The 72089-nt window shown below is 35.0% G+C and overlaps 2 protein-coding genes across 5 annotated transcripts; both read right to left on the bottom strand.

The window, feature by feature from the left end:
* Positions 1 to 49794: 49794 nt before the first annotated feature.
* Positions 49795 to 50352, bottom strand: LOC124943535 (alpha carbonic anhydrase 8-like). The gene has a single exon (XM_047484032.1). It carries the CDS (start codon positions 50350 to 50352, stop codon positions 49795 to 49797), a length of 558 nt encoding a protein of 185 aa, XP_047339988.1.
* Positions 50353 to 52885: 2533 nt separating this feature from the next.
* On the bottom strand, positions 52886 to 62779 carry LOC124941982 (serine/threonine-protein phosphatase PP1 isozyme 2). 4 transcript variants are annotated; one of them, XM_047482380.1, is made up of 4 exons: positions 62320 to 62779; positions 53721 to 54280; positions 53331 to 53519; positions 52886 to 53237 (listed from the first exon to the last, which is right to left on the bottom strand). In XM_047482380.1, exons 1-3 carry the CDS (start codon positions 62516 to 62518, stop codon positions 53346 to 53348), a joined length of 933 nt encoding a protein of 310 aa, XP_047338336.1. In that variant the 5' UTR covers positions 62519 to 62779; the 3' UTR covers positions 52886 to 53237; positions 53331 to 53345. The 4 variants fall into 4 exon arrangements, with proteins under 4 accessions (XP_047338336.1, XP_047338337.1, XP_047338339.1 ...); XM_047482381.1 differs by having other exon boundaries at positions 52886 to 53234; XM_047482383.1 differs by having other exon boundaries at positions 52886 to 53262; positions 53336 to 53519.
* Positions 62780 to 72089: the final 9310 nt, after the last annotated feature.

Genomic DNA, 72089 nt, shown 5'->3' with positions numbered 1-72089 from the left:
TCTCTCAATATGTATAAAAATCCTATTATGTCAATAGGTACCAACGATCATTCATACATGATCCGACCAAAACCATATCTCTTGATAGGTACAAGATATCGTTTTTAGGCGATTCAATCTAAACCCTCTCTCCGTAGGTACACAAAACATATTATGTCAATATGTATCAGCTATGATCGTACATGATCCACCAAGAACCATATCTTTCGATATGTACTAAAGCATTATATATTGATAAATACCAACAATCATTCGTACATGATCCCCAAAAACCTATCTTTAAATAGGTAAAAAGACCCTATTTAGTAAATAGGTACCAACGATCATTTGTACATGATCCTACCAAAACTCTATTTCTCGATATGTACAAGACATCATTTATGGACGATTCACCAAAATCTTTATATGTTGATAAGTACCAACGATCATTCAAACATGATCCACCAAAAATCATATCTCTCGATAAGTACAAAAACCTTATATGTTGATAGGTACCAGCAATCATTCAAACATGATTCACTCAAAACCCTATCTTTCGATAGGTATGAAAACCTTATATGTTGATAAATATCAGCGATCATTCGTACATGATCCACCCAATACCCTATCTTTCGATAGGTACAAACCCCTAATTAGTCAATAGGTATCAACTATCATTCATACATGATCCACCCCAAATCCTATCTTTCGATAGGTACAAAACCTTATTTAGTCAATAGGTATCGGTGATCATTCGTACATGATCCGATCAAAACATTATCTCTCGATATGTATATAACGACATTTATAGACGATTCACCAAAAACTTAATCTATCAATAAGTACCTAAGATCATTCGTACATGATCTACCCAAAACCCTATCTTTCAATAGGTACAAAACCTTATTTAGTCAATACGTACTAGCGATCATTCATACCTGATCCACCCAAATCCCTATCTTTTAATATGTACAAAACTCTATTTAGTCAATATGTACCAACGATCATCCGTACATGATTCGACCAAAACTTATCTCTCGATAGGTACATGACGTCATTTATAGACGATTCTCCAAAAACTTTATATGTCAAGTAATTATTTGTACATGATCAAGCCAAAACCCTATTTACCAATAAGTAAACAATAGTGTTTCTACGCTTCCCAAAACAAAATTAAACCTGCTTTTATATATTAAAACTAGAATGGATATATCTAGAATCATCATTAATGTAAAATATTGAAGTGAAACAAAATGCATTAAAGATAAAAAAAAATGTATAAAAATAAACAGTTGAAAATAACTCACATCATTTCCTTGTAGGTTGACAATTAGACTTTTTCTTCTCTTATTATATTTATTTTATAACTTTTAAATTTATCTCCCAAAATTAAAATAATATGATAGAAAATTTAACATTATTCCAAAACTTAATAAATCCAACAGAAAATTTAGTCAATATAAATTTATGAAATCATATTATTATAAAAATAAAATAGTTTTTAAACAACTCTACAATTATAATTTAATATTTTATTAAAAAAAAATTAATGCTAAAAACTTTTAATAATTAGCTTTTTTTTAACTTAAATATGAATTAATATAAAATTCATATATATTTTGTAATTTATTATTATTTTTCAATCACTTAATAATTCAAAATTTGTTATTCAACCATTAGAAATAACTTGTTCAATTTTGTCCACGAATCTTTAAGCTTAAAATTTTTGTCCCATAAATGGTGATGTCTTGTATTTGAGCACGCAATCTCTCATCCCCACTAGGACCACATGTACACATTTCATTTTTTATATCTTAAAATAGTAATTTAGTTTGTAAACCAATTTTTGGAAAACTGATTATATATTGTAGGGTGTTTATTAATACAATTTTTTTTTATATAAAACTAAAAAGTATTAGATTATAAATTTATTACTATTATTATTATTATTATTATTATTATTATTATTATTTATCTTTATGGAATAATAACAATAAACATCTTTTTATATTATTCTTATCATTATTATTATTTTATTTATCAAATCAATTAAATATTAAAATAGCATTTTAATTTACTTTTAAAATATAAAAAATTATTTTAATAATTCTTCTTAACAAAAAGAATTAAAATAACCCAATATCGAACAGAATCTTTACCTTTATAATTAAGAAACTCGTTAATGTCTTTCTCAAATAAACCCTTCATAATTAAAAAAATAAAAATATGATTTACAATTTTTTATTTTTATGTTAGAATATTAATTATTAAAAAAACTAGTATATAAACATTAATATTTATAATATCACAACAAAATATTTGTCCACAAATAATATAAATTACTTCTATCACGTGTACAAACTAATTTCTAAAAACTTTAATTTAAAATTATGGAATTAATATATATTTTTTTTAAATAGATCAAGTAAACTTTTCTTGTGTTTAGGATCTTAGGATGATTCTTTTATTTACATTGTACAATTTTCTTTCACTCCCTCACACAACACACTATAAGTGTTTTCAAATATCGAATTTCATACTTGATTCAATTCGACCGAATATGGGAAAATAGCCATGATTGTGACTTATATGACATCATTTTAGTCTATGTCTTCTTCACCGAAACGACACGACGACGGATCTAGGCTCGTGCTTTGTCGGCCTCGACCACAACTACTGATAGAGACCTATCATATTATATAGCATCTGAAATGACTAAAACTAAAATCACGATCTTTGAACTTTCTTTATTAACCCACTTTCCAAATAAAACTAAAATTATTGTATTTTCCACGAAATTTTAGACTAAGACAATAACATATATTGTGTTTGTAGAGGTTCACAACATATAATAACTTATAATATATACTTGTCTAATAAGTTCGTGATGTTTGATTGTGATACAATTATGTAGAATGATAGTAAATAAGTTAACTATTATAAATTTATCATAAATATAATATTTAAGTAAATTAAATTTGATTGAAGATAAAACAAAAAATACAATACTTTATAAGCTCTTTGTATTTCTTATTGTTATACCTCTCTTCGCCCTCTTAATATTCGAAAAAATAGTCTACTTCATTTTCTTTTATGTCTAATATAGTTTATTTCTTGTCATATTAGATTTATTTTATAGTTTTTAGATTTAACTCATATTATAATAACATAAAAGTCAATAACATTTGACTTTATTTGAAAACTAAATAAAATTATACCAAAAAATTTAGAACATGCAAAATTTATGAAATAATATTACAAAAAAGTTAAATAATTAAACTATATATACATATGGGAGCTGCTTTTCCCACCCCCTCCCATATTCCCACCCCCTCTCTCACTCCTCAATCAACTCTAAAATGACTTATTTATCCTTGCCACCTTTATATATTTACATTTCTTATTTTATTTATTTTATTTATTTTATTTTATTTTATTTTATTTTATTATTAAGTTTTTTTATTAAATATAATTAATTAATTAATTTTTAATATTTTTTAACTTTATTTATTTAATTAAAAATACAAAATATTATAATTATTTAAAATATATTAAATATTAAAATGTGTACAAATTTAATAAAATATAAATATTTAATATTTTATTATATTAATTATATATATATTTTTTAAATACTTATAAAAATCAATTTTTTTTATAAATAAAATTATCTAACAAATAAATAAAAATAAATAAGATAAAGTCTTTAAATATATTATACAGTAATAATTATTGAAGCGGCTGAAGCAACTTATTATTAAAAAGATTATGTTTGACTAATTATTAATATATATATTATTAAGACTTATTATTAAAAATATTATGTTTGAATAATTATTAATATATAATATTATTAAATAAAATATTATGATTATATTAATTATTAATTACTATTTAATAGATAATTTTAATTATAAAAATATTAATAATTATTAATATTATGTTTTACTAATTATTAATATACAATATTATTAATTAAAACTAAAAATAATTATTAATATATAATATTATTAATTAAAATTAAAAATATTATGTTTGACTAATTATTAATATATAATATTATTAATGAAAATATTATGATTAGACTAATTATTAATTATTATTTGATAAATAATTTTTTGTAAGTATTTTAATATATATATATATAATATAATAAAATATTAAATATTTATATTTTATTAAATTATTATATATTTCAATATTTAATATATTTTAAATAATTATAATATAAAAATAATAATATTTTGTATTTTTAATTAAATAAATAAAGTTAAAAAATATTAAAAATTAATTAATTAATTATATTTAATAAAAACACCCAGTAATAACATAAAATAAAATAAATAAAATAAGAAATCTGTAAATATATAAAGGTGGTAGAATAATAACATAAAATAAAATAAATAAAATAAGAAATTTGTAAATATATAAAGGTGGTAGGGATAAATAAGTCATTTTAAAATTAATTAAGGAGTTAGGCGGGGGTGGGAATATGGGAGGGGGTGGGAAAAGCAATTTGCTATACATATCCATACAAACTATTTTATAATTCGTAATTTTCGATAGATCACCGCATTTCTATCAATTAGGTAGGTTTTTCTTTCCTTTTGTCGATCTTCTAAATAAGTCAATTTCATTCTGTTGGCTCATCGAGAAGCATTTTCAGTGAAACAAAAAGATGACCCTTTCGGAGAAAGTAGGAAAAGAAAATGTTGGTATGTCTATCCTACCAACATTATCTTCAAGAATAAAAAAATAAGATAGCTATTTTTTTTCCAAGGAAGCAAGAATGCATCATTTAAAATAATTTATTTTGAATCAAACCCTTTAAATTTGGTTAACACTAAAGGGTTTATTAAAATTTATTAAAGAAGTTCTATTAGACCCAAAAATATAATGATTATTTGATTTAAAAGTCATTTAAAAACTCAAATCTAAATTCATATCAAATGATGGAAATTAAGAAAACTAAATTATTAAATAAAATTCATGTTCTTAAGGTTTTTAAAGGAAACCAAATTTTAAATTTCATATTTTTTTTGTACAACTTGAATATTAATTTTCTTCAAATTCTCCTTTAAAAAGTGAACTGAAATTTTCAAAAGTATTTGAAATATCATATTGCAGATGCTTAGCAAAACAATAATACTTCATCTTTAAAAAATATTAAAATAACCCAATATCAAACCAGCTAGAAGAATTCACTCTGTTCCGTCTCCCTCAAATAGACTTTATACTTATTTAGAAAGGAAAAACAGTTGAACAATTTTCTATTTTTTAGTTATAAATTTATCTATTGAAGAAAATATGTATATATAATAATTATTATAATATCACAGCCAAATATGTATTTAGTCTTTGTGTATAAATACAACAATCTTTTATATTGATATTTTATGCATCCTATCATGTGAACAAACTCATTTATTAAATAGATAGAAACCTTAACTATTTGTAATTTAAAAAAAAAAAAAAACTTATTCAAATCCACTTAAATAAAAAATTTGAAGTACAATTTTATTATGTTCAAGAATCTTGTAACAACTTCTTTTGTTTACATTCTACAATTTTCTTTTCAATCCAAGCCAACCCAACAAGTCTTGTCACAAATCTTGAATCTCATAGCGACTTCAATTCGACCTATACTAGGCGAAAATTGCCCTTCTCTCCCAAAACAACAAGTCTTTTTACAAATATTGAATTTTATAGCGGCTTTAATTCGACCGATACCATGATTGTGACATATATTATGTTAGATTAAGTTAAATAAGGAAAACAGTAAATTAAGAAAGAAAGAAAGAATTAATTAACTTAAGAGAATAAAAATGACATAATATTAATGATGTGATTAAATAAAACAAAATTGTGACTTGAAAAAAAATTAAGTTGGTTAATTTACTTTTGTGCAAGTACAAATCTAAAGATTTATGTTACTTCAGACGTGGTCTGAAGAACAGTAAGACCAGACGTCGTCTAACTCCTTTAGATGTGGTCTAAAGAGTGCGCGAGTAGACATTGTCTAACTCCTTAAGACGTGGTCTATGGAGTGCGCGTAGTTAGACGTCGTCTAACCATCTTAGACGCGGTCTGAAGAAGAAGCGTAGTTAGACGTCGTCTAACCTTCTTAGACGCGGTCTGAATAAGAGCTCGAGTAAACGTCGTCTATCTTCATCAGACGTGGTTTGAAGAAGAAGCGTAGTTAGACGTCGTCTAACCTTCTTAGACGCAGTTTGAAGAAGAAGCGTAGTTTGATGTCGTCTAACCTTCATCAGACGTGGTCTGAAGAAGAAGCATAGTTAGACGTCGTCTAACCTTCTTAGACATGGTCTGAAGAAGAACGCGAGTAGACGTCGTTTATCTTCATCAGGCGTGGTCTGAAGAAGAGCGTTTGATGCTTTGCTTCAGCAACTGTCTGAAGGAATTATTTGTCAACACATCCAAGTTCATCTACAGTGTTCGTTATCAGCAGTCTGACAAGACAGCTGACCTTAACAAATGAACATCTGCTACGTACGCTAACATTCAAATTTCCCATAATGTACTTTACGTTCCAGTAAAACATTATATCAGAGAATATTCGGCGCACTACCAGTCTTGAACGGCCACGATCCCAATTCTTATGATCTGTTGTACTATCGTACTATTGGCGGCCGTCCAACCAAAGAAGGATACGCGTCCAAGTAGAAGATTTGACCGTTGATGTAATTCAAGTATAAATAGAAGCTCATGGACAACGGATGAATCTTTCGGTCATATCTTACTTAAGCTTTATTAGATTCTTACGAATTCGCTATTGCTCTATGATACTCTCTCTCAAGCTAAAGTGATATATACACTCTCCTTGTGATCATTCTGTAAATCATATATTGTTCTTTCTGTGTGAAATCTCAGTATTGTAAGTTGAATAAATGTTGTTCTGTTTAACAGAGAGATAGCTAGAAGTTCAGAAGCAGACAATTGTTATGTCCTATGATTTCTGACTGGGTTTGTGTAGTGTGTTATATACCAATCAAAGTCTTCTAGTAAATATCCTTAATGTTGAGGAAGAAGGGGTGACGTAGGAGTTTTATCTCCGAACATCCATAAAACTCCTTGTGTTATTTACTTTCTGTTGATTGCATTCATCTGTCTGAAGCTTCAAATCCAACAAACTGTTCCGCACTTGAACTTGTTCAAGAGTTTGTAAAGATTTGCGAAGAATAGAAATAAATTTTAACTTCTAACAGAGTTAAAATTGAATTGAAATTCATAAGTTTTTAACGATAGTCAGACCCCCGTCTCTATTGTCAACACCGATCCTAACAAGTGGTATCAAAGCTTTGCTTTCTATTCTCAAGCATCACCAGATTCCTGAATCATGTCTATGGCTGTCACCAACAAGGTTCCTATATTCTGTAAGGAAAACTACAACGGATGGAAAGTGAGAGCACAAGCTCATCTATATTCCATAGATGATGACATGTGATATGTCATCACCGATAGTCCGATGAAGATTGAGAAGCCAAGGTCTAAGTGGACCACCGAAAATAAGAGGAAGAACAACCTCGACAACATGGAAAAATATATTCTTTACAAGACATTGGATGATAACATGTTCAACAAGATCATCTCATGCACCCCTGCCAAAGAAATTTGGGAGAGGTTGACTCAACTATGTAAAGACAATGAGTAAAAAAATGAAAACAAACTTATGGTTCCCACATAGTAGTTCGATAACATCAAGATGCATCCTGAAGAGACTTTGACTGAATTCGATGAAAAATTCCGTAAAATCATCACTACTCTCTCCACTCTAGGCAAGACTCATAGTAATAGAGAGGTTGCGATCAAAGTTATACGTGCTCTGCCCAGAGAGTGGGATATTATGACTATGGCGATGAGGGAGTCTAAAGACCTCAACAAGATGGAGCTCTACAATTTTCTAGCCGATCTGAAGGACTACAAGTTTGAGATAAACTCTAGGAATGAAGAGGAGCCTTCCACATCTGCCATATCTACCAAGAAGCTATTGACTGCTGAGGAGCCACCTGCTGCCACTATTGTGAAGACTGTTGCCGATTAAATATATAGTCATGCCATGACTCTCTTCGTGAAGAAATTCGGCAAATTCATGAAGAAGAGCAGTCATAACTCAAGCTCTTCAAATAATAACAATAATGATAAAAGTAACTATAAGGATAACTTGAAGTGTTTTAACTATGATAAACTAGGACATTTCAAGGAGGAATACAGGAAGCCAAAGCGTGATGACAAGAGAAATGATGACAAGAAGAAGAAGGAGCACAAGACTCTAATTGCTACTGCAAGTAAAGTTGGGTGGGCCGATAACGATTCAGACGACTCCTCATCCAGCGAAATTGATGATGAAGACATTACATGCTTCATGGCAGAAGAAGATTCTGAGGTATTTGACTTCTCTTTAGAAGAGTTCACAAGAGATGACTTAACTAATGCACTCAATGTCATGGTCATTAAGTACGAGAAGTTGTCAGATTCTCTCAATGAGATGAGATTGAAAAATGAAACTATTAACATCTATTAATCTCAAACTTCTGAACCAAATGATTTTGAAAACAAGATGGTTGAACTCACATCTGAGAATGAGAAGCTCAAAGAAAATATTCAAACAATTTCTTCTAAAAACCAATGTTTGACTTATTTGGTCAGTTCCTATACGAGGTTTGGAGATGCAGTCAGACATCATATTAGTTTGTCGAGGCCTTCGGATGCAAACCCGGTTTAGGATTTGACAATGTCAGCCTAGACCAACCATCAAATAAATTAAACCTGGTAAAAGACAAGCTTAAGACTATAAGCTTTATTAGGGGTAGTTTAATTGATAAAGGAACTGATCCAAGTTGTGAAGATTTAACCTAAAAGGATGAGATAATTTATGTTAAGCCAATAGAAAGCTTGCTAAAACCAAGAAAGAGAGCAGCCAGCAAGTCTGGAAAACCAAAACCTGACAGGAAATCAAGGAATTTTAGATAAAAATCATCCTCTAAGGTTAACGGATCAGCTGTTAACGGAAAGACGTCTTCTAAGCCTAAATCATATGCAATGCTCACAACACAACATGAGAAATTCATCAAGATAACTCAAATATAGATTCCCAAAGGACTGATTAACCGATGACCCAATTAAAAATGGGTACCAAAAGATGTAAATATGTTTATTTATATGTACAACATGTCATCTGCTTAGAAGAATCCATCTGGTATCTGGACAGTGGTTGTTCTAGACACATGACCGGAGATAGATGACTTCTAACTGGAATAACGAAGTGCACTAGTCCTAAGACCACTTTTGGTGATAACAACAAGGATAAAACCATGGGTAAGGGTAAGATTATCCATGGTAACCTCACCATCCATGACGTGCTACTTATTGAAAACCTGTGTTATAACCTGATTAGCATAAGCTAATTGTGTGACAATGGATATATTGTTGATTTTCAAATGCATGCATGTCTTGTTAAGGATTAGTAGGGTAACACCCTGCTGACCGGAAGTAGAGTAAGAAATTCTTATAAAATGATTTGAAAAATAAGATAACTAACCCCGTATGCATGATAGCCAAAAATGATAAAAACTAGCTATGGCATAAGAGATTAAAGCATCTTATTTTTAAAACGATTAACAACATTTATTCACATGATTTAGTTTCTGGTTTACCTAAATTGAAGTTTTCAAAGGACAAGGTCTGTTCTTCTTGCTAGTTGGGAAAACAGGTCAGATCAACTTTTAAGAGTAAAGGGAAATCGCAATCCAACCGATGCCTGGAACTATTGCACATGAACCTGTTCGGTCTAATTCCAGTAAATAGATTGGGAGAAATGTGATTAACTCTTGTCATAATTGATGATTTTTCAAGATTTACTTGGATTATATATTAGCTTTTAAGGATCAGACTGCTGAGAATTTAATAAAGATCCTTAGAAGACTTCAAAACGAAATTTTTTTAAGTATCATCAAGATTAAAAGTGATCAGGGAATCGAGTTCACCAACAGACGCCTATCTTCTTACCTCGATGAGAGGAGAGTTGTCTAGTGCTAAAACTCCACATGAAAATGGTCTTACTAAGAGGAGAGTCAGAACACTGAAGGAAGCAACGAGATCTATGTTAGCCGACTCAGGTGTTTCTATAAAGTTATGGGCAGAAGCCATAAACACAGCTTGTTATACACAAAACCGGTCAATGATTAATAAACTCTTTAGCAAAACACCTTATGAACTCATTTATGGAATAATTCCTAAAGTTTCATCCTTTGAAATTTTTGGGTGTAAGTGTTTTATTCACAACAATGGAAAAATTATTTAACTGCTTTTGATGCTAAAGTAGATGCTAGAATCATGCTAAAATATTCCTCAATCAGTAAAGCTTATAGGGTGTTTAATAATCGAACACTAACTGTTGAAGAATCTTATCATGTTGTTTGTGATGATCTGTTGAAAATAATTCTGACGAATTCATTGAAATTGGTAACAAAATAGAAGCGACAAGTCTTGAATCTGATTGTGATGATGAAGCTCTGGTCAATAGGATATACTCATCTGATCAGATGGCTGATCCGGTTAAGAGTCAACCAGACGTCTAAATTTCAAGTCAGTAGACGATTGACAGTTCAGACGTCGCGGGACCATCTGACCAGACGTCTAATCCTTTAGAACCAAACTTCAAATGGAACAGAAATCATCCACCTAAATTGATAATTAGTAATCCCAATGCTCCTTTTAGGAATGGACACCAATTATTGGATGAGATGAAAAACTCCGCCTTTATTTCTCAAATTGAACCAAAGAAGATCAATGAAGAATTGCTTGATCCAGATCAATGCAATGCAAGAGGAGTTGAATCAATTTGAAAGAAATAAAGTGTGGCATATGAGTCCAAGACCGACTAATCAATCGATTATTGGAACCAGATGGGTTTTTCGAAACAAGCTTAGTGAAGATGACTTAGTTGTGAGAAACAAAGCCCGATTGGTAGCTCAAGTCTATAAACAGAAGGAGGGAATTGACTTTGAGGAGTCATTTATCCATGTTGCTAGACTTGAAGCAATTAGAATTTTCCTAGCTTATGCATCCTTTAAGAATTTTAAAGTCTATCAAATGAATGTTAAAAGTGCATTTTTAAATGGATTTTTAAATGAGGATGTGTATGTTGAACAACCGCTTGGCTTTTAAGATCACTCCTTGCCAAATCATGTTTTTAAACTTGACAAATCTTTATATGGTCTTAAACAAGATCTTGGAGCTTGGTATGACACTTTAACTAAGTTTTTATTTGAACATGATTTTATAATTGACACCGTAGACAAAACTTTGTTTAGATTTGTTAAAGATTCTCATATTTTGCTTGTTCAAATATATGTTGATGATATCATATTTGGATCAACTAACCCTAACTTATGTGAGAAATTCTCTAAGTTGATGCAGAAAAATTTTGAGATGAGTATGATGGGAGAATTGAATTTTTTCTTTGGTCTTTATGTTCGTCAACTTGATGATGACATATTCATCAACCAGGCCAAATACACTAAGGAGCTGCTAAAGAAGTTTGGAATAGAAAGTTGCTAAAACGTCTTAAATTGAAATATGTGTATTAAATTATTAAATTAATATTTAATTAATAATAATTTATCTAATTAGTTATGTCTTAAATAACTAATTAACCAGTAAAAAAATTACATAAAGAGTTACTCGTTAACTACCTTAATTTAAATATATTATACTTATACCAAGTTACCAATTCCTTGCCATTCTTTCTTATATTTCCTAACAATCAAATAATTACTTTATCAAATTAAATATTATTTGATTTATTTTAAAAATTAAATCTTAATAATTTATAAGTCTTTTACTTAATAACTCAGTTTACTATGGCCTGAAATTTAACAATAATATTTAATTAATTCAATATATTATTAAATTAACCCCAATTTAAAACAATAACTATTTATACATTTACACTTAAATTAGGCAACTTGTCATTGAGTCTTTATATTTATAAATACTCTGCTCTCTTCAAAATTAAGTGAATATTGATTTAAGTAGACTATTTAACAAAAATATTTAATAACTTTATTAGTATCAATAACTTCATTGAAGTTTTCAAACAAACAGCTATTTTGCTTACCAAAGTTAGTTGGATTGGATTGATAATTAATTTTTAAATCTATTTTAATTGTTATATGTGAATAATTATATTTATTTCAATTCTAGAGTGTAATAATTATTCATTACTTTATTTGATTTTTTACTAAAAGATCTAATTGTAATTAATTCAATCTAACAAATATTATAATTTTTTATATAAATTCATTTTTAACCACTGTAATCACACAAATTCTACTATCTAAATTTATAATTTTTTAATAAATAAATTCAATATAATTAAAATAAAAAACAAAACAAAATAATTAAATAGAATAATTATTGTGATAATTAATTCCAATTAATTAATATTAAAATATGACTAAAATAAAATAATTTGAGATAAATGTTGAAAAATAAATTGATTTCAAACAAGTTTAAAGATGAAAAAAAAATATCATGATCTAGTGTAAAAAATGACTACAATGGATCACACAACCATCTAGTGTGACCTTCATCCAATGGACGAAGACTTGCCTCATCGTCCGCTTCAACGGAAACCAAGTTCTTTCGCGTAGCACCGGATTAGCTAACGCCCAAGGCAACTCCTTTAGCCCAAACGCGAACCGGGACATTGGCTGCTAACAGACCTGGACTGAACGCTTGGGACCGCACGTTTGCGATCTGAGTCGTCTTCTTCCTCGCGATGAAATGATAAACATCCGCATGTATAACTCAAAAACCCTTATCCCAGAAAAGCATGAGGTTCAAGAAATTTAAACATCGGTTTGCGTATGCGGAATATATTTAAAATAAAATATTATTTTAAAAGATTTTACAGCTTTAAAATTAATTATAAAAATATTTATTTTGGGTTCAAGTTTAAATAATCTTTAGATTTTTTTAAATCAAATTAAAATTTAATTTTGAAAATCTATGTTTAAAAGATTATTTATTTGAAATAGAGTCGTCAATTAATTTTTAGGTTTAAAATCAATAAGAGTGTGTTTGATAACCCTAGAATTGGCATTGGCATTGGAATTGTAATAGGAGGGTCCAATTCAAATTTTTATGTTTGTTAGAAACTTTAATATTAAGAATTGGATTTGAATTAGAATTCTAATGAAATTCAATATAGTGTAATTTGAGATTTCTCAATTCCAATTTTTTTAGGTCGGAATTGTAATTCTAAATTAACACGTTTTTTTTACATTTTTGACATGTTTAACACGTTTTTCACACATTAAACACGTTTAACATTGTTAGGATCTAGGTAGCCGCTGGAGGACCGGGGTTGGACCGGTTAGCGGTTCTCTCTCGAAGGGTGGTGGTTAATCCGGTTAGAGATTAACACCGGGGTTTCAATACTGCACAACCTGTCACAAACCCTTGAACTAGGTTCAAGCGCGGAAGAGGTTTGCTTTCAGGTTGAAGCGGCACACTTGTATAATAGGCAGAACCGGTTTCGGATGATGAGGGTTTGAAAGTTGATGGGTCGGTTTCGGTGACCTGGTGATTCGGCTTGGATAGAGTTAAGTCGGTTATAGTGGTACGAATCGTTTAGATAATGGAACCGGCAGAAAGTAAATGACAAAACAGATTTTATGGATGTTCGGAGATAAAACTCCTACGTCACCCCTTCATCTCGAAACCGCGAGAAGGATATTCACTAAGGAATACAATCCGATCGAGACTTATTTCCTGCTCGATAACACTCTTACAATTTATACCGGAATTGTAAACTACACACACTAGCACTTAGGCTTTCTAGAACAGCACAGTCTTATCACTTGTAGAATAAATGCTCTTTAGAATTTCTCACTTGTCTCACTGTATGTTGCTTGTCCCTTGTGTAACGCCTTTACTCTTCTTCAACTGCCCCTTTTATAGGTGAAATATGCCAACGGTCATATTTCACTACCTTGAATCTGATTGGCTGAGCAGGGGTGCAGAGGTTCAGTGATTCAGTGATTCAGACCCTACGGTCATCTTTTCAGACCTGACGGTCAACCTCAGACCTGTCGGTCAATCTCAGACCTAGCAGTCTGTTCTTCCGGTATGTAAGACAAACCTGCTAGGTTTGTCTTTTACTCAATGTAGACACTGTCTGTTAGACAGTTGTCTGTACTTGGAAGATCTCCTTTCTGACTTATCCCGAAGTGGAAAGATCCAGTAGGACTGTCTTTTGCAACCTACAGGCTTTCCTTAGACTTGTATGGATATGGAAGTGTTCAGTCTGTTCCTTTGTTATCATTCTCAACAGATACCCGAATTGTCTTCTTGTACTGGTCGGTCATTCGACTTAACCGAATGGCTTCTGGTACGAGTGATGTAACCGGACTTCTTCCGGTTATTCCTTTGCCTTGTGGCTGGTCGGCTGTCTGATGTTTCCGGTTTTAAGCTTTGGCCGATCCTTTCTTTGTGCGGTCATGTTCCTAGTCGGTTTAGTGACTTGACCGGCTAGCCTTTTTAGTCGGTTCTTTTGTTTGACCGGTCCGGTTCCTTGTTCCTACATGAAAGGTTTATTTAAGTTAGGTTTATGTGAACCGGTCTAATTTTATCTAACAATTTCTCCCTTTTTGATTATTTTATTTAAAATTATCAAAATCATGTAAGTTTGCAAATGTAGGCCGGTTGTTTTGTTTGTCCGGATTTTTGAAACTGACTTAGGAGAATTTTTCGAAAAATTTTGAGAAAAATTTTGGAAAAGTCTTATCTTTTTATCTTATCAATTTCTCCCTTTTTGATTATTTTACTTAAAATTATCAAAACCAAGTAGAGATGCAAAAGATGGCCGGTTTCAAAAATTACTTTTTATATATGATAGATAGCCGAAAATAATATATAGAAATACTAAGACAGGTATAGGTAAAGGAAAAAGAGCCCCTATTCCGAGTCCGAAAAGTCATAGCTGGCCCTCAGAGTCTTGTTCCGCTTTTTCTTCACCGGTTGCGGTCGACTGGCCGATTCGGTGACTCGTTGTCTTGTAGATCGGGGCTGCAGGTGTTCTTCATCCTCCTCTTCGACTTGAGTAGCCTGCTGCGGTATACTCTCAATGACCGTGTCAGCGACCTCATTCAGCAGGTCGGCTATTTGAACTTTCTTTGAAGGTTCCCTCTTTCGCTTTGTCGGAACTGAAACGGAGGAGGCCGCCTTTTTCTTTTCGTTATCGGCTGCAAAGCCTTCTAGCCTCCGTCTTTCCCTTTCTAACCGCTCAACATCCTTCGCAGCTTGAGCGGCTACCGTCTTTGCAAATCCCGGGAACATAGCCCCTGCCCTTCGAATTCGTTCGTCTTCTTCCTCCTCGGTAGGTTGCGGCGGATTCTTCGCATTTCTTGCTTCGTTGTCCAGCGCATCCTGGACTTTTTGAGCCGCTCGGGCATCGGCCTCTACAGCCGCGGTATCCGCATTTATCTTAGCATTGAGCAGTTCGGCAACTTGTGCGGAAAGCGCCTTGAGTTCGGCCTCGAGACCCTCATTTTTCTTCTCAAGTTCGGAGACCCGTCCGAGTGTTGTGCCGACCAGGTCCCCAGCAACCTCCGTCAATCGTTGATCGGTCTCTCTTTCAAGCCGGTCAAAGTTCTCTTTTAACTCGGAGGTCGTATCCTCCAAAATTACGGTTCGCCTAAGGTGTTTGCTGCGCAGAACAGCTTCTTCCTGTTGATCATCATCGATTTCTGAGAACCGGTCCTCTGTTCTTATTAGAAGTTGCCTTGTAGTGTTGGCGAACTTGAGTGCCGAGCAAACGATTCTTTGGAATTTCTCCTCCAATGGGTTAACCGACGAGTCTTCAAATTCTTGAAAGCGGCTCTCAACCCATTCTTTTGTGACGCCCGGTTCGGAGACTTCCGGTTGTTTAAGTGGAGATTGCCCGGCGAGAGGAGGATCCGTCCTTTCATCGGAGTCCTCTGTTGCCGGATTCTCCCTTGGAGGTGTCGGACAGTGAGCTGGACTCGTATCGATCCGGGGAGCTGTATAGAGCGGTATTTCCCTTTGACCGTACATTGCCTCCAGCCGGTCAATTTCCTGGATGAGTTCTCCTTTTGCTTTTTCAAGCCTTTCCAACACCAACGGTGTTAAGGTGTCCTCCGATGCTACCTCTTCGAACTTTGCCGTAATCTTCCGGATGCGTATGGTTAGCTTCCATAGCTGTGCTCGCGGTCTTAAGAGATAGGTTCGGTGTAGGACCTCTTCAATGGTATCGGATTTTATGAGATCCATGACCACGTCCTCCACTTCCTTCAGTCTTTAGAGGCATTCCTGGTCTGTATAGCCCGGTAGGATGTGCCTATATCGTTTGCCGAATCGGTGCTCGTGCCATTCCATGTATATTTCGTCAATCGTCTCGGCTCGCTGTTTAGTGCCCTTTAGGAGTTTGAGCGCTATCCTATCGGCCTCTGCCTCTTCGTCCTCCTCCTCTTCTTCGTCGGTGATTTCTTTACCGCCTTCTTCACCACCTTCTTTACCGCATTCTTCACCGCCTTAGGTGGTCTCAGTATTTGCACCCGTACTGGCATTGTCGGGACTTTGGCCCGACTGCTCTTCATCATCGGTCTTTTCAGATCCGGTTCGTTCAGATGTGGAGGCCGACTCTTCCTCCTCCGTTGGCTTTGGCGGTTCCGAGAAGATTATTTTCTCTTTCCCTTTGCTCTCGGCCTTTTCTTTCGCTGGGGCCGCTTTCTTGCCGGTTGTCTTCTTTCGGCCACCTTTGGAACCGGGGGCCGGTTTCTTTCTTTCTAGGAATTGTTTGGCTCTGATGAGGCTTCTAGATGGGATGATGATGCCGGGTCCGATTTTGAGGTTATGGTGAAGGAAGATCTTACCGAGAGGAACAGCATATCCCCATGACCGGACTGAATCCGGCTTCACCATATCCATCAAATTTTGGAACACCTCCTTTGCCCAGTTAACCTTTGTCCCTTCTATTAGGCCGACCAGCATCCTGATTTTGTCTTTGGTTAGGCTGCTGTAGTTTCCTCCCCTTGCTTGAATCGCCTTTGCGAAGATATCACAAATCGGTATATATTCCGGTTTCAACGTCGATTTGCTACCTGATACTTTTATCGGCTCCTTAGTTGCCGAGAGTATCTGGCAAGCTGTCTCAAATGTTTTGATCTCTATGTCCGCCGTTGCATCTTGGCCGGCAGTTGGAAGGCGCAGGCTTTCCGCCACCGATTCCTCGGTGAGCACTATTTCAGTACCGCATACAGTTGCGGTGATCTTATCGTCAGAGATAGTTGCGGTGTTGAAAAATTCATTAACCGCATCCTTATATAGAACATGGGGACCGCCGAGAAAGTACTCCAGACCGGCTTCGACTACCCGGTCAATAACCTCTTTTGCCGCAGGCGTGCCTTTCTGTCGGATTTCCTCGAAATCCACTTGAGTCAAGTGTTTAAACAAGACCGAGTCGCACCCCATCTTAGAAGGTTTGAAGAATATGATAGCAGATAACCGCTTTAAGAGAGTTTGAAAGCTTTAGAGAGAGAAAGCAATTTCGCGTGAGAATGAAATAAAATGACCGAGAGATCCTTTTATAGGTGTGGTTTGGAAGCCCAACCGTCCCATCAAGATTTGGCGGGAGTTTTCCCTCCAAGCTGAAAGGGCGGCAAACCATGGGCGGGAATGAAAAAGCGCCAATCCGTGGGCGGTAAACCAGGGGCGGGAGTTTTGGGCGGGAAATTTCCCTCCAAAACTTTTGCTTTCGCCATTGATGACGCAATCTTCTTTTGAGACCGATTGATGCACCGGTTTTCTAGAGTTAACCGATTATTTTGAGTAAGCAGAGTTTTGCAATCTTTTGATTTTAAGCGATTTTCTTTGTGACCGGATAAGTGCGCGGTTATAATTTGAAGATGTTAACCGGTTACTTAGATAGATATTCAAGGTATTTAAAAGACCCGGTCATTTAAACTGAAATGAAATTTTATTCAAGAGACAATACAGAAAGAAAACCGAAAGATAGTTCGGTGCGAAAATAGGCATTCAAAATGTAAAAACCATTTTGGAGAACTTCTCTTCCACCGCATCCACATCAAGGATGTTCAAAGGGGATGCCGGTGCACCCGATCCAAACTCTGGCCGGTACTTGAGAATCAGCTTACTTATGTGTGGTGCATAACCGAGACCTTTCTTGGTCAGCACCATGTTCTTCAGATTTTGAAATATGACCGTTGACCAGTTGATGGCCGTTTTGCCAACAATGTGAGTCATTATGTTGTAAGTATTTCTAGAGTACCGCTGATTCGGTGACTGACATAGAATAGACCGAGTCACAATTTCAAGAAGAAGTTGTCCGTGACTAGCGAGTCGGGTTTTTAACCCATAGTGTTCCACCGGATCAATGGTGGCCGAGAGGTATAGTGCGTGTTCAAATTCCGCAAGTCCCTTTATAGTTGGAAAGTCTGAAAACCCTTCCGTGGGCAGGTTGAATAGGGAAGTAAATTCGGCTTCATCAAGCCAGAAGGTGTGGTCTCTTACGGTAGAGACGATGTAATTTCCCCTGATGCAAGCGCTTCGAAAGAAGGTCTTGACATCCTCTAAGAGAATGGGATCGGCTTCTTCGAGAAATGGTCGAAGACCGGTTGCAGTGAGTGAGTGAAACATGACCTCCTTTCCATGATTTCCGTCCCACTCTTCCAAACATGAGTTGAAATCAACGCTCAAGAAGTTTCCCAAAGTTCGGCTCGGCATTATTACAGTTTTGCAGAGAGAGATAGAGTTCAAGAAGTTTCAAGAGTGTTTTGTGTGATGAGTTTAGTACATGATGGACCTTTATATAGGGTCGGTCTTGGAGGGAAGATGTGAGCATTGATTATCAGTTTTGTTTTATTAGAAAAGGGAATCTTTATGTTTCCAAGGTTTATTGGGAAGAGGCTGATTGCGGAGCCCGAGGTAGGTATTAGTTGGGAAGTAACCAAGTTAGTTGGATAGTAATTATTCAGGTGGTTGGGGGTTACTCCATTAATTAAATATTACTTTTCAATTAATGCACCAACACAAAAGAGATTAATCAAAGGAGACCGAGAACAACATATATAAGGCCGAAGAAGGCACATATAGAACCGAATAGAGAACAAAGATGACACCGAAAAGAAACATGATAAAAACCGAAGTGATCATAATGATGTTGGATAAAGATACACCCGGTACGTGCAGCAAAATGACCGGGTGCAGGAAGGAGTGATTTAGCGTGCGTGGGAGTTGACCACACCGGTAGGGTTGTTACGGCGGTTCCTCCTTCTCCAGGCCCTCTCAAACCTCTCATAGAAGGAGTCGGTTATCTCTTTGGTCAGCACTTGGGCTTGGTTCAGACCTTCTCCGGGACAGGTCGGAACACCAAGTTCCACAAGAAGGCAGCTTAGTTGGGGGATGAACCCGACTGATCGGATACCAACCATCCAGATGAGGACGTCAAACAGCACCATGGACCAGTTCACCGGTGTGCCGGTGATTATATCCGCCATCATGTTGAAGGTCGAGGTACAGTAGGTATTTGTGACATCTCTCCCGAAGATGCTCCTACCGATCACATCATTGAGAAGCTGATATTCAGCTCTCAAGTGTGATTTTGTACCGTGATCCTCAATCGGTTTGTCAGACCGTGCGAGGGTGAGGGAGATCTCGGCCTTTATGTTGGCCGGAACATCGAGATCTGTCAACCCTTGCTTTGGCAGGCTGAAGCACCGCGCAAAGTCTCTTTCGGTGAAATCAAAGACGATACCTCCCACTTTAGATTGGATGTGAGTTTCAAAGTGGGGGGTCCCCCTGAACACCCTAGCGTGATAGAAAAACTCTAGTATTGATTCAGGATAAATGGTGTGCTTGTCGTCCAGGAAGTACCGAAGACCGGTATCTTCCAGGGATTTGATCATCTTATACACCTCATAGTGCTCTGTGCTTGAACAAGATTGAAAATCAACCTGAAGGATGTTGGGGAACTGAGACATTTTTGCCTTAGTGAGAGAATGATCTTTTGTCTTGTGAGTGTTTTAGTGAATGTTTGCTTCACTTAAATACTAGTTTGGGGAATATCCTATTGTCCAGGTATTAAATGGGATGATATCTATTAACTACAGGATAAAAGTTATTGCATGAAATAGGCATGTTTTCAGTTTAGGGTGTTGGTCATAGACCTGGACTGTGAAAGATATCATCAAATCTTCACGTCTTTTTAGGTGCGACCAGTTTACTTTGAAAGGGCAATGTTTCTGAACAGATATCTTTAAACACTGATAATTATTCCACTTCTGTTTGAAATTCAAATAATCTAAGATAGCCTGCTTCCAAATCGGTCAGTTATCAGTTGTTCATCCCGATGCGGTTATTTGGTGCATGCACCAAGTAGCCGGTCGGTTTACTCTATCTGATGAACTGGGCGGTTCTTCCATAGGTAACTTGAAAATTTGAAGTCCAACAGTGTAGGAGGAACTACCGGTTTTATCTGTCCGAACCGGTTTCCCTTTAAGCATCCTTAGGAAGGATCTGACTAATATCGGTTAAACCGAGAGTAAGTCTAAATTGAGAGAACTTAGCTTCCTGTAGAGACTTCGTGAAGATATCGGCTACTTGTTGATCAGTCGATACGTATTCCAGCCGGATATGCTTCAGCGTGACATGTTCCCGGATGAAGTGGTGCCGTATGTCGATATGCTTGGTCTTAGAGTGGAGAACCGGATTATAAGTTATTGCTATGGCACTCGTGTTGTCACAAAAGATCGGGGACTCTTCGGCTGTGACACCGAAGTCCTTCAGCTGTTGCTGTATCCAAAGGAGTTGTGAACAACAGCTTCCTGCCGCCAGGTATTCAGCTTCTGCAGTCGACGTGGCCACCGATGTCTGTTTCTTGCTATGCCATGAAACAAGCCGGTCACCTAGGAACTGACATGTTCCGCTGGTGCTTTTCCTGTCGATCTTACAACCTGCATAGTCTGCATCCGAATAGCTCGTTAGATTAAAGGACGAGTCCTTTGGATACCACAGACCGACATCGGGTGTGCCCTTTAGATACTTCAGTATCCTCTTTGCGGCTGTGTAGTGGGATTGTTTTGGATTTTCTTGGAATCTCCCACACACACCGACTGCAAACAGAATGTCCGGTCTACTCGCTGTCAAGTATAGGAGAGAACCGATCATGCCCCGGTATGCGATCTGGTCTACCGATTGGCCCTCATCATCCCTGTCCAATTTAATCGATGAGCTCATTGGAGTAGCCGCTGAGGAGCATGTGTCCATTCCAAACTTCTTTAGAAGCTCCTTGGTGTACTTAAGTTGGCTAATGAATGTTCCTTCATTGAGTTGCTTAACCTGAAGACCTAGGAAGAAACTTAATTCTCCCATCATACTCATTTCAAACTTATCAGTCATCATTTTTGAAAATTTATCACATAGCTTAGGATCGGTGGAACCGAAAATGATATCATCTACATAGATTTGAACAAGTAGGATATGTTCCTTCTTTTCAAATTTAAACAACGTTTTATCCACCGAACCGATGGTGAAATCATGTTGTAACAAAAATGCGGTTAGTGTATCATACCAGGCTCTAGGTGCTTGCTTTAGACCGTATAAAGCTTTATTTAACCAGTATACATGGTTTGGAAATGCAGCGCTTTTGAAACCGGGTGGTTGTTCAACATACACCTCTTCACGTAGGTCACCATTCAAAAATGCACTTTTAACATCCATTTGAAAAACCTTAAAGTTTTTGAAAGCAGCAAAGGCTAGAAAAATCCTAATGGCTTCAATCCTAGCTACAGGGGCAAATGATTCATCAAAATCAATGCCTTCTTCCTGTTTGTAACCTTGAGCCACTAATCTGGCTTTGTTCCTCGTGACCAAACCGTCCTCATTGAGTTTGTTTCTGAATACCCATCTTGTTCCTATGACCGATTGATCTTTCGGTCTAGGGACTAAGTACCAGACTTTACTTCTCTCGAACTGGTTTAGCTCTTCTTGCATTCCCAAGATCCAATCCGGATCCGACAATGCTTCATCTATTCTTTTCGGCTCAATCTGGGATATAAACGCGGAATTAAAGTATCCTTCCAGAAGTTGACCCCTAGTTCGAACAGGTTCTGAAGGGTCACCTATAATTTGCTCAGGAGGATGTTTACTGTTTCTTCTGAGGTTCAGTTCAGGGATGTCTACCAAATTACCGTTTACTTGATCAAGGCTAAACATGTCGGTAGGCTGAACAGGATTGTCAGACCGACCGACTTCCTCGGATTGGACCGAAGTGTCAGCCTCCTGTTGTGGAACAGCTTGATCCGGCTGGGTTTCAATGTTACCCATTTGGTCATGGACAAACCGCCTGAAGACCGGAATCTCATCTTCACTATCATAATGGATATTGTTGTTTACCAATCTGTTGTGTAGATCAAAACATGAAGCAATATTACTTTCAACCGATTCATCGAAAACAACGTGAATTGTTTCCTCCATGGTTGAGGTTCTATTATTATACACTCTATATGCCTTACTCACTGCTGAATAACCTAGCATGATCCCGATATCGGTTTTTGCATCAAAAGCAGTGAGTTGGGTTTTACCATTTATATGTATATAACACTTACAACCGAAAATCTTGAGGTACTTAAGTTTGGGAACCCTGTTAAAATAAACCTCATAAGGTGTTTTGTTATGAAACTTGTTAATCAGAGATCGATTTTGTGTATAACATGTAGTGTTGATAGCCTCAACCCAAAATTTCTGAGCAATGCCCGAATCGACTATCATGGACCGTGCGGCTTTCTTGAGAGTCCGGTTTCTTCTCTCGGCCAGGCCATTTTGTTGAGGAGTCCTAGCACTAGACAACTCGTGTCTAATGCCGGATTCATCAAGATATGCGATTAATGTACTATTGGTAAATTCGGTACCTCGATCACTTCGAATTCTATTAATGCGAGTTGATTTTTCATTTTGCAGGCGTTTAAGGAGTGTAATCAGGTTTGATACAGTTTCACGTTTAGATGGTAGAAATAATACCCATGTAAATCTAGAATAATCATCAATAACTACCATGGTGTAAAGCATACCTCCTAGGCTAACAACCTGAATTGGTCCAAATAAATCCATGTGAAGAAGATCTAAACATCGGCTAGATTGTATATTTCCTTTACTCTTAAAGGTTGACCTAGTTTGTTTACCCATTTGACATGCTGTGCAGACCTTATCCTGATTAAATACTATATCAGGAATACCTTCAAATAGCTTTTTACCGCGAATGTAGTTTAAAGTTTTCATGTTTAGATGGTTTAGTCTCTTATGCCACAACCAGCTTTGATCAGTCTTAGCTATCATGCATATAGGATATTCTACTTTAGTTTTCCAGTCTACCTTGTAGATATTACCTATCCTATTTCCGGTTAGCAGTACAATACCTTGAGAGTTCTTAACTAAGCATGCATGTTTATGAAATTCTACTGTATATCCAGCATCACACATCTGACTAATGCTGAGCAGGTTAAAGTGTAGGTTTTCAACTAAAAGTACGTTATCAATAGTTAAGTTACCATGGACAATCTTACCCTTTCCCACAGTTCTACCTTTTGAGTTGTCACCGAAGGTGATTAGAGCACCGGTTACTATTCTGATATCGGTTAGCAAATTGTTGTTTCCGGTCATGTTCCTGGAGCAACCGCTGTCCAAGAACCATTCAGAGTTTCCTAGCCGTTTCTTTGGATCCTGCAAAATATACATATTTACAACTGTTTGGTACCCACATTTACTTGGGTCCACATGCGATTAGTCCCTTGGGTATCCAAACCTTGACAAACCGGACGGTCTTCTTTGCTAGGGTTTTAACCGTCCTTTTGGCACTCGGTCTTGTGTATCTCGGTTTTTCTACAAAGGTCTTAAATGGTGGTGATCTTCGGTTTGGTGATCTTTGGTTTGACCTACGCGGTTCAGGATAGGCTTTCATATATTTGAGGATTTCGGCTTTTCTTTTTACGGGATCAAGCCACTTTTCAGAGTCGGTTGGACCAACATAGTCGTATTTTAACTTTTCTTCCCTGTAGTATGCGGTCAACTCTTCTTCAGCGGTCCAGGAGCTTTTAAGGAATCTTATAAGAGGGAGGTTACTTCTTGTAAGCCTTACTTTCTCTACGGGTTTTTGATCTTTGGAGCTATCCTCCGTGTATTCTAGGCTGAACTTGCAACGGGGATGTCTGTAATGACTACACATTTTCTTTACTATATCACTAGATCTCTTATATGCAGCCATCTTGTATTGGAGTCGGGCATTTTCTTCCTCGGTTAGTTCTCTAGCCAGTTCACTAGGCTGTTCGGTACTAAGTGGTGGTTCAGGTTCTAACTTGGTTTCTAAGGTGGAGGTTTCATCAGATTTTATGATCTCCGGTTCGGTTATAATGGGTACTTCTAGTTCTGTCGGAATGGGTACTATAGGATCGGTTCTAATGTTGAGGTGCATAGGTAGCATGGCTAGTAGGTTCTTATACTCTTCTACCATGTCATTCAATGCATTATATAACCCATCTTTAGTAAATTTTTCACAAGGAGAGTCGAATACATGTTCCTCGTTTGCCATGAGACATGTGAGTTCATCATCACTGTCACTGTGAGCCCATAAGCTTCCTCCATCATCGGCTATCAGTGCTTTCGGTACCTCACTTCCTTCACCGATTTGTTGATAATTGTTTCGGTTATTTTGGTAATCCGGTTTTCGGTCATCCCTCCTTGGTTTCCTGCATTCCCACTTAAAATGTCTCAAACAGTTACAGTTATAACACCTTATATTGGATTTATCACCATAGTTGTAGTTTGTTGGTTGACTCCTTTTCATAAACCTTCCAAACTTCTGTGCAAGCATCGCCATGGCATCCTCGGTGAACTGTTCGGCGGTTCTGATCGGTACAGGTGCAGGGGCCGGTGCAGGTGCAGGTGCAAGTGCAACCGGTTCTGTAGATGTGATTAGTGCTCTGGTTGATGTTGAGGCCGAGACTTCTTCTTCAGTCCTAGATCTCATTTCGAACTCATATGCCTTAAGATCTTCGAATACATCGTGTAGTTTCATCTTACGTAGGCTCTTTGATTCCCTCATTACCATTGTTTTTATGTCCCAAGCACTTGGAAGAGATCTCAAAGCTTTCATAATGACCTCTTTGTTGTCATACCTCTTTCCAAGAGTTGCTAGCTCATCTAACACACCAGTGAACCGGTCACTGTACTCCTTCATAGTTTCTCCCGGTTTCATTCTGATGCTTTCAAACTTCTGTGAAGCAACCATTATCTTGTTTTCCTTTGTTCTTTCATTTCCCTCAAAGATCTGGATAACCGTGTTCCATGTCTCCTTCGCGGTTTTGCAGTCTTTGATCTTGCAGTATGTGTTTCTGTCCACACTGTTGGAGATCCGGTTTCTAGCATGATTATCCAGGTTGTTTCTTCTCCTATCTTCAGCCGTCCATTCCTTTATGTCCTTATCAATGAATATCGGTCCTTCTGTCAGAATGGACTCCATTTCATTATCCAAGGTGATTAAGTGCAGGTGCATGCGTGCCTTCCAGTTGGCAAAGTCATCACCTTCTAGCATTGGAGGCCTATCCTGAAACATGCTTGCTTGAGTATTGAAACTAACTGCTCTGATGCCAATTTTTAGGATCTAGGTAGCTGCTGGAGGACCGGGGTTGGACCGGTTAACGGTTCTCTCTCGAAGGGTGGTGGTTAATCCGGTTAGAGATTAACACCGGGGTTTCAATACTGCACAACCTGTCACAAACCCTTGAACTAGGTTCAAGCGCGGAAGAGGTTTGCTTTCAGGTTGAAGCGGCACACTTGTATAATAGGCAGAACCGGTTTCGGATGATGAGGGTTTGAAAGTTGATGGGTCGGTTTCGGTGACCTGGTGATTCGACTTGGATAGAGTTAAGTCGGTTATAGTGGTACGAATCGGTTAGATAATGGAACCGGCAGAAAGTAAATGACAAAACAAATTTTATGGATGTTCGGAGATAAAACTCCTACGTCACCCCTTCCTCTCGAAACCGCGAGAAGGATATTCACTAAGGAATACAATCCGATTGAGACTTATTTCCTGCTCGATAACACTCTTACAATTTATACCGGAATTGTAAACTACACACACTAGCACTTAGGCTTTCTAGAACAGCACAGTCTTATCACTTGTAGAATAAATGCTCTTTAGAATTTCTCACTTGTCTCACTGTATGTTGCTTGTCCCTTGTGTCACGCCTTTACTCTTCTTCAACTGCCCCTTTTATAGGTGAAATATGCCAACGGTCATATTTCACTACCTTGAATCTGATTGGCTGAGCAGGGGTGCAGAGGTTCAGTGATTCAGTGATTCAGACCCTGCGGTCAATTTTTCAGACCTGACGGTCAACCTTAGATCTGTCGGTCAATCTCAGACCTGGCAGTCTGTTCTTCCGGTATGTAAGACAAACCTGCTAGGTTTGTCTTTTACTCAATGTAGACACTATCTGTTAGACAGTTGTCTGTACTTGGAAGATCTCCTTTCTGACTTATCCCGAAGTTGAAAGATCCTGTAGGACTGTCTTCTACAACCTGCAGGCTTTCCTCAGACTTGTATGGATATGGAAGTGTTTAGTCTGTTCCTTTGGTATCATTCTCAACAGATACCCGAATTGTCTTCTTGTACTGGTCGGTCATTCGACTTAACCGAATGGCTTCCGGTACGAGTGATGTAACCGGACTTCTTCCGGTTATTCCTTTGCCTTGTGGCTGGTCGGCTGTCTGATGTTTCCGGTTTTAAGATTTGGCCGATCCTTTCTTTGTGCGGTCATGTTCCTGGTCGGTTTAGTGACTTGACCGGCTAGCCTTTTTAGTCGGTTCTTTTGTTTGACCGGTCCGGTTCCTTGTTCCTGCATGAAAGGTTTATTTAAGTTAGGTTTATGTGAACCGGTCTAATATTATCTAACAAACATGTTTTCACACGTTTTTAATTTTTTGGCACGTTTAACGCGTTTTTGCACATTTAACGCGTTTTTGGCACGTTTAACGCATTTTTGGCACGTTTAACGCATTTTTGGCACGTTTAACACGTTTTTGACACATTTAACACATTTTTAACGTCATTGACACATTTAACATGTTTTTGACACGTTTAACACGTTTAACACGTTTTTGACACGTTTAACACGTTTCCACATTTTGGCACATTTTGCACGTTTTGACACGTTTAACAATTTTTCACATATTTGGCATGTTTAACACGTTTTAAACACGTTTAACACGTTTTTCACATTTTTAACATATTTTAACACATTAAACACGTTTATCATATTTTTGGCACTTTCAACATGTTTAACACTTTTTTGACACGTTTACCATATTTTTGACATGTTTAACACATTTTTCACGTTTTGACACGTTTAACAAGTTTTTTACATATTTGGCACGTTTAACACGTTTTGGCACATTTTCATGGTTTTAACACGTTTAAAACGTTATTAACACATTAAACACGTTTAACACGTTGTTGACACGTTTCACATGATTTTTTACGTTTTTGACATGTTTAACACATTTTTAACTGATTTTTAACTCATTTAACACGCTTTAACATGTTTTGACACGTTTAACACGTTTTGGCATGTTTAACAAGTTTTTCACTTATTTGGCATGTTTAACACATTTTAATGTTTTTGACACGTTTAACACGTTTTTAACACATTAAATACGTTTATCATGTTTTTGGCACGTTAATCACGTTTTTGACACGTTTAACACGTTTTCACGTTTTTGGCACGTTCAACACGTTTTGGTATGTTTAAAATATTTTTTGCACGTTTAACACGTTTGATAAATTTTGGCACATTTACCACATTTTGACAGTTTTAATATATTTTGGCCCGTTTAACACACTTGTGACATGTTTAAAATGTGTTAAACTTGTCAAAATGTGTTAAACGTACCAAAAATGTGTTATACATGTTATAAAGTGTTAAACGTGCCAACAATATGTAAAACGTGCCAAAAATGTGTAAAACGTGCCAAAAACGTGTTAAACGTGTGAAAAACATGTTAAACATGTTAAACATGTTAAACATGTTAAAAACGTGTTAAACATGCCAAAAACGTGAAAACATGTTAATCTTATCAAAATGTGTGAAAAAACATGTTAAATGTATTACAAATGTCAAAAATGTGTTAAATGTGCCAAAAATGTGTGAAAAACGTGTTAAACGTGAAAAGCGTGAAAACGTGTTAAACGTGCCAAAACGTGAAAGACGTGTTAAACGTGTCAAAAATGTGTATAACATGTTAAACGTGTTTAAAGTGCAAAAAACGTGGAAAACATGTTAAACGTGTGAAAAATGTGTTATACATATTAAACATGTCAAATACGTGTCAAAAATGTGAAAAACGTGTTAAACTTGTCAAACGTGTGAAAAACATGTTAAACGTATTAAAAATGTCAAAACGTGTTAAACATACCAAAAACGTGAAAAACATGTTAAACGTGTGAAAATGTATTTTAAGTGTGAAAACGTGTTAAACATGTTAAAACGTATTAAACATGTCAAAACGTGTTTAAACGTGCCAAAAATATGTTAAACGTATAAAAAAACGTGTTAAACGTGTTAAACATGTCAAAAACGTGTTAAATGTGTTATACATGTCAAAAACGTGAAAACATATTTAAGAAATAACATTTTAAATCGATATTTTACAACCATAGGAATTAGAATTGAATTATAATTCTATCATTTTCCCAAACATAGGAATTGAAATTGAATTACAATTCTATAATGTTTCCAAACATAGGAATTGAATTGTAATTCAATGTCAATTATCATGGAATTAGAATTAGAATTCCAGTGCTAATGCCAATTTCAATTCCAATTCCCCCTCATCAAACACACCGTAAGGGATACAAGGCAAATAACTTTCTTAAAACCCTCTTTAGGGATATAAATCAAGTAACTTTCTTAAAACCCTCTTTAGAAATCCACACATGTAATATATAATTCATGTATTTTCTATAACTGATGCATGTTGTTCTTAAAGCATGATTTGAATTGCATGTGCATGATTTTAGTGATAAACAATATTGATCACCATGCTTTCAAAGAATGAGACATTTTTATGGAATTATATCATGGTTTCCAAAATAATGATATGTTCTGCCTTGCATGTTCTTGGTTTAAAAAGGCTGATCTGGTTTTCCTTGCAAGGTTATGTTTTCCAAAGCATGTTCTGTTTTTATAAAATCATGGTGAAACTATACAAGGCATTAACGGATTTTTATGGGATGAAGGCTAGCCAAGATGATCTCTAGTAGTCCGATTCCAAAAATTATGGCTGTTATTACATGGGACTGAATTCTAGAGACGAGTTCCCAGAATATCTACCCACACAGACATGTGTCCAAACAGGATTGTGGACTTTAGAGACGGACTCCTATTGTTGCCTTCCAATCATGTGCTCAAAAAGTCATGGATTCTTTCCTTCAGGATCAGCTCTGAAGTGTTTAAGTTCAATTCATGTACTCAAGCTATGACTGTACATTCACCATGATGAAATTCTTTTAGAACTCACATGCATCTTTTTATAATCATGTTTCTGCATAAGTTATTCTTTGAACAGGAAGAAAATCATTTTATTGCATTGTTTTGAAACCCTTTAAATGCTTGTATAGTCATTAGACTCACTATACTTGTCTGGTATATGTACTCCTCTTTAGCTTTATATGGTAGCTGAAGAGAATCCTTGGAGTGAAAGCAACATGCAGGATTGAGTGTGGAAGGAGGGACCTTAGCTGAATATTTTTGTGTATTTTGTGAACTCATGTTGTATGATTGCATTTTGTTTTCAAACAGACTAAGTATTTTGTAATGTTCAAAACTGTTGGACCCTTTTTGTAGTAAAGAACAGAATGGTTAATATCTTTTGGAGTCAAGTGTATGTGTTTGTAAAACATGTCTTTAAATGATGAATCCACCTTTTAGTTTCCGCTTATGTGACAGTTTCTGGTATGATTATATGTTCAAGCATGTTTAGGTTCCACCATCTTTAGTCTAGACCGATAATTTAGATTTAGGGACGTTACATTTGGTATCAGAGAAATGGTCTTGATCCTTTGTACTTCCACACTCATGCGCCTGGAGTTGCACCTCCAAGAGCTCTTCTTCAAAGTCTGTAAGTTATTTGATAACTTGTAGCACGAAATTGTTATTATTATAATTAAAATAGTACTGCCAATACAGTAATGAGATAGGTGCAGCAACACAGCTTAGGCATTCTTATAAAATGTTAAGTTGTTATTATGATGTAGTTTTATTCCTATTAGAGTAATGAGAAGGGGGACTAGGGAAAATGTTGCTACTTCTTCAGAAGAGCCATCCAGGGATGATGTTTTAATAGGTTTGGTAGAGGTGTTGCGGGATCAGAACCGCTTCCAAAGTGAGCAAATGCGCGAAATGTTCCATGCCAATATGAACAATAATAACAACCAAGGTAGAAACAACAACACCTATGGAGTACAAAAGCCGATATACAAACAATTCATGGTCTTCAAACCAGTTGAGTTCAAGGGAAGCACTCATCCCATAGTTTTTGAGGAATGGATCCAGTCCCTAGAAACAATTTTCGAATCTATGCAAATCAGTAATGGGGATAGGGTGCGGTGCGCAACTTTTATGTTTAGAGATGATGCTCGCATATGGTGGCAAGGAGCAAAGTCTGCTATAGACCTTTCTACTATATCCTGGGAAAATTCAAGGACACCTTTTATGGTAAATATTTCACCCTTAACACCAAAAACAAGTTGGCCCGTGAGTTTTTGGAAATCCGACCAGGTGACGCTAGTGTGGCTGACTATGTGAAGAAATTTGAGAGAGGAAGATATTTTTCTCCCATAATCCTTGAGAGTGCTGCCATGGAGCTTAATCATTTTATGGAGGGGCTCAATGCTACTATCAGAAGGTACGTGCGTCTTAGTGGAGCAACAACTATGAGGGAAACAATTGAGAAGGCATTAATGGTAGAAAAGGACAATGCTGACGTTATAAAGGAGTCCCAAGCTAAGAGAAACAGCTATGATGGAAGGGATTCTCAAGGACCAAGCTCTAAAAGGCCTTTCCAGTAGTCTTGAAATCAATATGCACCACAACAGCAGACAAGAAATTCAAACCAGGATCAATATTATCAAGGGACACAACAACAACAAAATCAACAAAGGAGGATATAGTCTGCTAAGCCAGTAGTGTTGGCCAAAGCTCTAGTTATGTCAAACCCAGTTTGTACTCAATGTCGAAAGTTTCACCAAGGAGAATGTTTCTATGGGACCAACTTTTGTTTTAACTACAAGAAACAAGGGCACCTTTTACGTGACTGTCCATAGAAGAAGGCAATTGTTCCGAGTAGAGTTTTTGCAATGAATCAATAAGAAGCAGACCCAGATTCCACCATCATTACGGGTAATCTTCTAATTGCCAACACCTTAGCTAATACTTTAATTGATACTGGTGGAACACATTCCTTTGTTTCTGCAAACTTTGTTCAAAAATCTAGTTTGAGACTTGATGAAACTAGGACTGTGTATAATATTTCTCTACCATCAGGCATAAGTTTAAACACTAATAAGTATGTTAGGGCCTGTAAGCACAAATACAAAAGTACAAGATGCTAATAAATATTGTGGTAGTAGAAATGGTCGGTTTTGATGTCATTTTAGGAATGGACTATCTAATCCATCATGAGGCTCAAATCGACTATAATAAAAAGACAGTAGCTTTAACCAATCAAGATGGGAGAACTTTTCAGTTTAGGGCGACTTCTCAATACAATCCTTCCTTTAAAGTTCAACAATTACTGCAATCTAGGGTTCCAAGAGTTTTGGCTACTTCTTATGCTATGTTAGGAGTTTAGCGACCAAAAGTAGAGGACATAAAAGTTAAAAGGGACTTTCCTAGTGTGTTTCCTGAAGACATCAATGGTCTACCACGAGTAAGAGAGGTAGAGTTTGGCATCATGTTGAAGGTCGTAACTCTTCAAATTTCAAAGGCACCATATAGATTAGCACCCACGGAGTTGAAGGAGCTGAAAGATCAACTAGAAGACTATTTAAGAAAGGGTTTCATTCGGCCCAGTGTGTCCCCATGGGGTGCACCAGTGCTACTTATGAAGAAGAATGATGGATCCCAACGTCTTTGTATTGATTACCGTGAGCTGAACAAGGTAACAATCTAGAACAAATATCCTTTGCCCAAAATCGATGATATGTTCGACCAATTAAAAGGTGCTTTAGTCATCTCCAAGATAGATCTAAGATCATGCTACCCATCAAATACATATCAAGGATGAGGATGTAAAGAAGACAACTTTCAGAACTCGTTATGGGCACTACAAGTTTCTAGTGATGCCTTTTGGGTTGACTAATGCACAAACTATTTTTATGGAGTTGATGAATAGGGTATTTCACCCTTACTTAGATTAGTTTGTGGTGGTCCTTATCGACGATATTCTGATCTACTCTCGAACAAAAGAAGATCATGAACAACATTTGGCTTTGGTTTTGCAAGTGCTAAAAAAGAACCATCTTTTTGCAAAGCTAAGCAAATGTGAAATTTGGCTGAATCAAATAGCATTCATGGGTCATATTATTTCAGCCAAGGGCATTGAGGTTGATCCTGCGAAAGTAAAAGCAATAAGGGACTAGGCTGCACCCACCAGTGTGACTAATGTGAGAAGTTTTATGGGTCTGGCCGGCTATTACAGAAGATTCATCAAGGGATTCTCCAAGATCGCCTTGCCTCTAACTATCTTGAATGAAAAGATCACAAGTTCATTTGAACTTAGGAGTGTGTAGGCAGCTTTGAAGCAATGAAAAACAGTTTGCTAACTGCTCCTATTCTTATAATCCCGACTGAAGTAGGAAATTTTACCATGTTTACTGATGCCTCAAAGCATGGCTTGGGGGCTATGTTGATGCAGAATGGAAATGTTGTAGTTTATGCTTCAAGGCAGTTGAAGACCCACAAAAAGAATTATCACACGCATGACTTGGAATTAGCAGTAGTGGTGTTTGCGTTGAAGATCTGGAGTGTTGGGTCAAATTATTTTGACTAAGGGTCAAATCATTTTGACTAACGGAATTTTGATGATGAACTTTTGTAAAACTTAAATAAGAAGGAAACTAAGTCGTCTAATTGTTTTTGTGCAGGTGCATCAAAATGTGCTAAGTTTGAGTTAGTTAGAATTTAGTTCATTAGACGTATTAGTTATCAAACGTAGTTAGACGTACAGTCTAACAGACGTAGTTAGACGTGTAGTCTAACAGATACGTAGTTAGACGTGCAGTCTAACGGATACGTAGTTAGACGTGCAGTCTAACGGATACGTAGTTATACGTGCAGTCTAACAGATACGTAGTTAGACGTGCAGTCTAACATACGTAGTTAGACGTGCAGTCTAACAGATACGTAGTTAGACATGCAGTCTACCAGATACATAGTTAGACGTACAGTCTAATAGAAACGTAGTTAGACGTGTAGTCTAACAGATACGTAGTTAGACGTGTAGTCTAACAGATACGTAGTTAGACGTGCAGTTTAACAGACGTAGTTAGACGTGTAGTCTAACATATACGTAGTTAGACGTGCAGTCTAACAGATACGTAGTTAGACGTGTAGTCTAACATATACGTAGTAAGACTTGCAGTCTAACAAATACGTAGTTAGACGTGCAGTCTAACGAATACGTAGTTAGACGTGTAGTCTAACATATACGTAGTTAGACGTGCAGTCTAACAAATGAAAGTTAGACGTAGGGAGTCTAACTCCTTCAGATTAGTCTGAAAGGAAACGTAGTTAGACATGTCGTCTAACTCCATTACACTTGGTGGTCTAATGAATCCTGATATTAGACGGAGGCGTCTAACTTCATTAGACTTGGTAGTCTAATGAAGCACGTCTAATGCCTCGCTTCAGCAGTTGCTTGAAGTTAGCATCCGTCTACCCACGATCAACTAGTTGTATGCTACTCCTGCTCCACTAATCCGTGCAGATTAGTACGACATCCAGTTACATCCAATGAATTAATGCCACATAAGCAAATATTCTTCCCACTACTTGTTTCTTACAGGACAATCCTATAAGAATATTCGGCTTAGTACCAGATTGGTACGGCCACGATCTTTATGCACAATGTCTATTGTACCTGTGTACTATGGAGGCTTTCCAATGGGTGTTTGCCACATGTCATTATAGAAGATTCGACCGTTGGTACCTGTTCTCTATTTAAAGATCCTCAAGTAAAACGGACGAAGATATAGAAGATACACGAACGAAAAAGAAAAACTTGAGAACTTACAATCGATCTTACGAATTGCTTTCTTACTTACTGTGTTTGTACATTAAGAGAGAGATAGAATCAAAGTATTGTCTAGCTGAGTGATATTCTTCAATATACTGTAAGTTGAACAGAGTCTGTTATGTTCAATAGTGAGCTTGCTTTGAAACTGTATTTGATTCTAAGAAAAGTATAGTGAATCTTCCGGTGGTTGGAAGAAGGGGTGACGTAGGAGAGTTTTACTTCGAACATCCATAAACAACTCTTTGTGTCATTTACATTCTATCATCTTCTCCTTCATCGGTTCTTAGCTTTAAACCTGAGCAAACGTTTCCGCAATTGAATCGCTTCAAGAGTTTGCAAGGGTTTGTGAAGAATAGAAAGTGATATTAATCCCTAACAGGATTTCTATCAAACCGTTTTCCAGAAGTTGGCATCAATAGTTAGACCCCTGTCTCTATTGGTGCCACCGATCCTTTCAATTGGTATTAGAGGCTTGTTTCTACTCTCAAGCTTTCACTAAGAATGTCGACCATAACCAAAGATGCCAGTGTTACCGATATCCACACATTCTCAAGAGAAAACTATATCGTGTGGAAGAAATGAGTTCGTGCTCACCTTTCTTCTCTTCATGACGATATGTGGAGTGTTATTACAGATGGTCCTATCAAGATTGATAAGGAGAAATCTAATGGACCAGTGAAGACAAGAGGAGAAACAACCTCAACAACATGACATTAGACGTGTTGTACAGATCTCGTGATGACAGTATGTTCAACTACATCATCGAGTGTGATACTGCCAAGGAGATCTGGGACAGACTTACCCAACTGTGTGAGGGCAATGAGCAAACAAAGGAGAACAAGATCATGGTTGTCACTCAACAGTTCGACAGTTTCAAAATGCTTCTTGTAGTAACAATGAATGAGTTTGACACAAGGTTCAACAAAATCATCTCCTCTCTCTCTATTCTCGGCAAAACCTATAGCAACAGGGAGATTGCTATCAAGGTTACGCGTGCTTTGCCAAGGGAATGGGACTTAAAGACGATGGTTATAAGGGAGTCCAAAGACCTCAACAAGATCTCGCTCTTTGATCTATTTGCTGATCTCAAGTCCTATGAGTTTGAGTTGAACTCAAGGATTGAAGAAGATCAACCCTCATCCATTATCATTGCCAAAGCTTTGGTGACTGCTGAAGAGCCACCAGTTACTCCTAATGTGAAGACAGCTTCCCAGTAGCTCAACAGCGATGCTATGTCTCTCTTCGTGAAGAAATTTGGCGACTTCATGAAGAAGAGCAACTCTAACTCAAGCTCTTCAAATTCAAATGATAATAAAAAATCCAAAGCTAATGTTAAGTGTTTTAACTGTGGCATTCTAGTTCATTACCAGTCGGAATGTCGAAAGCCGAAGCGTGATGAGAAGAAGAAGGACGAAGAAAAAGAGCTAAAGGCTCTTATGGTAGGGGACGGGAAGAACAGACGAAACTATAATGACTCTTACTTTTCATCCAGCGACAGTGATGAAGACGAGGTTTCTTGTTTCATGGCAAGAGAATAAGAAGAAAAAACTCATAAAACTGATGTGTTTGACTTCTCCTCTAAATTTTTTTTAAGTGAACAACTGGTAGCTGCACTATATGACATGGTCATAGAGTACAGAAAGCTAGAAGAATCCCTAAATAAAATAAAGTCTTCATCTAAAATGTCTCCACCTACTTTGTCTCAAACTCTAGAATTAAAAACTCTTGAAGATGACAAGATTGAGATCTCATCTGAGAATGAGATTCTCAAGGAACAGATTCAAACTATTTCTTCTGAAAACAAAAGGTTAAACTATGTTGTCAGTGCATGGACAAGGTCTAGAGAAGCTGTCAAATATCAGATTAGTCTGTTGAAACTTGTTGGATCTAAATCCGGTTTAGGATTTGATAGAGATGACCCAACCAGTCCTGCAAAAAGTTAAACTCAGCAACTGAAAAGCTTAATCCAATAATTTTTATGAAAGGGAGTTTAACTGAGATTGAACCTGATCCAATTCATGAAGAGTTAGCCTTGACGAATGAAATATCTTATGTTCTACCGACTGTTAGCTGGCTGAAAAATAAGTTAGATGCAGTCAGCAAGTCTTGCAATCTAAAACCTTACTCAAAGTCAAGGAGTTTTAAAAGAAAATCATCTTCAAAAGATAAGGGATCAGTGACTAGCAGGAAGACGTCTACTAAGTTAAAATCATACGCACTTATTACAACACAAAATGGGAAATCCATCAAAATAACTCAAATATGGATTCCTAAGGGACTGATTGATCGAGGACCCAATTGAATGTGGGTACCAAAGTTTGTAAATATTTTCTTGTGTAGGTGATACAGGAAAGCAACAGGAAGGAAGCATGAAGCATAATCTTCTGAGTATACACTTTAGAAGATAAACAATAGCCCTTGCCATTCCTGAGGACTAAGTGTTTTATGTTTTAAGATTTTTTTTGGTCTTAAGGACCTCAAAACATTCATTTATTCATTTTGTACATGCACAAAATGAGAGGGAAAATTTATTATGAAAATAAAGATACACGTAGACAAAATGCTTTAATCGGTCTATTAAACGAGGTCATCTAAGAGATAAAGCATGTACTTAGACATATTTTTACTTACACACTCTATGCATCTAAGTAATTATGTCTTGGTTAATAACCTGTGCGGTTAGATGCTGACGTCTAATAGACATTTAGACGTTTTTAAGACAAGAGCAATTGAAAGCTCGCGTCTAACCAAACACACGTCTAATACATGTTATTCATGCGTAATTAGACGTCTACGTTTAATAGACGTTAGACGTTTATGAGACATGTGATTAAACGCGTGCGTCTAATAGACCGATGCGTCTAATAGACGCTTAGATCTCAAAGATTGTAGCAGTAAGAAAAATGTCTAACTACGTGTGTATTAGACTGATCAAGGACAACTGTCCCACACGCCGTGTCATCTAATTTTCCCGCTCAAACATAAAAATAGTCATCTACGAATAACATGAAGACATGTGTCTTTTAAGTTAAGAGAAAATGACTTATATACCCCAAAATTAATTATGACTCTTTGAAAGGACGTCTCATATTAATTAATGGGTCATACCCCTAAGAAAAGTGACAGTTAAGCCATGCGACTCCTGGAAATCTATTTAAGGATATCGTGCATGAGATTGAAAAGTTTTTCTCTCTCAAATCTCTCAAGAACCCTAGATTTATTCGATCTTCTCTCTAAAAACCCTTGTTCATTTTGTGTCTGTTCATCTTCCTTTCAAAAATGGGCAACAAGAGAATCACCCTCGGACACTATACTTTGTAGGTGGATTTTCCTTCTGTGTATACATTCGATCAACAGGAGGTGGTCGACATGTTCAGATCTCTAGAATACTCTAGTCTCGGAAAGTATCTCGACGGCTCGTTCATATTCTACGAGAAGGAGTTCGGAAGTTCATTAAAATGGCGACTATGGTTGGCGATTCTATCATAGCAACAATGAATAATACAGTTATTTCTTTCAATGAGGCGTCCTATGCGGAGTTCTTTGAACTTCCATCGGAGGGCCATACGTTCAACCTGAATCTCCCATCAGAAATCACTACGGAAATGAAGACTGTTTTCTCACCTGACAGTTCAGAAATCAGATTGAACGGGAGTAAGAAGGTTCTTAAACCTCATTTCATATTGTTGAATGATGTTGTTGTTAAAGCTCTTCAATGGAAGGAGGGATCGTTTCATCTCTATAGTCAAGACCATTTTGACTATATGACGACCATTTCTAAGGGTATCTAGATCAACTAGGCTTCAACGCTGTTCTTGAACTTGTGTGCGACGATTGATCCCAAGAATAAGGAAAGTGTGAGCTTTGTTGCTCAACTTAGCCGTTTTCTGGAACATTTAAGGGTTCCCATGGGGGATTTCGAGCTGATTAACTCTTGCCGAGTGTTTAACGTCTTCACCGTTGCCAACACTCTCGTTCGAATGAAGAACTCCAAGGAGTCTTTATCTGGCGCGTCGAGCCAACAGACGAGTGGAAGATCCGTCACTCGTTCTAAACAACATGTGGCTTCTATTATTTCAACAGGATCCAAAAGAACAAGAACCGTGAACGAATCAGAAGCTAATTCTACTAGCCAGAAAAGTTCTTCGAAGAAGGACTCTAGAATAGTTGATTCTAGAGTAAAGTAAGGTCCATTTGTACTTGCTGCTATTTCGATGTCTCCCCTGTCTCCTCTCGCGAGCCAGTTGAAAAAACCAGCAAAGTCCTCCGTTTTAAGAGGAGAAAAGTCAAAGGCACCTAGGGGGTCTACGTCTTTCAATGCCTCGTCCAAGGTAACCCCTACTCAATCTCAGGCCGAAGTGCCTAAGTTTAATGTTCCTGTGGTGGAACAAGATTTGTCTATCTTTGTTCCTTTAGTGGAACATGTTGTCGGGCCAACTGTTGAGCCAGTTGGTCCAAATATTGAGAATATTGACAAGATTCCATCTCATGTCCGTCAACCCGATCCAGTAGTTGCTGAAGCTACAGTTTCTGTCGAACTAGAACAAGGTGTTGTTCTTACCCTTGTTGTTGGTGTTGTATGTGATCAAGCTCTTTCTGTGCCAAATGAAGAGCCTCCTGTACCCAAACAAGTTCAAGTAGAGTCCTGTGTGACAGAAAAAATAGTCCAGTCTGAAGCTTTGCCTGGGCTCTTTGTAAAGCCTCTTACTCCTAACGAGATAATGAGAGCTACCAGAAAAGCTGTTGGAATAACCATTGGGAAATCAAGGCCTACTCCAAAACCTGTTGAGGTTATTGGAAAAGGAAAGACAATTGCAACCGATTCAAATGAGGAGGTCTCAGAGGCAATGTGTATCGTTAACCTTATGATGGATCAGGCCAAAGTAAAAGTTGTTGAGAAGATCAAGATCTTCGATACATGGGTTATGAACAGAATGTCCTATAATTATGATCATGTCATCAAGGAAAAGGTATAAGCGGGCAATGGTTGAAGCTGGTCAACACTGAAAAGAGAGTCCTGAAATGGGCTAAAACTTCGGAAGTCTATGAAGCTCTAAAGAGAAAGGAGCTGGTTGAAGCCAATATGAGAGGTCAGGCTCTTTTTCCAATCCTCCAAGCGATAAAAGCCAACTTCAATCCATTGGAAAGGAATGTTGATGCAGAGTAGAAGGCTCTGAAAAGACTTGATGAAATCATGTAGGATTATATCTCTATCGTTCTAAGGTACGTTCATGAAGCAGACTTCTCCGGGGTAAATACTTTCGGAAACTCTTTAGATGAAGATGATCCGATGCAACTCTCCGATGATTGTGATTTTATTCTTCCGGAAGATGAGCAAGTCGTTGCTCATCTCATTGAACTGGGAAGCCTTTCTTTTGAAGAAAAATGTCTAATGGCTCAACCCAGAATTGAACAGACTATGGGAACATGTTCAACCGGATCCAATTATTGAAGAGGAGGTCAATATCGGACCATCTCAACCGATTATAGCCTAAGAAGAAGAAGTGTTGGAATCTCTATTCTCAAATTAGAGGCATCTCTAGAAAAGGAGGTTGAAGCCAGTCAGCCCATTGAAGCACATTCTGAGGGGGAGCCCTCAAAAGACAATGAATCTGATAAGAGTTCTTCCTCTGAGGGGAAACAAGATAATAATGATACATCTTACGAAATTTCTGAAGATTCTCCTCGACCAACTCCGTTGATTACAGCTGTAAACGTTCATGATAATGTTGTTGACCTTCCTCTTCACTCCGACGGTACGTCTGATCAGATTCACAAGATGTGTGAAGATATTATGGGTGATGAAGAAAAGAATAAAAGTGATTTTGAGAAGGATGAACCAGAGAAGTCCCTGCAGGTTCACACTCATATCAGTCTCATTCGGACCGCTCCTACAGATTCTCAAGAAGTTTCATCAAATGAAGGAACATCCGCTAGTTGTGCAAAGCTTCTGAAGTCTATGACAAAAATGATGAGAAATTTTCAGAAGACTGTTGATGATTTGCAATCCAAAATGGTGAAAATTGTAAAGAATCAGAAATAAAACAAGAAGGAATTTGCCTCTCTCGTTAAAACTCATCAAGAAATGGAGCAAACCATGAAGAGGAACACGTATGAGATCAACATCCTCAACAAAACCTACACCAAATTCGAGAAGAATCTATTCAAACGGCAATCCGATATGTATAATTGCGAAAGGGAAATTAACATTGAACTTCATCAAGAAGTTATGGCTGGTGTAAGTTTGCTTCAAAGTCAAATGGTTGAGGTACATTTTCATATGAGTAGAGCTGATGTTGAGCGATTGGAACAAGATAATTCCTTCGCAAGACAAATTCAGTACATTGAAGATGCTGAAGCAACTGCCAATAAAGAGAAGAACCACATTTCTTGTGGAGATGATAATGTTAAAAAGGGGGAAGGAAGTTCTAGAGGCGGTGGTAGCAGTAAAGGTGGTATTTGAACCGGCACCAGATCGAAGATAAAACCAACTGATGAAGGAAGTTGTAGGCCAACCAAAAGAGGTGGAGGTCGCAGCGGTTGTCGTGTTGGTGGAAGCGGCGGAAGAGGTGGTCGCGGTGGCCGTCCTCTCCCTCCATTTCAAAACCTTCTGAGCAGTGAAGGATTCAACTACCCAATCGTGAAAAAAGAAGATCAATAATCTCTCCTCTTCTAAACTATCTTCTGTTGGTTTGTGAACTTGGTTTTTTAAACTTGGTTTTTGGAATATTGGTTATTGGAACCTATTTCTGTAGTTTGCGAACAAGTATTATTCTTTCTTTAATTGGATGGATGTTTATCTAATCATTTACGCAAAGTTTTAACATCATCATCAAAATGGGGGAAATTGTGGGTCAAATTATTTTGACTATGGGTCAAATCATTTTGACTAACGGAATTTTGATGATGAACTTGTGTAAAACTTAAATAAGAAGGAAACAAAGCCGTCTAATTTTTTTGTGCAGGTGCATCAAAACGTGCTAAGTTTGACTTAGTTTGAATTTGGTTCATTAAACGTATTGTTTATCAGACGTAGTTAGACGTGTAGTATAACAGATACATAGTTAGACGTGAAGTCTAACAGTTACATAGTTAGACGTGCAGTCTAACAAACGTAGTTAGACGTGCAGTCTAACAGACATAGTTAGACGTGCAGTCTAACAGATACGTAGTTAGACGTGCAGTCTAACAGATACGTAGTTAGACATGCAATCTAATAGATACATAGTTAGACGTGTAGTCTAACAGATATGTAGTTAGATGTGCAGTCTAACAAGTACGTAGTTAGACGTGCAGTCTAACAGATACGTAGTTAGACGTACAGTCTAACAGACGTAGTTAGACGTGCAGTCTAACATATGAAAGTTAGACGCAGGGAGTCTAACTCCTTCAGATTAATATGAAGGGATACGTAGTTAGACGTATCATCTAACTCCATTAGACTTGGTGGTCTAATGGATCCTGATATTAGACGGAGGCGTCTAACTTCATTAGACTTGGTAGTCTAATGAAGCACGTCAAATGTCTCGCTTTAGCAGTTGCTTGAAGTTAGCATCCGTCTACCCACGATCAACTAGTTGTACGCTACTCCTGCTCCACTAATCCGTGCAGATCAGTACGGCGGCTAGTTACATCCAATCAATTAATGTCACATAAGCAAATATTCTTCCCACTACTTGTTTCTTGCAGTACAATCCTAGAAGAATATTCGGCGCACTACCAGATTGGTACGCCCATGATCTTTGTGCACAGTGTCTGTTGTACTTATGTATTATGGAGGCTTTCCAATGGGTGTTTTTCACGTGTCATTATAGAAGATTCGACTATTGATACTTGTTCTCTATTTAAAGATCCTCAAGGACAACAGACAAAGATATAGAAGATACACGAATGAAGAAGCAAAACTTGCGAACTTACAATCGATCTTACGAATTGCTTTCTTGCTTACTGTGTTTGTACATCAAGAGAGAGAGAGAATCAAAGTATTGTCTATCTGAGTGATATTCTTCAATATACTGTAAGTTGAACAGAGTCTGTTCTGTTCAACAGTGAGCTAGCTTTGAAACTGTATTTGATTCTAAGAAAAGTATAGTGAATCCTTCCGGTGGTTGGAAGAATGGGTGATGTAGGAGAGTTTTGCTCCGAACATCCATAAACAACTCTTTGTGTCATTTACATTCTATCATCTTCTCCTTCATCAGTTCTTAGCTTCAAACCTGAGCAAATATTTCTGCACTTGAATCGCTTCAAGAGTTTGCAAGGGTTTGTGAAGAATAGAAAGTGATATTAATCCCTAATAGGATTTCTATCAAACCGTTTTCCAGAAGTTGTCATCAATAGTTAGACCCCTATCTCTATTGGTGCCACCGATCCTTTCATGGATGCATTATCTTTATGGTGAAAAGTCCCAGATCTTCACAGATCATCAAAGCTTGAAGTATTTGTTCAATCAAAATGAGCTTAATATGAGACAAATGCATTGTCTAGAGTTGGTTAAAGACTATGATTGCAAAATTGTTTATCAACCAGGTAAAGCCATTGTGGTAGTAGATGCATTGAGCCGTAAGTCAAGCACGATGAATCAGATTACTACACATCCAAACTTAGTTTTGAAATTTGAGAGGCTGAACCTGGCAGTGATAGAGCCAAAACAAGAGTGTATCCTAGCAACTTTGGCTATTGTTCCAGATCTTATTGATAGAATTCGGTTGGGTCAAGCTCAAGATCCACAACTAACTCTTTGGAGGCAAAGGGATGAAAAGAAAGGCACCTCTTTGTATACAATTAAGAACGACCTGGTCTATCACAAGAACCGTTTATGGGTACCATCTGTTGAATCATTGAGACAAGAAGTATTAGCAGAAGCACATTCTACTCCCTACATTATTCATCCAGGTAGTACAAATATGTTTAAAGATCTGCAGATGTTATACTGGTGGCCAGGAATGAAGAAGGACATCATGAAGTATGTGAGTGAATGCTTAACCTGCCAACAATTGAAAATTAAGCATCAAAAGCCTTCTAGTTTGTTATACCCATTGCCCACACCAGTTTCTACATAAGTTATTCTTTGAATAGGAAGAAAATCATTTTATTGCATTGTTTTGAAACCCTTTAAATGCTTGTATAGTCATTAGACTCACTATGCTTGTGTGGTGTAGGTACTCCTCCTTATCTTTATATGCATAGCTGAAGAGAATCCATATAGTGAAAGCAACAAGAAGGATTGAGTGTGGAAGAAGGGACCTTAGCTGAATATTTTTGTGTATTTTGTGAAATCATGATGTATGACTGCATTTTGTTTTAAAACAGACTAAGTATTTTTTAATGTTTCAAAACTGCTTGACCCTTTTGTAGTAAAGAACAGAATGTTTATGGTATCTTTTGGCATCACGTGCCTATGTTTGTAAGACATGTCTTTAAATGATGAATCCACCTTTTAGATTCTGCTTATGTAACAGTTTCTGGTATGATTATATGTTCAAGCATGTTTAGGTTCCACCATCTCTAGTCTAGACTGATAATTTAGATTTAGTGACGTTTCACTAACCTTCCAACCAAGCTTTGCAGATGAATGAATGACCTAGTTATTAGAGTCGATACCATGTTGTTCGTAGTGATTGTGCCGATTGTGCCGATCGTGGACTCTGAAGAGGATTTCGACCAAACTACACGAGCATAATACGGGACACATGAGGAAGTACTCAACCCTCTAGGACGACAAGAAAGATCAATTCCAGCGATTGAACAACCACTACTAACGGAATATGAATGTCAAATGTATCAAGTTCAAGCTATGCAGGCGGAGATGCAAGGCCAACTAAATAAAATGGCTAAGGGAAAAAATCACTAAGTAACACTATGATTGGAAGGATTCCATGAAGACTGATGAATGAGCAATCAATCCATTGGGCATAAAATTTCCAATCATATCCAAGTACATCGGAAAAAGTGATCCTTTTATCTTTTACAAAATGTAGACTTCCGCAATGACCATAATGTAACTTGGAGAACCAACAGTTCTCTATTTATTCCCCCAGTACCTCAATGGAATTACTCTACGCAGGTATCACTAGCAAAATGTAGCGTATTTACAAATCATCAAGGATTTAAGCGCAACATTCATAGAATGCTTCTGTATGCACCTCAATCTGGAACGATTAGAAAAGCGGATGAAGAATATCAAACAAGGAGAAAATAAGAAGTTCTCCGTATTTATCGAAAGATGGAAAGTTTTTGCCGATGAAATTTATTCCCTCTCGAGCGAAAAGCGACATATCGACATGATCTTGTAAAGCGTTAACGGATGATATTCTATTTGATTCATCGTCAAAACCTTCCAAAATATAAAAACGTTACTAAAAACCTTAAATAATATCAATTACTTTATCGAGAAAGAAATGAGAGAGGGAAAAGAAGTCAAACATTCCCGCCTCCAAGTCTATTCCCAAGAAAGAAAACGACAGAAGTACACTAGGTAACAACTTCCTAGAAGGTACATCCTCCTAGAAGACGAGCCTAAAGAAGCCTCCACAGGCTAAGACGGGCACATCAACCCCTACTAAACCCACACCTACAAAGGCACCCAGTCCTTATAGAATCTTTGATGAGCTAGGAATGTCTTTGAGTCAGGTTATAAAGATTGTCCAGAAGAAGAATCTTATAAACCCCTCGCCCCAAGAATAGACAGATCACTCTTGGGAAAATATTGAGAACGTTTGGTGTGACTATCATCACGCGAAGGGTCATGCAACTGATAATCATAGCGCCCTTAAACATCTGTTTCAGGATCTGATTGATCAATATGTCATCGGAAAACTTAAAATAGCCAAGAATTCGTTACCAGATCACCAAGTCAACATGATCACATCCGACGAAGTGACGATTAACAATGACACATTACTAGATTTATTCTATGCTGTCGAACTAGAAATCAACATGATTGATATATGGCCTAAAAAGAAGTTTAAAACCCATTCTAGTAAAACTTCTGAATGGTGGAAGTAAAAAATTATTGCCCACGCCCCGATAAATATCGTGACAACACGTGATGGAATGGATTTTCAACCCAGTCCCAGTTTCATGAAGACCACGTTAGTGAATGTGCCATTCACTTCCCAACAGCCAACTTGGAAAAGAAATGAAGATGAGCCTAGAGCTCTTAACCCAGGAGACAGCCTCCTGAGTCAACTTAGAAGGACGAATAGTAATATTTCTATTTGGGAAATCCTAATATACTCTATCAAGCATAGGAAAGTCGTCCACAATAAGTTAGGAAAGGCCAATGTATCTTCCAATACTACCGTAGAGGAATTAGTAGGAATCATTTCCGCTAGTTCTCAACATAACATGATCAGTTTTGAAGACATGGATCTTCTATTAACCGAATCAGAACATACAAAAGCCCTCTACATTTTTGTACAAATGGAGGGAAAGACTATTCCAATGGTCTTAATAGGCAATGGATTCTCTCTCAATATATGTCCTTAGAGGACTCTTGAGAAGATAATCATATTTAGAGACAAGATCCTCTTATTTAACCTGTGTGCTAGAGATTTTGACAGCTCTCATCGTGAGATAAAGGGTTGCTTTACATGCACCATTCGAGTGACTAACATACCCTTTCAAGTTGACTTTTGCGTCATCAACATGCAGCATTCCTACAATCTTATCTTTGAAAGACCATGGTTGCGCGAAGTTAAGGCTTTAGCCTCCACGCTGCATCAAAAGCTCAAGTTCATAGCCAATGACCAAGTTATCACGGTCAATGATGAGACTGACACTGCATCAGTCATTGGGTCTACCCATATTGACACTCCTAATGTTGAACTAAGCAGGTTCGAGATATATTCGATCTTCTCAGAAGGTAAGGACTCATCCAATGACCCAAACTTTAGTATATTTAGCCTTCCCTCTATCAAAATGATGCGCAAAATGGGATATTTTCATAGCATGGGCTTAGGCCCGAACTCCAATGGCATGCCGTCATTTCCTCAACCATGTTACAACATGGATCGCCACAGTTGAGGATATGTCTGCCAACCTTGAATGGACAGTTCATCCATGAAGGACAATGAACCCTATGCATTGACTTCCTCGAATCCTTTACCATTCCAGATTTATAGAGATATTTTCTAGGTCTCAAAATATTTTCAAATTGTCCTTATAATCCAAACCCTTCTATTTGTGTGATTAGGAAAATAATAGACTATTAGCATGATGCCCTAGAAAACTTGGCTTGGAATCCCATGACAGTTGATCCCTTAAGAAGTCAGCTCTTCTAGTGGAACCCATGCCCCATCATCCGTCGATATTTTAATCGAAGAAGATAAAACTCTTTCTCCTCTCGTATGTAAAGAGATGTCAAATATTGTACATTGTAAGAAATTTGAGAACAATGGTCTTGTTAGATCATCTTATCTTACATGTAATAAACTCCTTGATGTAACACTAGAAGTTGATTTCGAATGCGTGAGTAGAAATGATATTTTCTTTTATTATGATCTAAACTTCGAAACTAAACACTTCTTAGAACACGAGGATGAGATTGTCTCTTCAGTAGAAAAGACAATGAAAATCAATCTAAACACGGCTGACGATCCTCAGATCGTATTGATCGGCCAAAGTTTGAATTCGCAAGAACGTTTCAAGTTAGTTGAGCTATTAAAAGCCAACAAAGACGTCTTTGCCTGGTCATATAAGGACATGTTGGGCATCGATCCAAAGATCACACAATACTATATTCGCCTTTATCTAGATGCTAAGTTGATAAAGAAAAAGCTCAGACGCATGAAGGAGGAAGTCGTGACCAAAATGAAAGAAGAAGTCAAAAAAAAACTTGAAGTTGGATTTCTCAAGGTAGTGGAATATCCTACCTAGATAGCCAATGTAATCCGTGTTCTAAAGAAAGATGGGAAAATATGTGTGTGTGTGTGTTTGTATTATCGGAATCTGAATAAGGTTGGCCTTAAAGATCACTTCCCGCTACCAAATATCGACATATTGGTCGACCACGCTGTTGGTCATGAATTTTTATCATTCATGGACGGATTTTCAAGATACAACCAGATTCGGATGGCCCCGTAAGACAAGCAAAGATCATGTTCAGAGCATAAGTAGGTACCTTCTATTATCGTGTCATACCTTTCGGTCTTAAGAACGCGGAAGCTACCTATCAAAGGGCAGCCACTATGATCCTTCATGACATGTCCAAGAAAGTAAATGTCTATTTCAATGACATTATCATCAAATCAAAGAATTGAGAAGGATTTGTCCAAAACCTCTAGAAATTCCAACAAAGAATCATGACATAGATAAGACTCAATCTGAAAAATGTACATTCGGAATCACAGCTGGTAAAATGCTAGGCTTCTTAATCACTTAAAGAGAAATCGATCTCGATCCCTCTAAGATAGAAGAGATCAAGCCTATATCGGTACCTCGAAATGAAAGAGAGGTCCGAGGATTTCTTGGAAAAATCTAATACATTAACCGATTCAATAGTAAGCTTTATGACATGCGATCCGTTGTTTAAACTTCTAAAGAAAGATCAAAAATTCGTATGGATGAAAACTTTCAATAAGTGTTTGACAGAATAAAGGATTACTTAAAATCCTCTCACATACTCATGCCGCACAGACCCGACATTCCTCTCATTTTATATCTTACTGTAATAGACACAACAATGGGAAGCCTGTTGGCTCAACAAAACAAGGATAAACTCGTGACGACTATGTACTACATCAGTAAAATGATGAATGGATGTGAACTTAATTACACTCCATCCAAGAAAATATGTTGGTCTTTAGCATGGGTCAAAAGAAGGTTGAGACACTACTGCAAGCCCACCCTATTAAGTTGGTATCAAGATTGGATCCGATCCACTTCTTATTCCAACAAATCTTCTGTCACCTAGGAATTTGGAAAAATCAAATTTGAATTTGGAAAAATCAAAAATCGGGTTTTCTTTTCTTGAGCTAATTCTCAAGAACAACAGTCCATAAAGCTTCCCAACACGTTACTAATGATGTTGGGCATCTATTTTGATCATTCTTATCCATTTCGATCATGTTTGATCAAAATCAAAATTTTCAAAATAAATGAAATTTTAAGTTCTTAAATTGATCAAAATGAATAGTCATTGTTCATGTTTTGATACAAATCAATCATATGAAGTATAAGGAAGCTATTGACAAGCTCCTTACACTTCATTAAACTATAAAAACCCTAAACCCTATTTTTGGCCTTCAAAGTATTTTGAACAAATTGAACATCACCAATATCCAATGATACTTTAGAACGATGTTTATAATGTTCTTGTGAGTTTTGTAAAGTTACCCAAACCCTTGGATTGAAGGATCAGGACCTCCATCAAAATTACAAAACATGTAATTTTGATATTCTTGAGGACCGAAAGGTCCGACGGAGAAATTTTGCTCAGGACCGAGAGGTCCAATCAAGGTTTTTCAACAAAGACCGAGAGGTTTGACCGAGGTTCTTCAACTAGTACCGAGAGGTCTGACCAATTATTTTTACATCCGATTGAGAAATTAAACTTGGGACCGAGGAGTCTCACACACAACTAAGAACTCCAGACTTCGAAACGGTGGTTTTCGCATCTCGATCGAGGACTTCCGCACCTCAACTAAGAACTCCTGATCCATGACCGTTGGTTTCCGCACCTCGACCGAGAATCCTAACCCATGTCCAAGGGCTTTTAGGCCCCGGCCGATAAAATTGAACACAAGACCGAGGACACTGGTTCTAAGGAATGTTTGGTTCCAATTTTAAAATTCCAAAATTATTTTTGTAATTTTGGAACCCCAAATCATTTTTTAAAAATCCCTAAAAAAATAGAAAATTATTTCAAAATATTTTTGGGATATTTCTAAAAAAAAATATATATATATTTTGATAAAGGTCGTTTGAGATTTATTTTAAACCTTAATTCCTTTTAAACTGATGTTATTCAGGAATATTCCTCCCTAGTCATCATCATTAGCAACATATACCAGTATTTATATATTGTTGTTATAATTTTTAAATACACAAAAATATGTTTAAAATAAAAGCATGTATTTAAAATATTTATTAAAAGAATTAATTATATATGATAAAAAGTAATACATTAAATGAAGAAGAAGACACAACAATGATCAACACTTCCCCTTTTAAAAGGAGTACTCATATTCATATATATAATCAAACCAGTACACATTAATAACTAGTAAAATACAACCAATATTAACTTCACGTGCATAGAAACAAGCATTTTTTAAAGCAGTAACATTTATGATTAAACATACTATTAGTCTTTCTTAATTCTGATCAAATTATTTAACCCATGGTAGATAAGTCGAAGCAAAGATACCTCATAAAAGCTATTTTCATTTTAGGTTAATTTTAAGAGGCGGATTCGCTATTAGCTGTGATGTACAAAGCGGAGTCAGGGTTATGCATCTGTTTACGAGACGACGGAATAACTCTATCTGAACTCTTCGCCTTTACCGCCTTTGATGGAACTCCATGTGGACATGACGAGTCTAGATTGTTCTTCAATGATACTACTCTAGGGTTTTTCTTTGGAGAAAGTTTCACATTTGGTGATTCATTATGGTGTTGAACTGTTGTTGGAGCCGGTGTTGGATTTCGCTTAGGAGTCAAGTTCACTTTTGATGTGGCTTGTGTTGGCTTCTCTTTGGAAGGCATCAACTTCACTACCTTTGATGGCTCGACTGATGGCTTTGGCTTATGTTGAGCAGTTAATGGTGCTGGTTTTTGTTTAGGATGAGGTGCTAATGGAACAACATGTGGAGTAGTTGGTTTAGGAAGTTGTTTTTCGCCGCATACGGTTCCAAGGTGGTGGTCGGAAGTATTTGAAGTGAGGGCGGTGACGCTGACGGTGAAGTAAAGAGCTAGTAGAGAAAAAACGAGTGCGGATGATGAAGTGTTGGACATCATTTTTGAAGTTTATTGGCCAAGTAATGACAAGAGGTGTGTTATTAGAAGCCTCTATTTGTGTGTTTATATAGATTTTTTTGCACATTTTTTAAGGGTAAGTATTGAAACCATTGAATATGAAGCCTCATTTATGAGTTAATGTTTTCATGAAGAAGATTGTCATTATTGAATTAAAGTTTTCTTGAAGAAGATTAGTGCATTGAATCATTTATCTCAGTTATTAGTTAGAAAAGTTAGAACAAATTATTTATAATACATCTAAAAGATAAGTAAAAAATTGATAAATAGGAACGATCACTTCATTGTCGTGTCAACTAATTTATTTATTTTATTATTATATTACAAGATGATATGCAATTTACATTAAAACACTATTTTTCCGTTTTACTAAACTATAATGGTAGAAAAGTAAAATGATCAATACCCAAAATTAATATTCAATTTCACTCTAAGGTGGTTATGTAAAACTGACTTGAGTGTAGTAAAAAAAAAAGTTATTAATTATTAACTTTGTTGTATTCAAAATTTTAAAAACTTGTAAAAAAATAGTAGTTTTGTGATTTTTAAAATAAATATTGTAATTCATGTTATAAGTTCGATTATTTCTAAGTACATTTTTTGTTATAGAATTTTTTTTTAAAATTAAGTTTTAAATTGTTAAATTTAATTTTTGTCTCTCTGAAGTGAGTTCAATTAAAACTTTAATATGAAACAATGATTTATGAAATTATTTACCGTGTATTCTATAATCATTCCTATATTTGTATTGAGTAATGATACCGGTAGAGAAATTATATAAGAATTTTTTTTATAAGGAATGATATATATGAAAGAGCTAATTTAAAATTTTCAATCCATTCATAGAATAACACATAATTTCTTACCAAAAAAATATAAAAATAAAATCCTTATAAAATTTCTCTACTATATCATTACTCATTTCTATTTCACTAACTCAGTACTTATAATATATTATTGCTTTTTTTATTCTTTATGGTGGTTAGTTCTATCTTTTAAGTTAAAAACTGAAAAGTACCTCTTCTTTTTTAAATAATTTCTCTCTTTTTCTTATTTTTAAAGATGTACTATGAACAATTACATCAATTTATGATGTAACAGTGGTAATTAAATAATAATTAAAAATTTGATATTAATACAATAAAAAGTCATTACCTTCCAAAACAAAATAGAGTAAGGGAGAATATTGAACATGAGTTGTTAATTAATGGGTAGCTTGAGAGGCAATTGTAGGAAGTTTGTAATTGGTCACACTTTTTTATTTGTTTCCTGGACAACGTATTCTTGAAGAGATCTTCTCTTATCTCCTAATGGAAATTCAGGCGTACTCAAACGACTGTTTTTTTGTTTATGAATTAATGGTGATCATTTTATATGTTTTTGCAAGAATGATTAGTGGTGAGCAAACTCGATTCGTTTTGTTTGATCCGTAATAAATTTATTCATTCGTAATTCAAACTATTTTATTAATTAATAAGATCGGATATGAATTGAGTTTGGTTTAAACAATTCAAACTAAAAAAAAATAATTATGCATGTTTAAATATCAATTTAAAATTATTCAATAATATTTTTTATATTTAATTCATTTGTTTTTATTTATATTTAATTAATAAATAAAAAAATAAATTAAATATTATATATATATATATATATATATAATATATGTGCCACAAATTAATCACATAACTTACCAACATTTAACCCGAACCTCTAAAAGAAGCTGGAAATATCAAAACCTCTTTAGAGGCTGGAAATATTAAAAAAAAAATTATTACTAAACTAGTAGAAGAGGAAATTTATAATTTAATTAAAGTTTTTTTTTTAATTCAAAATTTTAATATTATAAAAACATAAGTTTGCTACTTAAAAAGAAAAAATATATTTTTAATTTAAATTATTTTAAATTATTAAATCACTTAATACAAACCGAGATAGTCAATCCAATTTTACACATCCAATTTAGTTAAGATTAGTCCGTGAAATGCTCAACTATTTGGATTAAGAAAAATTAATTATTTATTTTATTTTATTATTTAATGTTTAATATGTTTAATTATAAAAAAAATTATTAAATTTTTAATGTTATAATTAGTTTTGTTTATTTATAATTTAAATCTAAAAAAAAATTATATTGACTAAAAAGATGTATAACACCAAAAATCAATTATGGCTAACTTCATTCTGGAAAATTAATGTATCACAGTATAAAAAAAGAAAAACTAAAGGATTTCTTGAAATGATCCCAATCATTTTATCAAGTTACCAATTAAAATAACACATTTGCTTTTGCTATAAAATTCAGATCATTTTACCAAATAACTTGAATAAACAATTTTTATATAAAAAAATATAAATTTTTAAAATTGTTCTTCAAAAAATTTAAAAACAAGCTCTGAAGGGGCCATGGCCCATAGCCATAGGACAATTTTGTTATACTTGTATAAGTTGAAAGGGCAAGTTGTTTTTTTGTATGGAAAAATTACCATTTGCCTCTTCTATATGCAATGTTCCATATCAAAATTAAATCTCATCATTTCCTCCTCCATCATAAGTTCATTGCCAGTTCTAATAACAAACACCCTGCTCTATAATAAACTATAAAGCAAATATACCTTACATTCTTCCCTTTTTGGAAAAAAAAAAAAAAACATAATGCATACGCATCCGATATGAAGGCGGAGTTGCTCCCAAGAGGATGAAAAAATAAATACAACACCAATATTAATTTCCACCATTTGTGGCCCATGCATGCAACCAATCCGTCACAAACCTAAGTAAAACAACACTTGTCGAATGGACCAACTGCTTACCAGAACTTCCTCCAAATATGGTTGAAAACCGCCTCCATCTCCCCAATAATTCTACTGCAGCAGCAACAACAACAAGAAGCTAAACAACATTTATAGAGTATTTGGGACAGATCCATTTAAGTCAACCCAAAATTAAAGAAACCCGACCTTACATAATCTGAATCATAAAAATCTTGGTTTTTTGTCAGCTGGCTTCAGAATTTGGAAAGAACACATTAAGCTCTCATCGACACTCATCAATGCACCCGCATTATCAAATTCACCACAATAGTTGGGAGCAGAGAATATTGTAACTAGCTGCCTGTCCGCAAAGAATTCATAACCGTCCTCCACAACCTGGAAACAACAATAAATAAACTATTAGGCAATGTTCGAATTTGAATTTTATTGGAATTTAATTACAATTCAATTATTATTTTTGGAAAAATCATGGAATTGTAATTCCAAAGTAATAAAAGTAACTGAATTAAAAATCATATAATTATAGTTATAATTATAATTTCGAATCATCAAACAAACAATAAATTGGAACAGGACCTGATGAGCACGGCAAACAAGATCCATATCATGTTGCATCAAGAATTCTGCTACCTTATCAGCACCGACCGTGTAGGAGACTCCTCTATCATTCATTCCCCAGCCTTTCACATCTCTACTTGGATCAGACCATAATAGGTCACAAAGTAAGCCTGAATCAGGGACATCTGTTGGACGGGGTAAGTTCCTTATTTGATCTAAGTCTGTTAGATCGGGTGAAAGGCCACCATGCATACATAATATTTTGTCATCAATAAGAGCAGATACAGGTAGACAGTTGAAACATTCTGTGAAGACCTTCCAAAGTCTCACATTGAATCTACGTTTACATTCATCGTAAAACCCATATATCCTGTTGATTGAAGCACATTCGTGATTACCCCTCAAAAGAAAGAAATTCTCGGGATATTTGATTTTGTATGCAAGCATAAGGCATATCGTCTCCAGGCTTTGCTTGCAGCGGTCAACATAATCCCCCAAGAACAAGTAATTGGCTTCAGGAGGAAAACCTCCATATTCAAACAACCTCAGAAGATCACCATATTGTCCATGAATGTCACCTGCAATTAGGATTATTGCGAATGATCATCAACCCTAACTCCATAACAAGTAAGCATACTAAAACTCTAAAATACAATCAGTAAATCTTCTCTCAGAAGCTGTAAACATCTCCACACTGACAGAAACCATGAAATAATGAACAACAATAATATCCAAATATATCAGCAGCCTAGCATATGGATAATTAATCCTACATGGATATGTAAATGGCTCATTTGGATCCTGATCAGATGTTATCTACTACACATGTAGATAGCAATGTATCTATTTATGATGTATATTTTGGCTTTTGAAAATGATAACCGAATATGTTCAACATATCAATAAAAACAATTCTGTAAATCTTTTCACTACTTATACAAGGATTTTAATTTTTGCAGAAAAATAAATGGCTCTTTGGTATCTAAACTTGTTTCCAGATATTGAAATTTATTTTTGTGTCTCACCAAATTTCGTTTCCAAACGATTCTTTACCTGGAAACATTAGCAAATACATGACAGAAACAAAAGTGTTTCCATGGGGCTGGGTTTCTTCAAATTAAAGAGTCTTTAAGCACATAGTAGTCTCACCATTTAAATTACTAAAATTGTCATCTATCATTTCCAAAAAAAATTGCAATTGCTGTTTTTTTTGTCAAGATAAGCTATTATTTTCAACTTGTAAAGAAACTCAACACAAAAGCAACAAGCCGAAATGAAGAATTCAATCATTTCAAACAAAGGAGAGAATGCTTAAGCACAGAATATGACAAGAATATACTCCACCCAACTAGCTCATTCTTAATAAAGTAATAATTCATATAACAATGGGAAGAAAATAAAAGCCAATAAAATTGCATTATACAATATACAGGTTATGGCAAGTAAATGTCAATAAAAGTGGAATGAAATATGTGGAAGAATATGAAATATAAACAAAACTATAGATATTTAGTGTAGAAAATGTGTCTTACTTGTAGGATTGCAAGGATAATGATAATGAGAAACTTAAGTAAATTTAATCAAATAATATAAATTGAACCAAATCAACTATATAATTAGTAATTTAATATTCCACTACTTTCCCTCAAATTCAAGTTAGTGATATCCAACTCCTATTGATATGGTTCAACTGTCAAGAGAAGTTTATTAGAAATTTTGCAATAACAAACATTTCACACTACAAGATATGATTATTCTTTAGGTTACTGTCTTTGGTGCATTTCTATGCAGCATTGGGTACATGATCAACCTCATATGGCAGCTGTTCATGTTAATTTCTCTAATATATTCGTTATGATTACCTAACCACCTGCATAAATGATGATGGACAGTCATTTATCATTTTTGTTTTTGGGTAAACAAAAAGAAAATCTATTTTTTCTAGTTTGTTTTTACAACTCAAGGTTTTTGTTTTCTAGGAGGCTAACCACAACATACCACCTCCATGACACCACTTCAATCAAGGTGCTTTCATTGAGAATGGAAGTTGAGACCTCAACCTCTTAACTTGGTTATGGTAAACTTATATAAATTTTGCAAATATTGTGATTCGAAGGGATATAAGAGAGTTTCCAAGAAAAAAAAGGAATCAGAAAATGCCTCAAGTAATAAGCAAATAATCTTCCAACTTGCTTAGTTGAATAATGGAAAGCTCTAAAACTCAAATATCATTCATTAAACTTATCCTATAATCGCATACAATCAAGGGTCTTTATAAGAAGAAAAAAAGCTCAATTTGTCCACTAAACTTGCAAAACTGTCTCTAAGTCATTTTTCTATTAAACCTTTTAAATCCTGGTTATTTGGCGGACATGCCCTAAACTATTAACTCAAACAATATTTATATTGCTAACAGCTTGTTCAAGTTACACAAAGATTATTTTTAAAGACGGTTCTTTATGTTTCGAGCCTCGATTTCAACCTATTGTCAATAGGAACGTTAACTAGTGATAACAAGTGTTAAGCTCATTTTTACTCAAATCTTTGAGAAGGAATGTGTAGAAAAAATAAAGAGAAGAGAGAAATGTTATTAGAATGATATGTATTCCGGTTATATAGGTTATGTCTATTATATATACATTACATTGAACTTATAAAAAACTAATCTAATAATATAAAATAATGATGATATTATCACAATTTATCATATTGTGATAATATTTTAAGATATATTATTTTATATTCTAATAATATTATCACAATTTATAGTAACAAATCAATTAGATTAATTGGTTGATTTGCTTCTGACTTTTCATATTTGAGAGAGAATTCTACACTCCCCTCAAGTTGGGTAATAGATGTTGAGATTGACGGAGTATCGCTGGATGTTGATGACAGCGAGTGACGATTTGAATCGCCGGAGTGTCACTAGATGTTGATTACAGCAAGTGACGTTCGAATCACCGGAGTGGATATTGATGACGTCCCACTTGTTTAACATAGTGAGTGATAAAATAGAGATAAAAAGTACTTAGGAAATATAAGATAATAGAATTATTGGTTATTCCACCATTGGAGGAGGCAGCGGAATATTGTGAACAGGTTTCTTCAAGATAGAAAAACCTGCTCTAATACCATGTAGAATTTTAAGAGAGAAAATATTGTTTGTTGTGTCTTACGTAAGAAGTCTAGTGCTTAAATAGTGAAAATTATATTTACAGAAAAGAAAATGATTTAAACAATAAAATCATTTGACAACAAATCTTCAATCAATTAGCAAATCAATTAGTCCAATTGATTTGCTAATGACTTTACATATTTATATATATATTATTTATTTGACTTTTTCAAATTTCTCAAATTATCTTATTTTATTTCCTTATTTTATTATTTTTTCTTATTTTTTTATGACTCTTCGTCTTCTAACGGTTCTTTTATTTTATTTTATTCTCTTGTTCTTTTTTCTCTTAAGACTTTTCTTCAGATAATTCTACAGAATGAATGATTTGTAGAATTATCTCTTAATCATTCTGTAGAATTATCTGAAGAAAAGTTTTAAGAGAAAAAAGAACAAGAGAATAAAATAAAATAAAATAAAAGAACGGTTAGAAGACGAAGAGTCATAAAAAAATAAGGAAAAAATAATAAAATAAGGAAATAAAATAAGATAATTTGGGAAATTTGAAAAAGTCAAATAAATAATATATATATATATATTTTTTAAAAGCGCTATAAGGGGCTATAGCTATTGGCGCTATAGCTAGAAAGGGGGCGCTACGCTATTCGCTATAGCTAGCGCTACGGGCGCTATTGACAACTATGGGCTAGAGTTTGAGACGAAAGACCTCGGGCATCCTATGTTTTTCCTCAGTATGGAGTTGGCATATATTCATGTCTCAACATAAATATGGATTTGTTGAAAGAAACAAAAATACTTGGTTGTAAGCCAGCTGATAACCCGATGGATCCCTACAATAAGATTGGTTCTAAGAAAGATTGTCTTAGTTGACAAGGTAAGCTATAAGTGGTTGGTTCCTCGTCTTATATATTTATCTCATACACAATCCGATATTGGCTTTTTGATGAGTGTATTGAGTCAATTCATGAATTGTCCTTGTCTCAAGAGCATATGAATGTCGCCTATAGAATCCTGAGATACATCAAGGGTAGTTTCGAGAAAGGATTATTGTTTGTGAATGAGGAACGTGATGTTCATGTGTATTCTAGTACAGATTGGGCTGAAGATGTCATGGATAAAAGGTCCACTTCAGCTTATTATGCCTATGTGTGGAGCAAGATAGTAACATAAAGAAGCAAAAAACAAGTAATCTCAAGGAATAGTTGCTGAAGCAAAATTAAGAGTATTTATTTGGACTGTGAAAGAATATGGGTTCACAGGATAATGAGGGAACTTGGCATCATTGACAATAAAGCCATCATCAGACTTAGTGATAATTTAGCAGCATTTAGTATTGCCAAGAAACTTGTGAATGGAGATTCATCATTTTTTTTGTGACCTGGGTTTATTCCCGGGATGGCTAGCATGACCCCCTCAATTCAAAGGCTACAAGTGGCAGATATCCTCATCAAAGAAGAAGTTAGGAATGTACAATTTATACCATCTAACTTGAGGGGAGTGTAGATTTATCTAACTTAATGTTTTAGTGGTAGAGTTAGTTGACAAAGTGGATTTGGTTATGTATAAATGGAACCACCCACTATCAAATTTAATTACTGCACATATATTGTGCACATATATTGTAAATTATGTAATAATATTTTAATTATTCAATGAAAAATCTCTGAAATAGCTTCAAGTTCTCAATTCTCTAATTTCTCACACATTCCAAGGCAAAACTTCACGGGAAAATCAAGAAACGAAAATAACGATAACAAATGGTACTAATCCCCAACATGATTCAACAAGGCAGATTTCCTTATATAAGATGGGGAAGACGTATCTAAGATTGGATCCTCCCAGCGGCGGAGAACTTCTAGGAATTTTTGTCGTCACAGCCTCTTTGAAGAGATAAAGCTTTGGAGGAACAAGATTTTGTGGACACAACAATGGAATAAACTATGACCCATGAAGCATTTTTTTTAAAGAATCATGAATGGTTTAATCCTTTATGATGGGAAGAATGGAAGGAAGCCTTATTAAGAAACTTATGCCCAAACCTTCTGCGGATCCAATGAATGACTTGATCAGGTTACGGTAAGTCGGAACCATCGAGGATTACAATGAAAGGTTCATCGATACTATGCAGAAATAAACATCTTCCCTTCCAACCAACTAATCAACGCTTGTCTAAGCGACATATTGGGGAAAATAGCCAAGCCAGTTCACATGCTCAAACCAACTACCATCTTCGAAACAATGACCATTATTATCTAACAAAGGCCCCACTTATTAACAACACAAATTAACCTATACCCCAACTACTACTCACTAGAGAGCCTTCAATAACTCACCAATAACACCCCTGCTTAATTCTAGGGTCTACATTAATCCATGACAATTACTCACACTTAATCAACATAATCATCCACTTACTTCAGGTGACTTGTCAACAACAATTTATCAACCAACTAGTTTCCTCACTCCATTCATGTCTACCAATCCTGCATGATCCATCTGCCTAGGTAGTTGATTCACATCCACTAATCCCTAGTTTCTAAAGTCACTCCACACAACCTTGACTCATCTTTTGTTTCATCCATTGTTGATCATTGGGAAACAGGTTGTATTGAAACAACAATGAACACATGAGGATTGTGTTATACCTTGAACTAGAATGAGGTATAAATCTTGAGCATAAAAGGAATGAAGAATTATATTGAGACGAGGAATGAAAATTTAATGGAGGGAGATAGAACCCTAACTCATAGTAGGGTGAATACAATAAGGAATAGAGAAATTTTAACAAAATAATTCAACTAAATCATTCATATCAATTCTTAACCACTAATATTCTATGTATACTACTAAATCAATAACTGCCACTTCCACCATAGTGTATTAACCCTAATACCCTTTTCTCTTGTATCAGATTGAAGCATTATTCTAGCAAAAAATTTGACAAGAGATATGTATCAAGATATTGTACCTATGTAAAAGGTAATTTGGCAGCATGGAGGAGCAAGAAACAAAATTTGCCATCTCAATCAAGTGATGTGAAGCAAACCCCTAGGATCTCGGAAAATAGGTGAGAGAAAATAGAAGAATTCCATTGTAGATGAGTAAAGAAAGAACTGTTTGCAAAACTTGTAAATTCTGAATGATAAGAATTTATTGGCAACATCTATTTATACAAATAGTTTTTATGAATTGAGGAACTTTCGATAAAATTATACATCTACTAATACTACAGATCCAACACATCTAACAACTAAATGCAAATTTTCTTCAAACTCTTCTTTAAACCTGAGCCCAGCAAAAGGTCATGTTATAGGCCTGCCCATCCTTCTTAAATCTCAAACGTTCACTTTATTCATTTTCTGCCATTGATGCCTTCTAATCTACAACATATATAAACTGTAAACCTAGTACATAACATCTTGAATAATATGATATGGCTCATATACATGCTCATATCTTGAATAATATGATATGGCTCCTTTGAACTTAAGTTTAAACAAAGTCTAAGGCAGTGTTTGATAACACTACTTATTACATAATCTAATAATTACGTGTTTATTGTAATTAAGTTTATTTGATAATTGTTATATAAAATTATATAATTATTGAGACTAAACTCAAATTAACCTAAAAAAAAGTAAACTAAAAAATTTGCTTAATTTGATAAGCTATAAAAGACTTAACTCAATAATCTAGTAAGAGTGATCATAAAATAATATTTTAACCTGGAAATTAATCAAACTATGTTATTATAAGGGTAAAATAAATTTGAAGTACTTACCCAATATTAGTTCCAGATTTTATCAAATCAGCTTACACACCAAGTGCTTAAAATTGAGATATTTTTATTTGGTTTATTCAACATTTTATTTTCATATACTCAACTCATTCAGCACTTAAAATTCAGTATTCAACATTCTACACTTAATTTTCAGAAACGTCCACTAAGCATATCAGATAAGAAGATCAAAATAAACATGTTAAACTTATACCTAGTAAATTATACAAGAACCTACATAAACTCATGTGACTTGTGAGGATAAAGAAGAATACAAGGAAAAAGATATGTGTGTCTTAACACATGTTGTTGCATGTCCTTCCCATTAATTCATCTCTACTTTCCAAGTAGTAGTTGCTTAGTTCAAATTCTAGCATTTTAGAGAATATCACCAACTTTTTGTTTCGATGATAACGAATCAGAAAACCTGATCAGTTTAATATGAAGCATAAGAAGTAAATAAATGCCCTTGTGTTACATCAAAATGTATATCATCTATATACTAAAATTTAGACAAAACACCGGTATGGACAAACTATGTGATCAAGTTGGATAGGTATAATTACATATAATAACATAGACATGAAAACTATGTTGCCAAGAATGACAGAAAGGCATATCAAATACAATCCTAAATAAGTATATATAGATAGATGGATAAAAGTTTTACTGACAAGAAAAAAAGGAATGTCATATTCACAAATTATTCAAACACAAACTCATGGCTTAATTTGAAAACACCATTTCTGTCATATTTTTCATCAAAAATGTGGATCCATATGGGATCATATTTGGAAACGTAACTTAGCCTTACACAAATTCAGGGAAGTCTTGCTATCAGCGCTATAGCTTGAAAGCACTCGCTTTTGCAAAACGTGTAGCCCATAGCCACTAATAGCCTTCCATCGTCACTACTCGCTACGCTATTGGTGATAGCGAGCACTACGCTCTCTATTGACAACTATGAATATAAGTACAATTCCTAGTATATATAAAATTGTACAATACTCAATTAACTTTAATTATTTATAAGACCATCTAGCAGGGTTTCAAATTAAACCCAGGATGCGTTATCAAGTAATAAAACACATTTGGCTCATAATTTCTGCTTAATCCAATCTAGATCTTTGCATAACATATCAACTGATGAAACTATATTTTAGTCTTTGAACTTCACTACAACATGTTTCTAGCTTGCCAAATATTCGAAAAGCATCTAGAACACAAGTACTAAACCTTCAACTTAACCAAAAAAAAATGTATTATTATTCAATACAACATAGTACAACAGATCCAACAAATAAAAAATGGAAATTTTCCAGCACAACTTCTCATAAGAACTATAGTAGTTTAAAAAGTAAAAGCCTTGGGCAGGACTTGAATAGATAGAGAGAAAACATCAATGATTTAAGCAAGTAAAAATGATACCGAAAATTAACCCTATGTTCTTATGACTACAAAAACCAAAGAAATGGTTTCTCCATCATGATCAGAAATAAAACATCTACATCATTACTTCTTCAGTTTTGTTTAACTGTCTGTACTCTACAAATTAAAAAGTAACATCCACTTAAATCTTCACCCTTCTTAGTTCAATTTACCACATTTCCCCGAAATAAGAAAACCAAGTAAAAAGCTTGACCCTAGTGTAATATTCGTTCATAAGAAAAGGGAAATAAAGAGCTTAAACAAGATCATACCGCAGATCTTTATCGGAGCTTCGAGCTCCAATAGGTTGGGCTGTTGAAGAAAGATTTCTCTAGAAACGGTGCATAACTGACGGATCTCGGCTTCGGATAGTTGGACCTGGCGTGCAGTCCTGGCTTGGCGAAGGTCCAATAACCTATTGATTATGTCGTCAAGAAGGGTAGGGTCCATTACCTGCCCATTCTGAGCCATTCGATGTTGAATTTCGTCGGGGTTTCAATTTTTCTCTACGCTCACAGCCAGAAATCCAGAAAGATAGAGAATATAGAATAGAGTCGATTATATGTAGGTTAGATTAATGAGAGAAAGATGAAAGGGGTGACGAGCATGGATTATATGAATAATGGCGGAGGAAAGAAAGGGAGCAAAGCCAGTCTGCAACACTCCAATGTGGCGGAAGCCGCCTAAATCTATGGTAAATATTCGTGGGAGAGAGATGATAAATCCGCTACCTCTAGGCTCTAGTGCGGTGGTTTTTTAGGCCCAATTTGGTGGGTGGGTGGGCTAACTTATAATTTATAAAAGAAATATATTATTATCTCTTCTCTTTTCATTTTTTTTATTATTTATTTTTTTTTATCTAATTTCTCATTCTAACAATTAAAAACAAATCATATTTTGAAGAGAAAATAATCTCATAACAAAGTTGGATTTTATTTAGGTATATTTTGATTTTATTAAGGAATAATTAGTATTTTTTAAGTTAAATTTGTTTCAATTTTTATATTTTTTTTTAAAATACATAAACAAATAAATTTAAAATAATTGAGTTTAAGACTAAAACAAAACAATTAATTAGAATAATTATTGTGATAATTAATCACAATTAATTAAAATTCAAATAAGGCTAAAATAAAATAATTTGAGATAAATGTTGTATTAATTTAACCTAAAATATAAGGGCTTAAATAAATAATTTGGATAAATGTTGTAGACATTTAAATTCTAAATTAATTATTTATAAAAATAAAATAAAATGAATAATTTTATCTATTAAAATAATTCTGTATATTTTGTAGAAAAATAAAGTTAAAGAGGTGAAGAAAAAATCAATTTCAAATAAGTTCCAAGACTGAAAAAAGATAGTGAACCAGTGCAACTGAAATTAGAAGAAACAGCTATAGCAAACCATAGCCATTCGATGCAGCGTTGACCTCCTTCCAATGGATGAAGACTTGCTGAATTACCCACTACAACGGAAGCCATGCGCTTCTGCGTAGCATCGGATCAACTAATGCCCAAGCAAACGACCGTCATCTAAACGCCTAGGCGTCTACGCCTTGACCCAAAATAACACTATTTTAAAACTCTCCAACGCTCAAACACGGAAGAATGAAACGACGTCGTTTCAACATCATATTGTTTTCTTTCTCACAAAGAAGATGATAAGTATCAAATAAAACTGTTGATTTTTCAAAAGTGAAACTTCGTCAGTACTTAACAAAATAGGTGATTCAAAGACTGAAATAATCACCTTAGATTGGTGATCGTTTCACCTACAATCATAGGACCAATTATGGCCTAAATATATGAATTCGATCGAAAACAGACAAAAGTCATTAATGGTCTTTTGTTTGAAATCCAATCCACTTGCATCCTCAACCGACTTTGGTTGCCTATAAATCGACTTTCCTGTCCAAGACGAAGTCAATGATTAGAATTCTACGCCACCAATCAACTTCTCACAAAATTCACTATAGAAATTTTCTCAAGTTTTTAATTTCTTTTTGAAATCTTGTGTAAGGCCCTAAAGTTCAGTTCTTGATCATCAAGAAGCTTCATAAAGAGTTCATTGGTGTTTTCCAACCATTGTAAGCTTTAATCTACATTATAATTCAACTCACGAATTCAAATTTAAATTTTTACATTTCAGTTCAATCAATCTTTTATACTGCTCAATTACTATTTTCTTTATTTTGATTTGTTCATAATATCATTTCGAAGCTTTCTACCGAAACCAATCGGAACTAAACAAGCTAAATAAAAATTACTCAAATTGTGAGTTTAAGCGGGGACATGGTTGTGGGGTGTCATGCTAATTTTCCTTCATTTCAAAAAAAATACACAAATTTAATTTGAAAATTTTCTAAAATCGGGATTTTGTTCTCTTAATAAGAGTAACTCAAAAAGTTTCCTAACCAATTTTAAATTATGCTATGAACACTTTCAAATTAATCTCAATCAAGTTAAAGCATGTTTATTCAAAATTTGAATATTTTCAAGAAGTTAGAAAATTCAGTTCTTGAATTGGTTCAAATGAGAAGTTCGTATTGATATTATTATTTGTATTGTTCTTAATATGCATAAGGAATCTATATGCAAACTCCAAATACCATATTAAACCATAAAATCTCAAATCCTATTTTTATCCAAAATTGTCGAAGCTTCATCTGATCTCTCCACGGCTAAATGATACACTGGGATGATGTCGAACGTGTTCCACATGAGAAGACGAAGCTCATTATGCTTTCAGATCAAAGGATGGAGGCTCATAGAGAAATCCAAAAACCTGCACAAAATTTTTTCTGAGGGTTGAAACGAACGAGGATTTCGCCCTAGCTGGGTTTTCGACCTTGAAAACCAACCAGGCTTAACATCCGACCAAGGAATTTTAATGTGGTCTAGTTTTCGACCAAGAAAACCAGCTAGATATGCCTTCCAACCGAGGAATCCCGTGACGCGGCCGAGAGTTTCCTTCTGCGTTGACGGGCCTCACAGGCTCGTTGACTTCAGACCAAATCAAGCCCAAACCCGTGCGTTCGACCCATTTTGCGACCAAGACACCTGCCTAAGGGCCTGTTTGTTTAGGGCTTTTAATTTTAATTGTTTTTTACAATTAAAATCCCTATTAAAAAATCTGAAAAAATATAAAACGATATTAAAATATTTTTAGAATATATTCACCAAAATATATTTAATAAAGGCATGTTTAAATTTATTTTTAAATCACAGGTATTATCATTTAAGTATTATCTTACAATTTTAAATGTGAAAAAAATCAATACATATCTAGAACTTGAAAAAATAATTAGTTAAATAAAACGTAATAAAATTATATTTTCAAAAGTAATAACCAAAATTTTATGAGGTAGAGACCGTTTTTTAACAGGCACGAAGGATATAATGTGAAAGCGCTCTCCCGATTCTCACTAAAAATCGAACTCAATAAAATCTCTGAAAAATTACGTTTATACACATATACAAGTATTTTATTAATTTTAAATTTAAAATAAATTGGCAACTCTATAATCAAACAATAAAATCTTTTCAAATTAATTATTTTTAATTAACTAAAAAAATTTCTTTAATCAAGTTTTGGTTTGAGTAATCTAAAATAGATTACGAAAATTAATTATAATTATAAATACATTTATAAATAAATCATTTAAATAAAGGATTTTCAAAACACACAAATCGAGATAAAAAACTAACTTTTTTTGGGGAAAAAACCGGGAATTACAGCTCTATTAGGACTCTATTAGGGATTTAAATTATTTAACTCAAAAAATTAAATTTTGGATATTAAAATAAAACGTTTTTAAGCTAATAGGCACATTGAAAAGACATGTCCAAAAGATATTTAGGATTTATCATCATAGATACATGTAAATACCAAAGAAAATACAATCCTAATTATCTTTAGAAGTATACGTTAGGATGTCGATACTTTTACAAATAAAATGAAAGGAGTGTCGTTGAGGAACAACAACTTGTTACAAACCGAGCTTTATTTTTGGTAATTCGTTCATCACCTCTTATGCTTTGTCGCTTCTCTTCTTGGCAGTTAAAGTCTACGCAACCTCAACCGTGACAATTAAATTTCGGGCGCGTCTATAGGGTGAACGACATTGAATGACTGCTCATCACTACATCCACGTTGTAGTTGAGGCTTGTAGAGTAAGTGCACATTTGTGTATTTTAGCTTCATCATTCCTTTATTATACCCACGGATGTCTCCAATTGTAACAGTCACATTGCTTTGAGCTTCTAGGAGTTCTCTAGGCTAACAAACGGTGAATGATAGCTCGAGAATGCTTCTAGGTTGTTCGGATGCTTGTTGCGAATATTTGGATAGCTCATAGGTGACGGTTGGTGCATCATATCTTCATCCCTCTTCACTTGAAGCCTCAGTGGTCTTCAGTTTCATTTGTTTTCATATTTCATGCTTTCAAAGCAATTCCTGCCTTGTGGGTGATGAATGACGGGTCATGTCTCTTCAGGATTATTGCTCGGTTCGTAATGATCATTTTGGTAACTCGTTTGCGTGGTTTGGTTAACCATAATACTGAGGAAATATGTCCTTTAATTTAATGTACAATGACTAAACCTGGATAAAACAATTAACGGTGATAATTTAATTCGATTATGTTAGGAGTCACAATGCTTTGCTAGAAGCCAACTACGATGAATGGGGTTAAACTTATAGGTATTGTAAGTGGGTCCTATTCACACGCTTAGAGTTGGCAGAATAGATTAATGAGAATGAAATTCAATTATTAATAATATATTAGATATTATTAATAATTAGAAATAATATTTTATTTATGAAATAAAATAATTAACCATGGTAAATTGATTATGGAAACGTGATATATCAAATTAATTATTAATATAATGATTTGAAATAAATTTTATTTAGGAAATAAAACATTTATCATAAATATTAATTGCAAAACAGAGGAATGCCAAAAGATGGTCTTTTGATTTTCTTTTGCCCTAACTCTCTAATTTAACAGCTTAAAATAGGGATCTGAGAGATGGTGAATATGTGATTGAAAAACTCAATTTTTTCCATAAGCAGTTAGATTGCTTCTGTTGTTCTTTCGTCCTAGTAGTCGAAGTCACTGAATCTTGACGAGCTCGTGTGGACCAACTAGAGGAGCATCACGTGGGGCTCTCATCCTTTATACTATAATATATACCGAATTCACGCATCAAAGGTATCACCTTTTCGATAATGTTTTTAATCACTAAATGCACGAACATCCTGAATAGATGTTAAGATATGATCTTATTTTCCGCAACATACATCTAATGAATGTCAACAATGATATCAGAGCGAGGTTTTAGAATAAACCGATTGAATAAATTAATCGTTAATTTTGATGCAATAGTTTTCTAAAGATCTTGTTAGTCTTCTAGTTTGCTAGAAAATTTTACATGAACAAACGTAAAATTAAAATAAATATTTTAAGATTAGATAATATAAATATTTGAATAAAATAAATATAATTTATGTTACTATTTCTTAAGAGTTAAGAAATATTAAAGATTAAAATAAATGTGATTTATGTTACTATTTCTTAAGAGTTAAGAAATATTAAAGATTAAAATAAATATGATTTTTAATACATTTTTTTTTTACAATTGTTTTACAATTTATTTTATAATTAGATTACAATATATAATTTTAATTCTATTTATGAACTTTAAGTTCAAGGATGGAGATCCATGAAATTTTTTTTTTAATAAAAGACAACAAAACATTAGTTCCTAAAGAATATTTGGGCAATGCCTTTCCGTGTCATAACCCATGCAATTTATTGTTTTTTGGTTGAATGAGTTTCGTAAAAGAGATGGTGTACTTCCTCAACCTTATACTCATGACGATGAATCTGTACGAGGATTCATAAACCTTGATACCGCTGTACCCAACAAGAGACCAAAAGAAAGTTTTGAATCTTGAAGCATGGAGATGATTCTAACATTAGATGTGAATTATCAACCAATAATTATAAAAGGAATGTTTATAATTAGTAAATTGTTACTTACCTTAAACACACAAGTCCTAAGGCAGTGCAAAAGTACGCTGGGCTTGTATGTGATGGGATTTTAAAATCATTTTATTCATAAGGAACAATTATAACTTGAATAAAATGCACAATTGTATATATTAAATTTTTTAATCATAGATATTTATAATTTTTTTTGACTGATTTGCATATTTATCACATAATGTAGATAATGGCAAACGATAATTTTAAATTCTCTCTACACTCAATTGTTTAGAAAAACAAGCTCAATGGAACAAACTTTCTTGATTAGGAAAGGAATATGAGAATTATTCTGAGGTATGAGGGACGTGAGGATGCCCTTGCAACCCCTATCCCGATGGTGACAGAAACCTCATCTGATGAGAAGGAAAACACAATTCGGTTGAAAAACGAAGCATTGTCTGTCACTTGCTTAATACTTGCCGCAATGGAACCTGAATTGCAAAAGAGGTTTTTGAATTCTGATGCATATACCATCATAAGTGAACTAAAAACATTGTTTCAAGATCAGGCAAGGATAGAACAATATGAGACTCACAAGGCTATACTTGATAGAAAACTTGTGAAGGGAAAACCTGTGAGTCCTCATGTAATTAGTCTTACTGGACTATTCAAGAGAATGGAAAATTTGGGGACCCCATATGACTAATAGTTGGCCACTGATATTGTTCTTAGATCCTTACATGATGGTTTTTCACCATTTAGAATGCAATACCATATGAATGATCTAAAACATGATTTGAATGAGCTTCATAACTTGCTTAAAAATGTTGAAGGCAATATGATTGATGACAAGAGGAAGGAAGTTCTAAATGTCATTAATGGGAGAGGTTTTAAGAAGGTGGCCAAGAAAAGGAATAATAACCAAGGGAAAGACAAACAAGTTGTCATACCAAATGGTGATGGGAAGCTAAGAGTAGCCTCTGATCATGATTGTTTTTTCTATATAGCCAAGGGACACTAGAAAAGAAACTGTCCCAAGTACCTGGAAGAAAAGAAGAATATGACTGTGAGTTCCGCTTTAAGTATTTATGTTATTGAAATTATGACAACCAATGTTCTCACATTAAATAATGGTCCCACTTGGGTATTTGATACCGCATGTGGTGTTCACATTATTTCAAATGTGCAGGGACTAATGGGCAAAATGAATTATGAATCCATTGTTACATGTGAATCGTGTTTAATGGGCAAAATGACAAGGTCACCTTTCAAAGGAAAGTTTGAAAGGGCTACTAAACTACTAGGCATAATACATATTGATGTATGTAGACCGATGAGCATAGAAGCTAGAGGTGGCTATAGATACTTCATCATTTTTATTGATGACATGAGTAGATATGAATATGTTTACCTCATGTCACATAAATCGGAGTCCTTTGAAAAATTCAAAGAATTTCAAAATGAAGTAGAGACTCAATGTGACAAAAAAATAAAAGCACTTCGATCTGATCGTAGTGGTGAGTATTTGAGCCACGAATTTGATCATCATTTGAATAACTGTGGTATTGTAACACAGTTGTCAACCCCATGAACACCACAACTTAATGGTGTGTTTGAAAAGAGAAACAAGACTTTTTTAGACATGGTTCGATCAATGATGAGTTTTGTTAATCTTCTGGTATCCTTCTAGGGATATGCCCTCACTACCGCTGTACTAACACTAAACAAGACTCCATCAAAAACTATAGACAAAACTCCATATGAGATATGGACTAGAAAAGTTCCAAAGCTATCTTTTTTTGAAAATATGGGGATGCGAAGCTTATTTAAAACTTTTACAAATAGATAAACTTGCCTCAAAATCAAATAAATGTTTCTTTATAGGATATCCAAAAGGGAGTTTTGGATATTACTTTTATAATCCAAATGAGCAAAAGGTTTTTGTTGCAAGGGATAGTGTCTTTTTAAAAAGAGAGTTTCTTTCCAACAAGTCAAGTGGGAGAAATATTCATCTTGAAACAGTTCAAGATGATGAACAACAACAAACTCAACAACAAGATGATTCTGATATTATCGATGATGATATGATTACTTTTGATGGCCTAGAACCTCAGATCATCCAAAAACCAGAACAAGAGGATCTACAAATTGTCGTGGATCACATTCCGGATTCAGTTGTTGAACAAGTTGAACCCAATCGTAGATCGGAAAGGCAAAAAGGTTATGCCAAGACGTTACAATGATTTTATCTTAAATGTAAGTCTTGACGTTCTTATGTTAGAACATAACGAGTCTTCTACCTATAATCAAGCATTGATGGGTCCAAAATCTAATAAATGGATTGAAGCCATGAGGTCCGAAATTGATTCGATGTTTGAAAATCAAGTATGGACTTGATAGATTTTCTAAATGGGGTTAAAACCATAGGAAGCAAATGGATTTTCAAACTTTTTAAAGATTTATTACCATATTATGTTCTCTTATTTTACTGTGAAATACCAATATTTTTTAAGATTCTGACTTTCTACATGGGCGATTTATACATCAAAATATCTTCAATTTTATAAAAAAAATGTGTTTAATCTTATTGAGGAACTCCGAGCTCATTAACGCTAGTTTTTTATTTTTGTTTGTTGGTGAGCATATTGGCTTATGAATTGTTGTTCCTGGTTAATTCCGTTGTGATTCGGGTGTGTTTGATGACACTTTGAGCACTCGTGTTTTTGTATTGTTTTTTGTCGTTAATTTTAAATGACTTTCATTTATATTGCATTGACTTTAAAAAAAAAAATTAATACAATACTGTGTATTACCGTGTAATGTAATAGGTGGACCTTGATATGAAGGCTAGATCTTTGCATGTAGAGATCACAAATCATGTATATTTTTTCTTCTTAATCTTTCTGCTTGTATATATAGCTAATGTTTCCATTCGAATTGGATTTTGCAGGCAATTGAAAGAGAATTAATATATGTGGGCAATCTTATTAATGTTTATAATGAGAAAAGGTGGAGGGAAAAATATCCTTTATTAGATCACTAATATTTCTCATAGTTTTATCTTGTTTTTCATTAAATATAATCTAAATTAAAATAGGAATGTCATTCTCAAACATAAGAGCTAACAATTTCTCATGTTTTGCACATTTTTGTTTGATATCATTGCACATTTTTGTTTGATATCATTGTTATTCTTAACCTGCTAAGTGGTTACATTGTTTGAAGTCCTAGAAAGGAGAGAACTTCTTAAATCACCATAAGAACATATAAGAATGTTAGAGACGGTTCCTCAGGTGATTGCTTCTCCATTAGAGCTCGATCTTAATGCATCTCCCACCCTCAATGTTCAAGCCTGTGAAACCTTAGGTAAACCTTGATTACATAAGTTAATTTTGTTTATCCATTTTAAAGATAAAGTGACTAGCTTAATCTATTTTTCCCTTTATCTTATTTATGCTAGGTTCAAAGGAAGACAATGTCTCGACGCCTTTTGTTAATGGGGATATGCCTACGGCTAATGAACCAGAAGCAGGAAATGTTGAAGAAAATAATGAAACAGAAATAATCTACAGTGAAGAAGATGACTCCTTGTAGACACTCATTTTTCACACCTAATTTTATAGTTTATGCTTTACATAAATCTGAGTTTATAAAATTTTCTCGAATTCATTGACGGACTCATTGCACGATTTATATTAAAGACGATTATTTTTAGAACAATTGAGTTTTGAAAATAATTGATTTTGGATTCTTAATAAAGTTAAGGTAGTAATTTGTCTATGTTACAACACTTAGAGAAGTTATTATACTTAGAATATTCAAGGTTTTATTTAATTAATTACCTTGGGTATTTATAAAAAAAATTAAAAAAAAAATATTTTACAAAATATATATTAGCGTTTTTATAAAATTTGATTTCTTGAATAAGTTAGTTTGCATTTTATTTATTTAATTAGAACTGTTCCTTATAAATAGGAATAATTAAAAATAAAATTGTTTATTTTTGTTTTTAACAAAATCTTTTTTTGTAGGATGAAAGGTGTGTA

Source organism: Impatiens glandulifera, chromosome 6 (assembly GCF_907164915.1).
Source record: "Impatiens glandulifera chromosome 6, dImpGla2.1, whole genome shotgun sequence".
Taxonomy (NCBI): Eukaryota; Viridiplantae; Streptophyta; class Magnoliopsida; order Ericales; family Balsaminaceae; genus Impatiens; species Impatiens glandulifera.
This window is presented reverse-complemented; position numbering and strand designations above follow the sequence as displayed.

What these genes read in the sequence shown, in the direction of transcription:
- LOC124943535 (XM_047484032.1), bottom strand. Translation starts at nt 50,352, where the DNA reads ATGATGTCCAACACTTCATCATCCGCACTCGTTTTTTCTCTACTAGCT.
- LOC124941982 (XM_047482380.1), bottom strand. Translation starts at nt 62,518, where the DNA reads ATGGCTCAGAATGGGCAGGTAATGGACCCTACCCTTCTTGACGACATA. An exon ending in AGCTCCGATAAAGATCTGCG is followed by an intron (nt 54,281 to 62,319) that starts GTATGATCTTGT and finishes TCCTAATTGCAG; the next exon opens with GTGACATTCATGGACAATAT. An exon ending in TTGTTTGCCGTGCTCATCAG is followed by an intron (nt 53,520 to 53,720) that starts GTCCTGTTCCAA and finishes TGTTGTTTCCAG; the next exon opens with GTTGTGGAGGACGGTTATGA.